Source organism: Papio anubis, chromosome 4, assembly GCF_008728515.1.
Source record: "Papio anubis isolate 15944 chromosome 4, Panubis1.0, whole genome shotgun sequence".
Lineage (NCBI taxonomy): Eukaryota > Metazoa > Chordata > Mammalia > Primates > Cercopithecidae > Papio > Papio anubis.
Window position 1 is genome coordinate 32938204 of NC_044979.1, and position 72089 is coordinate 33010292.

General features: G+C 35.5%; 1 pseudogene across 1 annotated transcript; it reads right to left on the reverse strand.

Moving 5' to 3' along the window:
- Nucleotides 1-20989: 20989 nt before the first annotated feature.
- On the reverse strand, nucleotides 20990-22514 carry LOC101007055 (annotated as a pseudogene). The gene has a single exon (XR_001901187.3). The product of XR_001901187.3 is annotated as a keratin, type I cytoskeletal 18 pseudogene (transcript).
- Between the last annotated feature and the right edge of the window lie 49575 nt (nucleotides 22515-72089).

A 72089-nucleotide genomic window follows, 5' to 3' on the forward strand; every position in this document is an offset into this window, starting at 1 on the left:
ATCGATTGACCGTATTCGCTAGAGATACTGATGATCCAGTCCTCTTTCTTCTACATGTATGTTGGTATCAGAGGGTTCTAATTTCATTTCCAAGTTTCTACTCGAGTGGAGAGAAGGAATGTATGCCTCTCCTATTCCTTTTTATTCTCTAGCTAGATTATAATCTGGATTTTTCAACAGCACTAAGTCATGCAACAAAATACTCACCCATGAAATTCAGAGGGTTTGACACATGACAGCCAGTAACCAGCTGTAACATGGATTAGCTCATTTCCAAAGACCTATTCTGGAATAATGACACTCTGTAGACACCATTCTGTGAATAACTCTTAGGAAACTACATAATGTCCTGGTCTAATCTTCTGTATATTCCGACATTAGAATACATTTTATATGTATGATAGTTATGACTGGCATTTCTTCAACTTCTTGAGGCTACTACTACTTGGTTTCCTAACATCCCCCCAGGATTATGTATATTCCAGGAGCTGGTGGTGTGTATATATTTTCCATTGGCACCTTCAGAAGCAACTTTTCTTTCAATTTAATAAAATCTATCATAGAATTTCACTCTATAGTGGCAACACTCTACGTAGATTCCGTCATAGATTCTCACTCTATAGTGCTCCATTATAAGTACTCCACTGTGGACATTACTGATCCTTATGCTGCAGTGGTCACAGTCATGGAAGTGTATGCTGTCTCCAAGTTAAATTTCAGCATCAGGGAACTTCCTCAAACTTGAGACAGTGATCAACCGAAATACAATATTCTGGTACTTACTTGCCCTAATATACCTTGATTCAAAAAATCCTTACGAATAGAAGCCCTGTATTAAAGACAGGCAGTGATTAATGAAACCAATTCCGTTGAACTGCACAGGAAAAAAATAATAACTCAATGCTTAATATTACACATATACATCTCTGTTTGACACTTGGATTTTTCTAGTTGTCTTCTCATAAACAATCATATTTTGAAGACTTACAATGAAACTCTACTTCACATTTCTATAATCATAGAAATGTAATCATAAGTTTCAAAGTTTCCTGCTGGTTCTCATCTCATTGGCCATACCTATTCCAGTAATTCTGAAAAAAATGTAATGTGTATGAGTACTAATTTGAGACAGAGAGACAGGAAAACTCTGCCACCTTTTAAAATCATGCATTTAATACTATTCATTCTTGTCAAATGTGCCCTTCCTCCCTAAACATGAGGATTAGGCACTCTGCAAGTATTTAACAGATTACCTCCCCTATGCCTTATTATATGATCTACATTGTTTCCCAATGGCCTAAATCAGCTTCACGATACTCAGGTCTTTAGACAGTTAGATCTTAAACGTAGTCTGAAGTTTCATTATTAGGGAAGAATGTGCTGAAAATTACCCAGTAGTATTCGATATCACTAGTCTCTTCCAGCCTACGTTTATGTACCTAGTCAATGTCATGAGACTTATTTACATTGCACTGGGAATGAGTTATTTTTCAGGAGGTTTGTTTGTTTCCCAAGTAAATATTAACTTCATGAGGACAACCATAAACTGACCTAAGCTTCAGCTTAAATTAGGTCTCCTACAACACACTTATTGTAAGCTGCTTTGTCTGATAATTATTTTATCATTCTCACTTGAGATTAAAAGCATTAAGGGAAACCTTCACTCTTCCCTGTATATCAAATTTAAGGCCAATTTGTTGCCTATGTAGCAACGAAGGGGAAAAATAGAAGGAGAAACGAAAGAAAATTTGAGAAGGAAGGCAGGAGAAAAAGGAAAGATGAAAAAAATAGGGCAGAAAATAAGAAAAAGTAAGGGGTAGTACAGGATATAGTGCAAATCTTTTCAACAGTTCCAAAAATTTTCATCATGAGTGTTAAGGCCTAAGAAAACAACACAACTATTAATGCTTACAACATAGCCCAGATAATAATGGAACATTTATATAAAAGTAAAACCATTTTATTTGTAAACTAAATGTCAGTGCTCGTAGAAACCAATAGAGCTTAGGAATTAGGGCAAAAGAAAAATCTTTAAAGAGAGAATCAATGAGACAAAAAAAAAAAAAAAAAATGCCATGATCTGTCAGATTCACATCATCCAGTAAGAGATAAGTGAACAAAATCCTGACTTCCAATTCCTTTATATCATCAGTCTGTTAACATTTAATAATTTAAACCAGAAAACAGAGAAACAGTGTTTTATCTCACAGTTATTAAAGGTTAAAATAAAACAGATGGGAGCATTTGTATGGACATGCTATGATTCTCACACACAATTTAAATGTTTCTTGACTTTCTATAGTATTTACAGAACTGATTTTTTTGAGCACCTGGGCGTAAAGTGAAATCAACTAGATTACATACTTCCCTTTTACCCATGTTCAGAATTTTGTTTTGCTTAGACACAGAGAAACCTTGTTGTTTTGGCAATATAAATGGTTAAGGGTCATCTTTGCAAATCAAAGTTTTTTTTCTTTTATATGGATGATGTGCTTAGCAAACATTCCTCTTAGCTCTCTAGACCACCCATTACATCTTCACTAAAATGAGTATTCTATCTCTCTCTTCCATTGAATTCATAAAAATGTTTTGAACTGAAGATACGAAATCTTTATTTGACACATTTCCAAATGATTTGAGTACAATTATCCTGGCTGTTGTCCTCAGACTGACATTTAGAATCACTCCTTAGAGTTCTGTATTTCCCATGTTAGTCACTATTCCAAAAGCTGATTTCTGGAATCCCATTTCGGGTGTGTTTAGGCATCCTTATTGTCTCCCCTACTTCCAGTTTCAAAGAGTTCACATTCTGGCAAGGCCCAACAATGCCCAAATTTAGCAATCACTGAACTCCACTTTCAACATAGTAATCAGGCGATTCTTTTGAATCATATCTGCAATATGTGAGGACTTAATTCTTCATCCCCAGTCAAGTACCCATATGTATGAAATGGCGAATCTGAAATCCGTGTTGTGAGATCTTTGTGAATTGATTTACCATGGTTTATGCTTAATAAAATGCACCTCCTCCTGTAGCAAAGCCTCGTAGATGGAGTATCGTGCTGACACTCAGCACATCCAGAGTCTGGTGCATGGGAGTGTACTAGACTTCTACATAATGAAGTCAGCCTGCTCAGGGAAGAGAAGTGATTACCCTTTCTCAACCTACTTGCAGCATAGTATGGGATACCTTTTTCCTGTATTATAAACTATTCCTGGAATATTCACATCTAACAGTCCTCATAGATAAGGTAGCATGATTAGAGAGGAAAGTAGATGTGTCTACAATGTTTTATATTTATCATGTGCAAGATAACTATTACTTACATGCAAGACAGTGAGAATTATCACAATGAATCATTATGCTAATCTTAATAACTGTGTAGAATCTTCTGGATGAAGATTTTAGAGAGCTTGGAACATTTTTAAGATGTCTGAAATTCTTAGGCATCTGTCAATAAACAAAACTCAGAGCTTACTGCCAAGTATTTTAAAGAGGAAAGATAATTCAAGTTTGTAAGAAATTTTTAGCTGAAAATCAGGACTGTTATTGTATTAAAGGGAAAATGTCCTTAACAAATTCAAAATTTTGTCAACTGGAAAGGCCAGATGGAAGACATCAAAATATATGAGATCAAATTTTTTAGATCCCACATTTAAATAAGATCATACCATGTTTGTCTTTCCATACTTGGCTGATTTCATTAACATAATGTTCATTCATGTTGTCACAAATTATAGGATTTCCTTCTTTTCATGGTTGAATAATATTTGGTTGTGTGTATATACCGTGAAAAAATACATTTTTTTAATTAGCTAAGTTTACGTATTTACCATGTATGTGTACTTCGAAACATTATGTGATTTGTGATACAAACAATTGTATATGTCAATTTAAAAATAAATAAATAAATGTTAAAAAAATACATATGAGAGCAATATAGAAAACATGTGTATTTTATTTTGGTTTTTAACTAGAAGTTTTAAGAAACTTAACGAGCTTCCACAGTGTTTTTGCAAATAGGAACAAAATGTGGGAGAGTTGCGGAATATATCGAGTATATGGTAGAGATTGCAGAATACTATGAAACAGAAGGCCGAACAGGGACACACACATCTTTTTTTCAGATAAAATCAGTAAGTGACTTAGAAGTACAATTGATTGATCAAGTAACTTTTAAAGATATTGCACTTTATGTGGTAAGAACTAGAGTTAGCATCCCATCACTTGAAGATATAGATGAAAACTTAAGAACAAGATAAACTATAATGACTGTGAACTCCTTTCTTCATTACCATTAAGCATTAAAATGTTGTTACATAACTATATGGAACAATGTTAAGAGGACTCAGTAGTGACACTTATGTTAGAAATTTATGTTATGCATAACAACAGAAAATAGAGAATAAAAAAATACATACATTTCATGCCATTAAACATAGAGTAGAATTAATTAATTGAAATGGTAGGAGTGTATTAGGCAGAGTAAGTAAATTTCTGTAACATTCGCTCCAAAATTATGTGGCTACATGTGTATTTCACACTCACCAAGAATTCAATTTATGTAATTGGCAGAAGACTTCACACTCAATGATTCAGAGACTCAAGCTCCTCCATCTTGTGGTATTAACCTCCTTTAGGTCCTTGAAGTCCATTTTGCTCAACAACGAATGGGGAAAGATAATTTTAGAGGTGATTTGTAAGGATTAATCATGGGAGACAAGTGCATCAGTTTTGTTCAATTTCCATGGAAACACAAAACTAATGGTGGCAGGCAAATATGCTCTAGTTCTGTGATCAGGAAGAAGAGGAAAACAATTAGGTATGAATGTATTCAATCTTAGCCATTGGGCGAGAGTTAAATTAAAAGTTTCTTTCTTATTAAGTGTCTTTATGACATAAATCATAAATTTTAGGAGTTAATTCAACAGATGATACATTGAAAATCACATGTATCCACGAAAAATTACCTCATATGCACACAAAATTTGTTCCACTATATAGTTTTTGCACTCTCTTTTGATGCCTAGTCCATGATTAGCAAAGAATATTTTTTCCTTGAAAAGTTCATTACTAGCAATTCTTACTCTTCATATGCATGAAAGGCTAACAAATATAATTTCAACAAGTTAATAAATATGGACCTTTAATATAAGCTTGCCAGGGCTCTGCAATGGATATTTGAGTCAAAGCAAAGGATTTGCCCTTTTTTTTTTTTTTTTTAGCTAGTATAAGTATTCATAAATATGGAAATATGCTTAAGGGATATGGTGTGACTGAAAACCACATTAAAATAAAAAAATTACTTACATTTCATAAAAAAGTTATCCTTTCAGTTATCTGCAATTGGTTAGAGTAGAAAATTTAATGTATTAATAATAGTAGCCATATTAGTTCCTTCTCACACTGCTATAAAGAAATACCTAGGCAGGGCATGGTGGCTTACACCTGTAATCCCAGCACTTTGGGAGGCCAAGGCGGGCAGACTGCCTGAGCTCAGGAGTTCGAGAGCATCCTGGCTAACATGGTGCAATCCCATCTCTACTAAAGATACACAAAAATTAGCCGGGCATGGTGGTATGCACCTGTAGTCCCAGTTACTTGGGAGGCTCAGGCAGGAGAATCACTTGAACCTGGGAGGCTGAGGTTGCAGTGAGTGGAGATCACATGACTGCACTTCAGCCTGGGCAACAGAGCGAGATTCTGTCTCAAAAAAAAGAAATACCTAAAACTTGGTAATTCATAAAGGAAAGAGATTTAATTGGCTCATGGTTTTGCAGGCTGAACAGGAAAGAAACCTCAGGAAACTTAAAATCACGGCTGAAGGTGAAGGGGAAGCAGACATGTCTTAACATAGCCACAGCCCGAGGGAGAGAGCGGGAGGTGCGACTCACTTTTAAACAACCAGATATCTTGAGAACTCACTCACTATCATGAGAACAGCAAGAGGTAAATCTGCTCCCGTGATACAATCACCTCTCACGATGCCCCTCCTCCAAAACTGAGGATTACAATTCAGCGTGAGATTTAAGTGGGGACACAAATCCAAACCACATCAGTAGCTAACAGTTGCTCACTGTGAGAGAATTGTCCTTTTGGACAATGTTTTTAAAACCCTAGCTATCAATTTTTTTTTTTCCTAATCCAAAGACATAGAAGTAGGCAAAGTACAGTGACATGTTTTACTTCCTTTACTTTAGAGATGGAGAGTTAGGTTACTATTTGTAAAAAATTTTAAAGTTTGAAAGGCAAAAACAAAAACAAACAAACAAAAATACCAGAAATTTAGAGAAAGTAGAAAATACATAATTATCTTATGCATAATACAATTCTGCTCTTAATATTCATATTTTGTAGCTTTATTCTGGTGTCAGAGTAAAAGTGTTTTTGTTACTATCAGTATTACTTTGTGTGACATTAAAGAATAATGAAAAGGGTCCAGGCTCTGAGAGAAGCAGGGCTATGTCTAAAGACTCCCTCAGGCTTATTGACTGGGAAAATGATCTTCCCTCTCTGAGTCTCGTTTTCTTCATATGTGAAGTATTGTAGGTGGCATTGCATTCACAGAGATGCTGAGTGGGTTAAGCATGAAAACATGGAAGTGGATGATCAAGTGCCTGGAATCAAGCAAGTTAAAATTATATAGGTAAAGCAAATCTAGCTTATTTAATAAGTGTGTCTCACTTTCATAGTTTTTTTCAAACAGATAAAACAAACTTTGCCCTATTTATTTTATAAGCATAAAACAAAATAATGATTATGAAATAATTTTATGGAGATAAGAATGCTAGAAAATCTAGGATGTTATCAATTGTGAAATGTCCCTGTATTTCCCCAGATGAAATCCAAGATGACCTCATATCTGGGTTCCGGCAAGATACGCTACAAAATGAGGCCTTGGCGTTCTTTATGAAATCGTCTACACCTTATTAGAATCCCTGTACAACATTGGATTCAACTTGAAATGCTTTCTAATCATTCTGGTTCAGCAGAGGGTTAATCAAATTTCAATTCCTGACTATCTCACAACATAAAGGAAGGCATTTTTTTAAGAGATCAGATGTGTTTTTGCTAGGTTAAGTACAGCAGCAAAGCAATGAGTATTGTCACCTGGGAAATAAAGAAAAATGAGAGGTAATCAATTTCTTCCAGTCTTTATTTTGTTCACCCACTTGATTTGGAGCTACATATTGCTTCTCCCAGAATTAGCAGTGAAGGCATCTTGTTGCAATTCCACAAGCATTACAATGTGCACTCCATTTTGAGTGTACTGAAAACCTCATCATAAAAGATCTTCTGAGACATCTATGTTTAAAATAACAGCATCTTGTGGTTAAGGCTGCAAATTCAAGCACATAGAAACAAAGAGGTTTCTGGTGAATTAGCTGTATGTTATAAGCTATAGTTAACTATGTGCATATTTATTCATTCATTTTACACAGCCTGCTCATTTTTTTTCAAAAGCAGACAGTCCAGTTTTGGTGTTCATTGTAAACTCAATTTGGTTTTACTTCCTTACTATACTTTCCTTGCATCTGCTTTTATGGAAATATAGCTGGTCATTAACACAACTTTGCATGCCTTAAAACTGTGTTGTTTTTCATGCAAAGTAGACATTTGTAGAATAATTACAGATGGGAAAGTATGCCCCATGGAATTTCTTCTTCATTACAAAATTACCCTATTTTGATCATTTTATATCCACTTCATTATAAAAGGAAAGCAGGGGATAATCAAATATGTTAGTTATGATAGTAATCTTCAGAGCACTTGTTCTTACAAAGTAAGAAGTGATGAATTATATATAAAAGGAATCATTATGGAAAAATTACTTAAGTAAATTCTTTCTGATCCCTGCTCCTTTTTACCACCTTCTCCAGTCTGTGAGAACAGCCTCTCTCAGCCACATATGAAGTTCCTGCTAAAGCTTACAGTCATGGTGAACCTGGCTGCTAACATTCAGAAGAGGGGGATTTGCCAGAAAATACCATCTACTCATCACTGTGTCCAGATTTCTCTTCCATCTTTTAGTAGGATAACCCTGAGCTGAATGTTCTTTGTAAGTTACTCCAAATCCACTCTCCACCCTGCTCAATGCCCCACAAAATTGACCTGTAAGGACTGTATCAACTGGAATTCCTTGCCTTCTAATTCTTTTTAGGTTTAACCAATAGGAAGAACTGACAGGAAATTTCAAACTGGGAGGAACGAGAGCTCTGTAAGGAGGTATTCCCCCAACTAGTCTTCAGTTGGCAGTATCTGCAAACTTCCACTGAAGCCCATAGCTCCTTCTGAGCAGCTGTCTCCAAAGCTCTTTCTTTGCAGGCTCTGATAACTGCTCTTTCTCTTTCTCTTAGTCTTTATCATTAGTCAAGCCTAAGTGTGATAATAGCTTCAAACTGGAGTTAGTTCTAGAATGCATCAATATTGCTTTGTTTTATTTTCTTTGCTCACATATTTGTAATAGCCCCTTGAGGCTGTCTCATTATCTTTTTTGGGAGTGTCATCTATTTCCTGAACGATGCAGGCACCTGTCAACATTTTTTTCTTATGGAAACAGAGAGAGGAGGACTGAGATATTTTGAGTTACAGAATAATAGATTTAGAACTGGAAAGAAGATGTATATACCAAACCATGATGAAATGGGATCCATAAATAAAAGGTGTTCTTCCCAAGTCAAGAGCTAATTTCTTGAGGCAATGAGGTCATAATCAGTTTTCCAACTCCTGGTCGAGTCCTTTTTTTAAAAAAAAAAAAACTTACCAACATCTGGATTTAATCATCCAGTATCCAAATAATTAGATGAGTCGAGAGGAATCTGAGTCTTGCTTCGTTTATTTACCTTTTTTAAATGTAATTGCTTTTTGAGGAAGATTAGTAACTAGAGTGGAAAAGAAGGAGATCAATGGAAATGAAACAGGATAAATGAAGAAAGACTAGCACAGATAAGGACTGCGTTGTAGGGACAGTGGTAGTTGACTTTTTAAAAAGCAGTTATTGAAAGTACTTGCTGTAGCATTCCTGGTCAATGTTTTCAGTTTATGTTGTGGATAAATAGGCCCTGTACCCAGAGTACATTTTGTGTCTAAAACAGTAAATACACAACTGCCAACCTCACGTAAAAAAGGGTCACAATTTCACAATATGGGCTCAATTGGGGCTTTGAATCTGTATTTCAGTGCTGGAAAGTACATATTTCCGTTATACGATTAACCTTCCCAGTATAGGCATAAACCACCCCAGAACTAATACTAATATAAAAATTTTACTTTTTATATGTATCTGATGTATTATTTTATGTCTTGTAGAGATCTACACATACCACAAAGACTCAGAAATAGCTTCTAAGAAGAGCCCCTTAATACCTCATTTAAGCATTTTAAATAATATAATTAAGATATATTTATTTTGTTCCTTTCTATTAGTAACATAGTATTGGAAAAACAAAAATAAAATATTTCACAAGCTGGTTAAAGAAACCTACACTTTAATTTGCAAAGATAATTGCGCATATAAAACTTGATAATTCAAAAAAATCCCCGAAAGGACAATTTATAGCACAAACACAAATCCATTCATGGAAAGCCCATATTTATGTAGTCATAGTTTACTTTTCAAAGGTTTATATTAGTGACAAAACAAAAGCAACTAATATAAAACACTGTACTATTTTCATTCAAATGGGATAATTCAATTGCTAAATGTTGGTTTTGTCTAAATCCATCATGCATCTGCCTTATATACTGATTGAGAAATCCTACATATTTGTGTATCACAGAAAATATCTTTGCCCTATGCTATAAGTCAGGGGATGATTTGAATAAAGGTGTCAGTTTATTTTATATTTGAAGAAAGTATAGTGGTAAAATAACCAATATTTATGACAGTATTGAACAATATTAGGCCATGAGCCTCATTAAAGCTTCATAGGTTTCTAACTTAGGACCTAATTTCAAACAGTTGACACTCACATATACAGCAAAAAAAAAATTAAGTGGGAAAGCTATGCAAATCACTCAATCCATTAATAATAAAACAGCTCAAAGAAAAAACACCTGAGATCTAGAGAGAAGGTAAAAATTCTAAGAATCATTAATCCAACTTGGACAACATGGCAAAATCCCGTCTCTTAAAAAAAAAAAGAAAAAAAAAAAAAAGCCGGGTATGGTGGCACGCTCCTGTAATCCCAGCTACTTGGGAGGCTGAGATGGGAGGATGGCTTGAGCGCAGGAGGTGGAGAATGCAATGAGTTGAGATCATGCCACTGCACTACAGCCTGGGCAACAGAGTGAGACACTGTAATTAAAAAAAAAAAAAAAAAAGAATCATGAGTGACCTGACAAATTTCTTCTAATAGAATGAGAACCACTATAATGGAGGCATCAGGACTGGCTGAGTGTCATGCAGCCATCACACGCCTCAGGCTGGCTCCCTGGATCCAGGATCCCCTTGATCATTACATACTGAGGTCCAGAGAAACCGCAGTGTGATAGCATCTTGTGTTTCACTCAACTGTTATTTCCCCAAATCATATTGTTTGATCATGGCTGCTCAGTCCAAGAAGAAAAACAATATATATATTTTAAAAAAATACCAACTAAGATTATATGAGACTAGAATTTCCATCTTATTTATATTTGTATTTCCAGTGCCTAGAATGGTGCTATTAAATGTTAATACATATGGCCAAGTCATAAAATATTAGATTGCAGTAAATAAATTAACTAGAGTGTCATCACTGCTATTAATCTGTTTTATGAAGTTGAACAAATTATTTCAACTTCCTGAGCTTCTGCTTCACATCTGAAAATTATTATAGTTTTTATTATAGATTATTATAGTATCACCTCTAGGTTCACCCTATTCCCTACAAAGAATGAAGTAAGATAATGCACATGAACAAGCTTTTTGATTCCAGCATACAATAACCTGAATACATCTGTTTGTGTTGCTATTTCATATTTTATGGGTTAAAAAGGAGCACCAGCTTTCTCATTGGTATTCTTCTGTTCAATGCATGATCAGATTTATCAAACAATCGTTAGTGGGCTTTCTTCTTGAGAGTTTATTAAATGTTCCAATTTCAACCAAAAAAAAAAATGGCTTCTAAACACTTATTTTAGTCCATTTGGAGTTATTACAAAAAGATGTTGCTCATTATTTTTTCAAAATAAATGAAAGGGAGCATTCCAGAGTAAGGACACAAACAATAGGGAGCTATGAACTCTGGCATTTCAGGACATGACAACGCAAGCCTTCCCCTGTGGAGGAAGGTTCTAGTCATTCGAGAACCATTGAATTTCAACAGAGAGAAAATGAAAGATCATGTTTTTTTCTTACAGCAAAATGCCAATGCCTGTAACAGCCAATCTGAAACAAGAACAAAAAGAAAGTGGTTTATATAGCATAAAGCGGTGCATTCTTAGCAACTTCAAGAGGCCTCTAAAACAGCTTAATAACAGAAATTTCTAGATGTGTAAGCAAATATATGCCTGGAACAGAAAATTCTTTTGCTTCGCCATTTAAAACAGTGTTAGTGTCTTGTGGAAAGAGATCAATGTTAGTGATCATAGGAAAAACTCAACCAATAGGCAAACAGAAAAGTAGTCAGGGATGAAAAGTAAGTTCAGTGATGATGGAAAATCAACAATTGAATGCTGTTTGTGAAAATGAAAGAAAAAGCACATTGAGGCAAGGTAGAGAAAACAGTAGGGATTACTTGAAATACATGTGAATTTTGCCACACCACCATCAGATATTAATTTTGGGGATTTGGGAATGAAAAATAAAAGAATTCCCTAAATTATAGGTTATTCATAAACTACTTCAAATATTTCTCATACTTTTTACTCAAAATATAGATCTTAACATGCCTACTAGTTTGAAAATATTGTTTAATAATATTTAAAAAAAGTTTCAGTCTATATAGCAAAGTTTCAAAAACTAGAAAAAAACAGTAAATATCATTGGCTAGTTTTCAAATATGAACAGTGAGATGTTTTAGCAAGGTTAAAATTATTTTACTCCCCAACCATCTTACTTCTTGAAACACTGTTAAAAGATTTGTATAAATTATACTACATATGTAAACTAATATCCATTTTATTGGTATACATGTTCATGACCCTGTTTTCTGCCAAGGGTGAGTCATGAACATGCACAGCACTGAAGCAGCAATAAGCAAGATTGATTGGTTAGATGTGACAGATTCTAACCTAAGTGCTTCTATGCTGTTCTCAGAAATGTCTACTTAACCTATAATTCTGGATGTCAACATTTCCTGCTCTTGCTTTCAATGTGGCATAGTGGTTTCCTTCAAATCAGTAATTTCTCTATGTTGACTGTAAAGCTTTAATTATTTCAAGATAATTGTAATGCTTTTTCTCATGTTCCCAATTTTTTGACAGAATTTTCTTAGGATTCTGGATTCAGATAAACCTAAGCTTCCTGAGAATCACTGGGAAGAAACACTTGGATGAAAACTAGGCAACACATATTTCTTGCTGCCCTGGTCTTTCTCATAGCCCCTCAGTCTAAAGTAGTTCACCATATTTTTTTTTTCTTTCTCCTGATTTCTTGATTATTCAGAGTCTTTTGTGGTACCATATGAATTTTAACCTTTTTTTTTACCAAATTTTTTTATTTCCATATGTTGCTAGGGAACAGATGATGTTGGGTTACATGAGTAAGTTCTTTAGTGGTGATTTGTGAGATTTTCATGCACCCATCACCCAAGCAGTATACATTGCACCCTATTTATAGTATTTTATCCCTCACACCCTTCCCACCCTTTCCTGCTGAGTCCCCAAAGTCCATTGTGTCATTCTTACATCTTTGCATCCTCATAGCTTAGTTCCCACTTACGAGTGCGAACATACCATGTTTGGTTTTCCATTCCTGAGCTACTTCGCTTAGCGTAATAGTTTCCAATCTCATCCAGGTCACTGTGAATGCCATTAATTCATTCCTTTTTATGGCTGAGTAGTATTCCGTTGTATATATACACCACAGTTTCTTTATACACTCGTTGATTGATGAGCATTTAGGTTGGTTCCACATTTTGCAATTGTGAATTGTACTGCTATAAACATGCATGTACAAGTATCTTTTTGTATAATGACTTATTTTCTTCTGGGTAGATACCTAATAGTGGGATTACTGGATCAAATGGTAGTTCCACTTTTAGTTCTTTAAGGAATCTCCACACTGTTTTCCATAGTGGTTTTACTAGTTTACATTCCCACTAGCAGTGTAGAAGTGCTCCCTGTTCATTGCATCCATGCCAACATTTATTTATTTTCATTTTTTTATTATGGACATTTTGCAGGAGCAAGGAGGTATTGCATTGTGGTTTTGAATTACATTTCCCTGATCATTAGTGATGTTGCATATTTTTGCATATGTTTGTTGGCCATTTGTATATCTTCTTTTGAGAACTGTCTATTCATATCTTTAGCACACTTTTTGATGGGATTGTTTTGTTCTTGCTAATTTAATTGAGTTTGTTGTAGATTCTGGATATTAGCCCTTTGTCAGATGTATATATTGTAAAGATTTTCTCCCACTCTGTGGGTTGTCTGTTTACTCTGCTGACTGCCCCTTTTACCATGCAAAAGTTCTTTCCTTTAAGTCACAGCTATTTATTTTTGTTTTTATTGCATTTGCTTTTGGGTTCTTGGTCATGAAATCTTTGCCTAAGTCAAAATCTAGAGGGATTTTTCCAATGTTATTTTCTAGGATTTTTATAGTTTCAGGTCTTAGATTTAAGTCCTTGATCCATTGAGTTGATTTTTGTATGAGGTGAGAGATGAAGATCCAGTTTCATTCTCCTGCATGTGGCTTGCCAATTATCCCAGCACCCTTTTAAATAGGGTGTCCTTTCCTCACTTTATGTTTTTGTTTGTTTTGTTGAGGATCAGTTGGCTATAAGTATTTGGGTTTATTTCTGGGTTCTCTATTCTCTTCCACTGATTTTGGGCCATATTTTTACACAAGTACCATGCTGTTTTTGTGACTATGGCCTTATAGTATAATTTGAAACCAGGTAATCCAGATTTGTCCTTTTTGCTTAGCCTTGCTTTGGCTATGTGGGTTCTTTTTTGGTCCCATATGAATTTTAGGATTGTTTTTTCTAATTCTATGAAGAATGAAGGTGATATTTTGATGGGAATTGCATTGCATTTGTAGATTGCTTTTGGCTGTATGGTCATTTTTCATAATATTGATTCTACCCATCCATGAGCATGAGATGTGTTTCCTTTTGTTTGTGTCATCTATGATTTCTTTCAGCAATGTTTTGTCATTTTACCTGTAAAGGTTTTTCACCTCCTTGGTTAGGTATATTTCTAAGTATTTTAATTTTTGCAGCTATGGTAAAGGGGTTGAGTGCTTGATTTGATTTTTAGCTTGGTCACTGTTGGTGTGTTGAAGAGCTACTGAATAGTATACATTAATTTTATATCTGGAAACTTTTTTGAATTCTTTTATCAATTCTAGGAGCTTTCTGAAGAAGTTTTTAGGGCTGCCTAAGTAAACAATTCATGTCATCAGTGAACAGAGGCAGTTTGACTTCCTCTTTCTTGATTTGGATGCCCTTTATTTCTTTCTCTTGTCTGATTGCTCAGGCTAGGACTTCCAGTATTATGTTGAAGAGGAGTGATGAGAGTGGGCATCCTTGTCTTGTTCCAGTTTTCAGAGGGAATGCTTTCAATTTTTCCCCATTCAGTATTACGTTGGCTGTGGGTTTGTCTTAGATGACTTTTACTACATTGAGGCACATCCCTTGTGTGCCAATTGTGCTGAGAGTTTTAATCATAATGGGATGCAAGATTTTGTTGAATGTATGCTTTTTCTGCAGCTATTGAGATGATCATGTGATTTATGTTTTTAATTCTGTTTGCGTGGTATATCACAATTATTGACTTGCATACGTTAAATCATCCCTGCATCCCTGGTATGAAACCCACTTGATTATGGTGAATTATCTTTTTGATATGTTGCTGGATTTGGTTAGCTAGTATTTCGTTAAGGATCTTAGCATCTGCGTTCACCAGGGATATTGGTCTGTAGGATTTTTGTTTGTTTGTTATGTCCTTTCTGGTTGTGGTATTAGGGTGATATTGGCTTCATAGAATGATTTAGGGAGGGTTCCCTCTTTCTCTATTACATGAAATAGTGTCAATAGGATTGGTACCAATTCTTCGTTAAATATCTGGTAGAATTCTTGTGTGAATCCATCTGGACCTGAACGTTTTTTGTTGGAAATTTTAAAATTACCATTTCAATCTTGCTGTTTGTTTTGGGTCTGTTCAGGTTATCTAATTCTTCCTGATTTAAGCTAGGAGGGTTGTATTTTTCCAGGAATTTATTCATCTCCTCCAGGTGTTTTAGTTTATACACTTAAAAGTGTCCACAGTAGCCTTGAATGACCTTTTGTATTTCTGTGATGTCAGTTGTAATATCTCCCATTTTGTTTCCAATTGAATTTATTTGGATTTTCTCTTTTCTTGTTTAATCTTGCTAATGGCCTATCAATTAAAAATAAATAATTTTTTCAAAGAACCAGCTTTTTGTTTCATTTATCTTTTGTATGTTTTTTGGTTTGTTTTTGTTTGTTTGTTTGTTTGTTTCAATTTCATTTAGTTCTGCTCTGATCTTGGCAATTTCCTTTCTTCTGCTGGGTTTGGGTTTTATTTGTTCTTGCTTATCTAGTTCCTTGAGGTATGACCTTAGATTGATTGTTTGTACTCTTTCAGACTTTTTGATGTAGATGTTTAGGGCTATGAACTTTCCTCTTAGCAGCACCTTTGCTGTATCCCAGAAGTTATGATAGGTATGTCACTGTTGTCATTCAGCTCAAATAATTTTTTAATTTCCATCTTAATTTCATTTTGACCCAATGATCGTTCAGGAGCAGATTATTTAATTTCCGTGCATTTGTGTGGTTTTAAAGCTTGCTTTTGGAGATGATTTCCAGATTTATTCCACTGTTGTCTGAGAGTGTGCTTGATATAATTTAAAATTTCTTGAATTTATTGAGGCTCATTTTGTAGCCTATCATATGGTCTATCCTAGAGGAAGTTCCATATGCTATTGAACAGAATGTATATTCTGCAATTGTTGGGTAGAATGTTCTGTATATACCTGTTACGTCCATTTGTTTCAGGCTACAGTTTAAATCTATTTTTTCTTTGTTGAGTTTCTGTTTTGATGACCTGTCTAGTGCTGTCAGTGGAGTATTGAATTCCCCCACTATTATTGCATTGCTATCTATCTCATTTCTTAGGTCTATTAGTAATTGCTTTATAAATTTGGGAAATCTAGTGTTAGGTGCATATATATTTAGGATTCTGCTATTTTTCGGTTAGAGAAGGCCTTTTGTCATTATATAATAACTCTCTTTGTCTTTTTTAACTGCTGTTGCTTTAGAGTTTGTTTTGTATGGTTAAGAATAGCTACTCCTGCTTGCTTTTGGTGTTCACTTGCATGGAATGTGTTTTTCCACCCCTTTATCTTAAGTTTATGTGAGTCCTTATGTGTTAAGTGAGTCTCTTGAAGGCAGCCAATAGTTATTTGGTGAATTTTTACCCATTCTGCAATTCAGTATCTTTTAAGTGAAGCATTTGGGCTATTTACATTAAAGGCTAATATTGAGATGTGAGATACCATTTTATTCATCATGCTATTTGTTGCCTGTATATCTTGGTGTTTTGTTTTTTGTTTTTTAATTGTATTTTTGTTTTATAGGTCCTCTGAGATTTGCGCTTTAAAGAGGTTCTGTTTTGATGTATTTCCAGGACTTGTTTCAAGATTTAGAAGTCCTTTTAGCAGTTCTTGTAGTGCTGGCTTGGTAGTGGTGAATTATCTCTGCATTTGTTTGTCTGACAAAGGCTGTATCATTCCCACATTTATGAACTTAGTTTTGCTGGATACAACATTCTTGGCTGATAATTATTTTGTTTGAGGAGGCTGAATATAGGGCCCCAATCCCTTCTAGTTTGTAGGGTTTCTGCTGAGAAATATGCGGTTAATCTGATAGGTTTTCCTTTATAGGTTATCTGGTGCTTTTGCCTCACAGTTCTTAAGATTCTTTCCTTTATCTTAACTTTAGATAACCTGATAAAGAAGTACCTAGTTGATGATCTCTTTGTGATGAATTTCCCAGGTGTTCTTTGTGTTTCTTGTATTTGGATGTCTAGGTCTCTAGCAAGCCCAGGGAAGTTTTCCTCAATCATTCCCCCAAATATGTTTTCCAAACTTTTAGATTTCTCTTCTTCCGCAGGAATGCCATATATTCTTAGGTTTAGTCATTTAACATGATCCCAGGCTTCTTGGCGGCTTTGTTTGTATTTTCTTTCTTTTTTTTTCTTTGTCTTTGTTAGAATGGGTTAATTCAAAGACCTGGTCTTTGAGCTCAGAAGTTCTTTATTCTGCTTGTTTGATTATATCGCTGAGACTTTCCAGAGCATTTTGCATTTCTATAAGTGCATCCATTCTTTCCTGAAGTTTTGTTTTTCATTTACACTATCTATTTCATTGAATATTTCTCCCTTCAATTCTCGTATCATTTTTTTGATTTCCTTAAATTGGGCTTCACCTTTCTATCGTGCTCCCTGACTAGCTTAATAACTAACTTTCTGAATTCTTTTTCAGGTAAATCAGGGATTTCTTTTTGGTTTGGATCCATTGCTGGTGAGATAGTGTGATTTGGGGGGATGTTAAGAACCTTGTTTTCTCACATTACCAGAGTTCATTTTCTGGTTCCTTCTCATTTGCGTAGGCTCTGTCAGAGGGAAGGTCTAGGGCCTAAGGCTATTGCTCAGACTCTTTTGTCCTATGTGGTTTTCCCTTGATGTGGTACTCACCCCCTTTTCCTGTGGATGTGGCTTCCTGAGAGCTGATCTGTACTGACTATTATCTTTCTTCTGGATCTAGCCACCCAGCAAGTCTACCAGGCTCTGGTCTGGTACTGAGAGTTTTCTAAACAGAGTCCTGTGATGTGAACCGTCTGTGGGTCTCTCAGGTGTGGATACCAGCACTTGCTCCTGTGGAGATGCCAGGGGGGTGAAATGGACCCTGTGAGTGTCCTTAGCTTTTGTTGTTTAATGCACTATGTTTGTGCTGGTCGGCCTCCTGCAGGGAGGTGGCGCTTTTTAGAGAGCATCAGCTGTGGTAGTATGGGGAGGAGCAGGCAATGAGCAGGGCCCTAGAACTCCCAAGAGTATATACCCTTTGTCTTCAGTTACCAGGGTGGGTAGGAAAGGACCATTAGGTGGGGGTAGGGCTAGGCATGTCTGAGCTGAGACTCTCATTGGGTGGGTCTTGCTGAGGCTGCTGTGGGGGATGGAGGTGAGGTTCCCAGGCCAATGGAGTTATGTTCATAGGAGGATTATGGCTGCGTCTATTGTGTCATGCAGGTTGTCTGGGCAGTAGGGGAAAGCCAGCAGCCACAGGCCTCAACCAGCTCCCACTCAACCCAAAGGGCCAGTCTCATTCCCACTCTGTCCTCCCCACCCAACAGCATCGAGGCTGTTTCTAGGCAGTGGGTGAGCAGCGCTGAGAACTTGCCCCAAGCTACCTGCCTCCCAGCTGTGAAAGCAAATAGGGCTTTCATTCATCCCCCGCCTGTGGAGTCCCCACACCAGATTCACTCCCTCCTTCAAGTTCTGGCCAGGAGACTTCTCAATGGGTTCAAATGGTTACAAAGTTCATATAGAGGTTTCCTTCTCCCTTTGGCCTTTTTCCAGTGCCTCTGGCTTGCCTCCCGAAGGACCCCTGTGAGTCAAGCAGAACTGGGTTGCTAAGGGACCCAGAAAGCCCTCAGGGCTTTTCCTATTGCTTCCTCTACCCCTGTATTTCACTTGGCTCTCTAAATTGACTCAGCTCCAGGTAAGGTCAGAATCTTCTCCCACGATCTAGATCTTCAGCTTCCCCAGTAGCCAGGGGGCGGTGCTCAGGAGCAAATGATCTCCCTTTCTTACTTTCACAGTTTGGGCACTCACATTATTTGGGGTGTCTCCCAGGTCCTGCAGGAGCAATCTGCTTCCTTCAGAGGGTCTGTGGGTTCTCCTGGCTTTCATAATGTATTCTTGAAGTCATTCTGGAGCAAAAGTTTACATGCAAGCCTCCATGCACTGCTTTGTTCATCCAAGTGGGAGCTGCAATCTAGTCCTGCCTCCTGTCCTGCATGATCTCCCAGTGGCTCTAACATTCGTTTTCTGTTCTGTAAAAATTGCCATTGAGATTTTCATAGTGATTGCATTAAACTTGTGGATCACTTTGAGTAGTATGAACATTTTAACTGTAATAGTTTTCTAATCCATGAGCACAGAATGTCTTTCCATTTATTTGTGCCTTATTTAATTTATCAATATTTTGTATTTTTCAGTAAACAAGCCTTTAACCTCCTTGTTTAAGCTTATTCCTAGATAGTTTACTTTTTTTTTAATGCTATAGGAAACAGAACTTCATTCTTAAGTTCCATTCCTATGAGATGAAAAAAAAAAAAAAAAGAACTATTTGCAAAATATAGTTTAGGGGTTAATCTTCAATATCTAAAAGAAGCCCCTACAAATCAATAGCAAAACAATACAAAAGACCCCAAGTAACTCAATTTTAAAAATGGATAAAGGATTTAGTCACATCACACACACACACAAAATATATATATATATATATATACACACACACACACACAAATTGCCAAGAGATATAAAAACATGTTCAAAAAACTACCTATTGTGTACTATGTTCACTACGTGGGTGACAGTATCCCTACTCCAAACCCCAGCATCATGTAATATACCCATGTAACAAAGTTGTACATGTACCCCCTGTATCTAAAATAAAAGTTGAAATTTTACAAAAGAAACATACTTAATGTCAGTAATCATCAAGGAAATACAAATCAAAACCACAATGAACAATCATCTCATACCTATCAGGATGGTTATTATTAAAAAAAAAAAAAAAGAAAAGTGTTGGTAAGAATGTAGAGAACTTAGAACACTTGTACATGGCTGGTGGGAATGTGAAATGGGGCTGCTATAGGAAAAACAATATACAGGTTCTTCATAAAATTAAAAATAGAACTACCATATGATTAAAAAATCTGGGTATGTCTCCAAAAGAATTGAAATCAGAATACTGAAGAGATATCCACACTCCTCTGTTTGTTCCAACACTGTTCACAAAAGCCAAGCTATTGAAACAATTTAAATGTCCATTGACATTTCTGCCTCCCTCGTTCTTCCCTCCTTTCCTCCCTCCCTTCTGTTCTCATTTTCTTCCTTGTAACTTTCTCCCTTTCTCTCTTTTGGTTCCTCCAAGAGGAATCAAATCATAGATGGCATTAAAGCAAATGTTCACTACGTTCACTGTTAAATGCTTTAAAACAGTGCCTGGCACATAATAGGTGCTCAATAAATGGCCATTAGATGAGTGAATAAGTGAATGAGTGAATACATGAAATAATAAAAAAGTACCTTGGTCATTTATTTAAACCAAGCTCATTTTTGACGTGATAATATTGCTGTTTTCCTCCCAGAGTTGTTGTAAAGGGTACATGTGATGAGTTTAAGACAATATTGGTGCAAATTTGTTTGAAAATGGAACATATTAAGATACTAAGCCTGTAGAATTTTTTTTTAAGAGAATATAGACATGGTATAGCTGTATTTAAAATGTTAGCCAAAAATATTTAAAAAGTACTCACAGGCAGATTTTTTTTTTTAATTAAAGTTCACTGTAGTTTTCTTAAGACATAAAATATTGGGAGTTGCCAAAGCTACTCACCATGATTTAGAGATCTATTTTTCAGTAAATAGAAAGGAAAAGTAGAAAATTACTTTGCATTGTTGAGTATTTAGAGCAGATCCAAGACCATATTAAGATTTTTACGTATTATATATCACTGAGGCAGTATTGTTATTTTAATTAATTAATTAATTTATTTATTATTATTTATTTATTTATTTTTTGACTCTGAAATTTTTATTGGCCTCTTGCTCTCCAAAGGGTACCCTGCTTCTGCTGGCTTAATGCCTCAGAACTTTGGTGTCGTTGGTCTCAGACACCACTTTGCCATCCACTATCCCGCGGGTGGTGGTCTTTTGGATGGTTTGCATGGAGTTGCTGCTGTCCAAGGCATCACCAAGATTGAATTCCTCACCATCTTCCAGCAGGCGGCGGTAGGTGGCGATCTCAGCTTCCAGCTTGACCTTGATGTTCAGCAGGGCCTCATACTCCTGGGCCTGTCGCTGTCCCTCTGCCCGGGTCTGTGCCAGCTCTAACTCCAGGTGCAGCAGGATCCCATTGAGCTGCTCCATCTGTAGGGCGTAGCGGGCCTCCACCTCCCTCAGGCTGTTCTCCAAGCTGGCCTTCAGATTTCTGATGGAGTCCAGGTCGATCTCCAAGGACTGGACTGTACGTCTCAGCTCTGTAAGGGTCATCTCAGCAGCTCCAACCTCGACAGACTGTGTGGTGACCACTGTGGTGCTCTCCTCAATCTGCTGAGACCAGTACTTGTCTAGCTCCTCTCGGTTCTTCCGAGCCAGCTCGTCATATTGGGCCCGGATGTCTGCCATGATCTTGGCCAGGTCCTGAGATTTGGGGGCATCTACCTCCACGGTCAACCCAGAGCTGGCAATCTGGGCTTGTAGGCCTTTTACTTCCTCTTTGTGGTTCTTCTTCATGAAGAGCAGCTCCTCCTTGAGAGCCTCGATCTCTGTCTCCAGCTGCAGTTGAGTGACATTGGTGTCATCAATGACCTTGCGGAGCCCATGGATGTCGTTCTCCACAGACTGGCGCATGGCCAGCTCTGTCTCATACTTGACTCTAAAGTCATCAGCAGCAAGACGGGCACTGTCAATCTGCGGAACGATGCGGGCATTGTCCACAGTATTTGCGAAGATCTGAGCCCTCTGATCCTCGATGATCTTGAAGTAATGGCTCCAGTCTCCGACCTGGGGTCCTTTCTTCTCCAAGTGCTCCCGGATTTTGCTCTCCAGCCTCCGGTTCTCGGTCTCCAGGCTCCTCACTCTGTCCAGGTAAGAGGCCAGGCGGTCGTTCAGGCTTTGCATGGTCTCCTTCTCATTCTGGATGCCTCCCATTCCTGCCAGACCCCCGGCCATCCCTGAGGCCAGGCCCCCGGACCCCATGCTGCCCCGGAAGCTGGTGGAGCGGGACACGGAGATCCGGGAACCAGAACCCCCGGCGCCTGCATAGACACTGGCCGCGCTGCTGACGGGCTGGGCACCGTAGGTGGGCGCCTGAACAGAGCCCAGGGACCGGTAGTTGGTAGAGAAGGTGGAGCGAGTGGTGAAGCTCATGCTGTATGGGAGGAAGGCGAGACGACAGGACTCAGGCTTTGCCGACCTGTTATTTTAATTTATAAATAAATAATTCAGTCCCAGATACATGAGATCTGCATGTCTTTAAATTTAGTGCTTTACCTACTACATCTTCTTTCTCTCAACAATGACTAGGAAAATGGTGTAACAGATAAACCTGTAATAATTTTTTATCCTATGTAAACCAAGAAAAGTACCAGACAGGTCTCAATCAATTAAAAATTTTATTTCGCCTAGGTTAAGGATGCACATGCGGGAAACAGGTCCATGCTTTCCAGTGATGATTTTGAGAGCTTCAATATTTAAAGGGGAAAGGGTGAATACAGGGGACGAAGCAAGACATATTTAAAAGGTATAGGTAGATGAGGCAAACGGTTGCATTCTTTTGAGCCTCTGATCAGCCATTCACGTGTGAGGAAAAGATAGAGAAATAGTCACTTATGCATTCATCTGGCTCAGTGAATCTGCATTTTTACATATGATAAAATAAATGTAGGGCAGAGGAAGTAATCAGATAGGCATTTGTTTCAGGCGATTAGAGGGATGACTATGAGTTCTTTGTTCCACACCTGTGAAGATGAGCCATCAATTTACATTGCCAGGGTGAAATTCAACAGAACTGTTTTAGGGTAAAGATCCTGAGCCTCACATGGAATTTCCTAATGGGCAAATTGTGAGGGAAATATGTAGTGTTTTGTTGTTGTTGTTGTTGTTGTTAGTTTTTAAGTGCGGCTGTCTTATTTGGGAATGAAATGGGAGACAGGTTTACCTCAGTTTATTTTCCTTTCATACCTATGTTTTATTATTGGGTGCCAGTTCTGTCCACTCCCTTTTCAGAGAAATTCCACCTCCTGTCCTGGCTGAGGTGTTGTCAGGTCACAGAACCCAATGTCACCTTAACTCACCTCAAGTGATTGGGCCAGGAGAAATCTACGCTACAGCTTTAAAAAAATGATAAATCGCCTAGATTGCTTTATGGGGAACTTGAATGGAGAAACCAGAGGTAAATGACAGTTATCTTGGGGTTTTGACACAGTTAATTTATGAGGTCACACCTGAGAGAAAAAAATAGAAAGTGTATGAAGCAGTCAGGGGTGAGGCTGGTATGCTAGCAAGTCAAAGCCACCTGCAAGCAGAAGTTATTAAAGACGAGGAAAGTAAAGTAAGTCAGCAGTAAGGAAAGGCAAGAGTAAGAATCACACATGCTGAGATCAGGGAGATCATGCAGCCCCTAAGAGATGACAAGAGAACCCTCGTTTTTCTACTTCTTAGTTTCAGTCCCTATAAGATTATGTTTCTTATTATTTGGTAACTGTACAATTGCCTGTTATATCTTTATTTTAAAAGATAAATCTTCCCTTTTCTTTTGCCAGAACTAGTTGGAGAGGTCTCTCTTGAAATTTAAATGATTGTAACTAGAACAGATTATACGGCTCCAAAAAACCCATTATTTTGTGAGGGGTGTGTGTGTGTGTGTGTGTGTGTGTGTATTTAGAGAAAGAGTCTGTTTTCTCCTCAAGCTATGAGTTTCAGTTTTATTTTAAGGCACACTCTTATCTGTTACCTCAGTGGGAGAAGAGATAATTTTTTGTGTGTGTGATTTCTTGCTTTCAGGAAAGAAAGCGTTTCGAAAATTGAATAAGAAATAATAGATAGGAATCATCTTTGTTACAGCCTCCCAATCTTATTCACATAGTCTGAAAATTCAGCTTTATGTAATAAGAACTACATCCATCTCATAGTTACAATAATTACTGAAGAAGTTTAATTTTGCAGGAAATGTAACTAAGAATAATAACAAATGAAGATTTCTTAAGCTTACATAATATTACATTTAACACTATATCAATTAATGAAAGTTTTATTTCAATAATTAATGTTTGATTGAGTTAAGCTAGCATTTTTATTCAAAATAAAAGCTTCGCCAATGTGCATTTATAACTTATAGTCCTGACAGTTAAACTGAAGTTTGGGTTGAAAATATCTTTGTGCAATAGAAATGCACATTTAAGACTAACATAAACTATGGTTGACATTAAACAGAAGGGTATTACAAGTATCAGACCTAACTCAAAAAATGTCTGCTAATTGCATGCAAATACTCTAAAGGAATAAGATAAATGTCTTTTTGTGACTTAATAAGCCCAATTTCATTATTATATACTTAAACCACTATAACTTCAGTACAAAGTGTAAATTGCTGTCTTTCTAGTTAATAAAAAGTAAAGACAGGTTTTTTAGGGGTATTAATGTTTTTAGACATAAATGTAGAGGTGATAGTTGTTTTCCTGGTATAAACAGAGCAGATAAAATATGCAAAACAGGTTTAAATCATTAAGCAAGAGAAGCAAAAATTATGAAACATTAGCTCAGCCATCATTCAGGATTAAGGTCACTTCAATAGGTTATTCTTAGAGACACTTAAAGTCATCCATTGGCCAAGCCTAGAAATTCATTTCTCTTGTTAGGATTTTCTGTAAATATAGAAAGTTGGCTGTGTTTCCACAGACCCTTTATTCCAGCACTTCTCCTGTGGTTCTTCTCTGTTATCTACTACTGCTCCATTAATTTCTCCATGAACATTGGGATGATTTCCTACAGGCAGTTACCCAAAAGCCATTGCCAAGACTGATGTTAATTCTTCCTACAGTTCACATAGTTTGGCTGGTAAAGCCTATGCAGAACGTGTAGCTCTGTTCTCTCTGCCATCACGATCTCTTCTCCATTTGCCCCCGATCTCCTGTGTTGGCGTCTATCTCTAGCCCATCAGAAGCATTTTCACATTCCTGTCAAAGTGAGGAATGAGGGAACTGGGCCAGCATTATTAGTCACAACTTCACTCAGTACAAAGAGGCATCATTCACTCTGCCCCTGGAACCTTCTTCAGAGAACTATCATTTTTCTTTATCACTATGGCAATATTCTTTCAGAAGTTTCATGGACTCTTCTTTGACTTTTTCCATAAAATCTTGAATCAAATCTGTCTCCATGCAATGATTCTCCCCAGCATGAGTAAGTTTAGGTCCTTTCCCTTGGGGCTGCCAGACTCCATACAAATAATGGGCCTTATGATGATTAAGGAATTCTTCCAAGTGACAGTTAAAGAGGCTGCCTGCCTAGAGCAGATGAAAGGCATGAGGAATGGAGATGGGTGTTATAAAGAGAATGAGTTTGGATGTGCAAATTTCACACAATACCTTCTCCGAAGATCAAATTCTGATGCAGATAAGAGACTGGAATTAGGTAGAAATTCTAGTTACAAAATCCATGAATAATTTTATATTTCTGAATACAATATTGCCAGTTATTTTATTATAGAGTTGATGAAATGTGAATTTAAATACTCGACGCTTAAAAATCAAGAGAAAAGTATTAGAGGTGACTTTATCATTGCAAATTAAACATAAAAGCTAGATTTCTTCTTAAGTTTTTCATTTTTGTTTTTCTTCACCTGTAGTCTTCTCAAAACCTATATTTATGCTGACAAGACTATTTTGGTTCTAGTAGTAGATTCAGGTTTGCAACAGGGAATAATTGTAATTAGCAATTTATGCAAAATAATTATTCTTTTTTTATGACTTGGATGTTGACCTTAGTATGTGTCTGTGTGTATGCACGTGCATATGCATATATGTATGTAAGTGTATATATTATTAGAAATTGTTAGAAATGTTTTAAGGAGTACTATTAAAGTTTATAAGTGAAATAGTCTTCATGATATAAAAAACATAAATAGACATAAATGAATAAAATATTTCACAATGTATTTTTGAGTCAGTAATTTCAGGTGTCCTTTTAGTATTTTCCTACAATTCTGTCTTTCCCAAAATATAAAAATGTGTTTTATTATCTTCTCTCCAAAAATCCTTCCCTCTCCTGAGCTCCTTTTCATCCTTATTGCCACCATCATTTCACCAATCACAGTTTCATACATCCTTGTCATCTTTCATTGCTCTTCCATCTTATTCAATCAAGGTATCATACAATCTTTAGAATTCACTTCAAAACATGCCTTACATTTATCTCTTTCTTTTCGTTACCTCTGTCTCCATTTTAATTGTGGAACTTATTATTTCAAATTTAGAGTGTCTCTACAGGTATCTCTACAGTTACACTGATACTCTACAGATATGCTGATATCTCCACAGGTATACTGTGGGGGCACCTCCTGCTATGTATAGTACAATGTTTTACATTCATCACATATGTAACAAAATTTTTGTTTAACTGTTTTTTTCTTCACTTCCATTTTCTTCCTCTCTTTATTCTCCCCTACAAATTTAGATCTGTATGTTATTGTCAGGCTTTCTTTATTGTTTTCATATTATTCCTTTCTTAAACAATTTTCAATAGCTTTCTACTGGCTATGGAAGTAAATCTAGATTTATCTGCTCTTATTTCATATCTGACAAATTCCGACTCTGCCATGCCAATCAAAACTTGTATTTCATAGCTTCACAGTGTGGACTGTGCTTTAGACAAGCCAACTCGAACACAATCCTTTCATAATGACATGCTTATGCTGACTTCATTCTTCTCTTTTGCCTAAGGAGTATTTAACGCTTCAAGTTTATCATTCAAGATAAGGTTAAGTTTAGTTTTCCAAATATCTGCTATAACATCTAATTCAAATTTTGCTCATGTAGGTGTTACACTTCATCATGTGCTACTTTATGAGAGTTTCTGGCATTTGCTTTCCCAGCAGGAAGGAAAAATGCCTTGATGGCAAGGATTAGGCTGCGTACTCTAAGTATTACAAAGTCTCCCGGCAGTAAACTGCCCTAGAGACCAACTAGATCAGCCCCTTCATTTTAAAGCTGATAAAACTGAGGCTTAAGTGATCAACTGGCTTCAAAAAGCCATAGAACCCCTTAGCAACAGCATTAGGAATCACACTCCATTTTCGCCTCAGTGCATAGCGTAGCATATACATAGGAAAGCACGTATTAATTCCACTTAATTCTGGATTTGCATGTAACTAATTCTCTGTAGACAGGAAAAGATGTTTATTTTCACAATGTTATAGCTTTCAAAGCTGGCTGATTTCAAAGTATCCTGTTGTGACAAGAAATGAACAAAATATTTACTAAGGGAGAATATATGTCTTATTTTTAAATAACTTCTATTTTTTTCTTTTTCTTTTCTTTCTTTCTTTCTTTTTTTTTTTTTTTTTTTTTTTTGAGACAGAGTCTTGCTCTGTCGCCCAGGCTGGAGTGCAGTGGCATGATCACGGCTCACTGCAAGCTCGGCCTCCCAGTTTCACGCCATTCTCCTACCTCAGCCTCTAGAGTAGCTGGGACTACAGGCGCCTGCCACCATGCCCTGCTAATTTTTTGTATTTTTACTAGAGATAGGTTTTCACGGTGTTAGCCAGGTTGATCTTGACCTCCTGACCTCGTATCTGCCCGCCTCGGCCTCCCAAAGTGCTGGGATAACAGGGGTGAGCCACCGCGCCCGACCATAGCTTCTATTTTCTAAACAGAATGGGAACCCAGTTATCTTTTATTTACTTAGTAGGGTAATGTACCTAAAGAATCCAATGTGAAAATTGAAGAGAAAACTATAGAGGAAAAGAGTTAGAAGGAAAGAAGAGATGGCTGGAAGCATGGAGGGAAAACAACATGAGAATTTTTTGTAGTGAATTGCTAAATGCTTTGCGTTGTAATGTCATTTCTTCCCTAATCACTCCAAAAAATCTTTAATAAATTAATCTTACAACTCATTATTTCAAAACGCAACCCAAAGTACTTCTGCACTGGTTGAATGTGGTTAAAAAAAGAAAAGAGATTCAGCATAAACTTTCAGATACATCTGTATTACTTTGAGTCATCAGCAATAGTTTAAATTTTTTAATTATTTGTCTTCTTTTTTAATACTGACAAAATCCTACTTCAATTAAAATAATGTAATTTACAAAAATTAAATATTGTAGGTATTTCATGGAATGTCTTAAGTATATAGGAAAGATGTATTTCAATGATTAAAGAAAATTTTTCATTAAACTACAAAATTGGAAATAAAAGTGACATTTTCTGAATAAAGCTGAACAGGGAAATTTTTTTTTTTTTCTGAAACGGAGTCTCGCTCTGTCACCCAGGCTGGAGTGCAGTGGCGCGATCTCAGTTCACTGCAAGCTCCGCCTCCTGGGTTCAAGCCATTCTCCTGCCTCAGCCTCCCGAGCAGCTGGGACTACAGGCGTTTGCCACCGCGCCCGGCTAATTTTTTGTATTTTTAGTAGAGACGGGGTTTTACCCTGTTAGCCGTGATGGTCTCTATCTCTTGACCTCGTGATTCACCCGCCTGGGCCTCCCAAAGTGCTGGGATTACAGGCGTGAGCCACCTCGCCCGGCGAACAGGGGATATTTTTAAAATAAAAGCTTTGATTTTCACACAGTGTTTTACATAGTTTTGACAAGTCATCAGATGGTCCATTAGTTGATGAGTACAATTTATATGTAGAAGAAATATTTGAAAATATTAGTTTTAGATGGATGTTTTTAGCTTAGTTGTAATATATTATACCTGCTAGGTACAAAATATAAAAGTATCCATTGATTTTACATTTGTGCTTGATTAGTGATTAATATAGTTTTGTGTAGTTTATGTAAAGCTGTAACTAAATGCAAAATTTTTTGCATGATTCATATTATTTTCAACATAACAGAAATGTTTACAGTGATGTTTTCTATCTTAAAAATGTGTCATACATGTTCACCATTTAAATTTTTATTAAGCTTGTAATCCCAGATAAAACAACACCATCATGTTCTATTCTGTGAAATAGTCTTACTTTAACTCACTTGTTTATTTGGAAAATAAGCTCCTAAAAGTTTGAACTTTTTTAAAAGTTGGGGTTATTTTAGTCAACATGCAGACTCAGTATGTTAGTTCCATATTGTTGCTTTAACCGATTATCACAAATTTAATGGCTTAAAACCACTAAAATTTGTTATCTTACAGTTCTAGAGGTCAGAAATCCAAAATGGGTCTTGGCAGGCTAAAACCGAGTGTCAGAAGAGCTGAATTCCCTTGCAGGTTCTAGGGGAGAATTGTTTCCTTGTCATTTCCAGCTTCTAAAGGCTGTTTGCATTCCTTGATTTGTGGCCCCTTCTTCTGTTTGCAATGCCAGCAGCATAGTGTCTTTAGATCTTTCTCTGACCCTTCTGCCTCCCTCTTCCACTTGTAAGAACACTTGTATTTACATTGGGCCCACTAAAATAATCCAGGATGAGATAAGTTGATTAGTAGCCTAACTCCACTAAAATCTTCATTTCCGTTTGTCATGTAGCCTAACGTATTCTCAGATTCCAGTGAATAAGATGTGAACATCTTTGGAGGAGTACCCCCAGCCATTAAAATAAAAGTTGCTTCATTTTATTATAATCTCCATATCTCTGATTTTTAAGCATTCATAGTTCATGTTTAGATTCATATCTCACAATGAACTTCTATACTTAGAGGACTACAAGATAAATATTATGTTTAAATAGAATTAAATTATTTTGTTGTTAAACATTATCCAGTTAGCTTTCAAAATTTAGGTCGAGAGTACGTGAAATTCAAAACCTTGGATTTTCATGCATTGCTCATTTTGTGAAGAAGACTGGCCAGAAACTTACTATAAAATTCCCCAGGAAGTGAATGCTCAGCAGGAAGAACCTTTTTCCTACTTCCCCCACTACACGTTTGTCTACACAAATCATGCGTAAATGTCAGAATTTAGTTCTACAATTCATTTTTAAAAGTTTCCCTTCCATAGTGCTGAAATTTAACAACCAGTGAGCCAAACAATAAACTTAAATCTTACAGCCAAAAGTGGCTTTCAGAATAATGAAATTTTAGGATTGACTTAATAAAACACCACTATATTGTAGAAAGTTTTATGATATTTTTTGTAATGTTGTATTTTATATTTGGCATTTACAACTTATAGCTAGAAGGACAAATTTATCTTAAGTTTCAGTCCTCATTGAATTTATATAGTTCAATTATGCCTCAAATCAGATATTAGTCTCTAAGCACAACTGACAAAATAATTTTGATAATCATTTATAAAATCTAGAGGGAATAAACATATTTTATTTCAATATTTTGTGTGACTTTAGTTTGTATAATTTCTATATGGCCTTTTCTATTGTGTCTCTTCTGTCAAGCTCACCAACTGAACTATTTTTATTTCAAGTATTGTGTTTTTCATTTCTGTTTGTGTTTCATTATTTTAGAGGTTCTATAGCTTTTCTAAAATATTCCATATACTTTATTATATACTTCTTTAACTGTAGAAACATAAACATATTTAAATAGTTAATATAGCCTCTTTCTGATAGTTCTAACATCTGTGTCATTTGCTTTTCTTTTATTCTTAATCCTCTTGTTTATGTGTTTATTTTCTGCTTAGAGTATTTTTTATTATATACTGGACATTGCAAAGTTACATTTTAAGTATTCTGATTTTTAAAATATTTCCAAGGAAAATTATTGTTTTTCTAGCAGACAGTTAAATTACTGGTGTTTTGCTGTCTTCACATGAAGACTTTGTTTTACACTTTGCTTGGGTCTGTTTATTTTGGCTTTGCATTTAGTTCTAGGGCAAATTCCTTCATCTTGGGGCATGGTCTTTATTCCTAAAATGGAATCTAAGGTTTTGATGGAAATCTGAAGTGTTGTAATATCTCCTCTAGTATGACAATACTTCAACTTGAACATCTGTATTCTCAATATCTAGAAGATTCTGAACAATCTACTCAGCTTCTTAGACTTCTTTCTTTTTCTCTTTTCTGTGTTCCTTACAGCTTTACCCTTTTGCTTCACCTTTATTCAAATTTTGTATTCAAATTTTGTATCATCTCCAAACTATGAGCAAATGTTTATAGTAATTTTATTTATAATCACCAAAAAAGGGAAGGAACTAAGATGATCTTCAATAGGTAAATAAACACATTTAGTAAATCCACACAAGTGAATATTATTCAGTGGAAAAAAAAAAGAAATGAAATGTCATGCTATGAAAATACATGGATGAATCTTAAGTGAAGATTGCTAGTGAAAGAAGAGAGTTGGTAAAGACTGAAAATAGTATGATTCTAATATACAGCATTCTCAAAAAGCAAAATTGAGGTGATAGTAAAAACATCAGTGGCTTTCAGGAGCTTGTCATGGGAAGAGGGTTTAATAGGTGAAACACGAGGGATACTGTGGGTTGTGAAACTATTCTATATGAGACTGCAATGATGAAATCAAGACACAATGGAAGTGTCAAAATTCATGGAGCTTTATTCCACAAACTGTTAACCTTAACGTATGTAAATTTAAAAACATATAGGAGGTCAGAAGATCTCAGGACAGAAAGCAGAGTTTAACAAAATTATCTAACTTTATTAGGAAAATATGAAAAGCGTTCACTAAAGAGGGTGAGAAAGACATGGTGACCCGAAAATCTTGGAAATGAAGTATATAAGACAAAGGACAAAAAAAGAAGTGTATATAAGCATTGCCCTTTAGTTGATAAAGTTGATTCCCATTGGAATATGTATGAGCAATTCTTACACTGCTATATGTTTATACTGGAGTTGAACAGTTAGGTAAATGTTTGGTAAACCCCAGGAGCCAGGTTTCCCACTGCTGGGGATGGGGTTATAGATAAGTAGGGGAAGGAGTTTAAAATGATCCATGTGATAATGGTTCAGAATTGGAGATATCAGTATGAACTACACGTTTGGCCTAATACAGATAAAGATGGTTACATATAGAAATATCTGTAGATACATGTCTATAAGTGAGTTCATATATACATGTATATATTGCAGCCCCATGACAATGAGGACACCTAGCATCCAATTCTGGGTCTCTTTTTTCCTTCAGTTCTTGGTTTCTAATACTATTCTCAAATTTTAAAAACTAGGGTTCTTTGGAAAAGTCCATTATGTACAACGGTTCGAGCATTTTTTAAGGCCTCTGGTACATTGAAAATGCTATTATTATGTTTTCTCTCTTTAAAGAATCTAACTCAGCTACTCAACACCATCAGTACATTTCTATTGTCCTCCTGTATTAAAAATATCTGTTTTATTTTTGAAATGTGCATCATAGCATATGTTCATTTCTTTATCTTCTTTAACTCAGAGCAACTGATTTCTTCATATAAATTACTAACTAAATATATGATTATATTTATGCACAAAATTCCAGTTTCATTGTGATGCCATAAAACTGCCTTGCACGTATGAAGATAGCTACTCACCTGCTTGGCCACTGTGGATCCCCACTTTTGTGCTGATGAGTTTGTAGCTTTTCACCTCCAGGTCTCACGTTTGCTTTTCTCATAGCCTCATAACAGACATTACATCACTATGTCCATCCAGTACTGAAAGTTTGTTCAGTATACATTTAAAAAGTTAAATATTATTTTAGGTTAACTGTATGTTCAAAGCAGCTGAACTAATTGGCTAGATCTGGGATGAAACAAAACATGTACCTCAAATTTCTCAACAAAGCCAGTATTACTATACTGATAAGCATTTTTTAAATTATTTTGGCTTTTTTTTCTGTGTATTTTTTATAGTCAGTTGTAGGTCATTATTAGTAAAGATTTGACTATAGAGATTTTATCAGATAGAGATGATTATAGCTTTGACTCTAACTGCTGGTAGAAGCACTTCATGGGATGATAATCATCCTCAGCATTGATGTAAATCAAAATCCAAAGGAAAATTGGACAATTGTATATGATATTTCATTAGGACACCTTGCCATGCTGTGAAGGAATTAGGTCAAGCAAGAACTGGCTCTACCTAAAATTTTACACAGGTTTCATATCAACTCTTTCCAGTAATATTTGTTATCTTCTTCCGAGAAGATATACTCTTTTTCTCTCGCTTCTTCTTCCTCCTAGTAAGGTCTATTCTTGAGTCCTTTACTCATTCTAGGGCAAGGATGGCTAATAAAACAAAAATGGAGCACTCATCTTCTTAATATGGACAAATGACATACACTCTACTGGATGAATTTTAGATCTTATCTTATATGTTGAATCAGAATTTTCCACGTTTTGTGTGTGTGAGAGAGGTGCAATCAGTTTTTCTCATAGTACTTAAAATTATATATTACCCTGCGTCATGTGTTAGCAACATATTTTGCAAGGAATTAAGACCACTTTTAAAACAATGTCTTGTTTTTACAGCTTTAAGGCATGTCGTAGAGGGCTCAAGCTGTCCAAGTTTGTTTGAGTGTGTCTGAAAAGTGAGAGAGGATATCTAAGCAAAGGAAGGACAGGTAGGTGACGTGGCAAGGACAGAAATTCCCTGTCGGCTCTGCCCTCTCATAACATACCACTTGCTCCCTCTCTGGCACACTCTAGATCCAGACGATGATTCTTTTAGACTCTTAAGCATTGGAAATCCTTTCTTGCCTCAGGGTTTTCATAGGTACTTCTCTGTTTTTGCTCCAGGTAAAGGGATGTACACATTGTGTTTCCACAAAATTTTGTATTTTCTCTTATGATACATGGTTTATTCTAGATGATGAGAAACTATTTAATTAATACGATTTTGATCTCATTTATTTATTTATTCTAAATTAAGCCATGCTACAAGAGCTTGCCAAGCGTAAGAATTTGTAAGAAGATTGATTTGGGCATTTTAGGGCCACTTTTCTTTGCTAGTTCTTCATCACGGCAAACAATGCCAAAAATATAGACAATGTCAAAGAGCCATAGTAGTGCAAGAGAATGTCTCTCCCCGTGTGAATCCTTTGGTCCTCAAAGAGGTGCCCAGGTTTCAGTATCTATGGAATAAAGGGTCTGCCAATTTCAGGAGCCCACCATCATGGAGCTGCTATCCTTTTTTCACTTATTGGGCTGAGGAGGAGAAGAAATAAGTTGTCAAATACCTACTTTTTTATTACCACCACTAAATGAATTTCTAGGCAGGAGCTTGACTCAAATCCAATTTTCACCATTAATGATGAAGAGTTTCATGAAATATAGACAGCCCAGTTTCTGCTCCCCCAGAGGATAAAATCTAGTTGGGACTAACATCAAATAATGAAGATCTATTCCTGCCATTTGTTATTTTAGTTATAAAAGTAAAAAGCCAACCTCAGCTGTTTGGAAATACCCAAGTGCAGAAGGGAATTGTTGGAGGGATGGGAGGCAGCTGAGTTGGGCTTACTCTGGGAAGGCTCTGCATTGCTAATTCCCTGAGGAGTTTATCCTCTCCTTGACGACCTTGAGTTTTTTTCCAACTGTTTGACGTTAACCCTTAGTATTTTTATTCCCTTAGATCTAACACACACAAACACACACACACACACAAACACACCCCACATAAAATGCTTGGGGGAAAACAATTGGTCTTAAGTTGTTAGATAACGACTTTAGAACAACTTCTAAACAATGTTCAGGGGAAAAAGACAATTTATCTAAAGTTTTTAGAGATTTCAATTATTTCTTCTTGGTTTTCTGATTCACAGGGGTTAATCTAATTTATTGATTACCTTTTTTTACAGTTTACAGATTACCATTTTTTCTGTTTCTTTTTGAAGTTGGACCTATTTGAATGTCAGTGATCTAGGGCAGAGAAAAAGCATTTTCTGAAGAGGAAAATAAAAGTAGAAAAGATTGAGCATCAAATCTAGAGTTTAGTTGTTGCCACAGTAACACCAATGGCTTGTTCTGGATGTGCCTGTGAAAGGAACCCTGAAGGCATCAGAAAGAGTGGAGAATAAAAACTGCACTGGAGAAAAAAGAAGAAGGGAAAACACAGTGTCAGAGTTTGCATGTGGCGTGGTAAGAAGCTGTCTCACAGTTTTTGCCAGGCCTGACTCTAAAAGGACTAAATTATACCATCCCTTGGTATATTGATTCAATATTGATTCAAAAAAATATTAACTCACTTTTATGTGTTAGACACAACACTAAATTTCAGAATACAAAAATACTTTTAAAGTACATTTTCTTTCAAAGCAGTAATAACTTAGCCAAAAAATGTGACATTTATGTAACTCATATCAAGTTACCCATTTGCTACCAACTGCTACTCTTGACTTAAAAGCATCTTTTCCTTAAGTTGCTTACTGTGTATTTCTCATTAATTGTTTTCCCTACTGGCAATAATTTACCCAAACAGATCTGTTGCCATATCCATTCATTTATTAACAAATGTATTTAATTTCTATTCATGTATTTATTGATGTCACCTACATACCAGCCAGTGGAGATTTAGCAGTTAATAAAATAGGAATAGTGTCTACATTTTACATCATCCATATGTAATCCCATCATAAGTTTACAATTAAGTAGATAAAACAGACATTTTTGAAAGGGTCACACAAGTAATATAATCACCACTTAATGATCAAAGCTACTGTAAATGTCTTCTTTCTGTTTTTTAGGTGACTATCCCTCTCTACCCTCTGAGAAGGTTGTAGCAGTAGTATGTGTGTATGTATGTGTGCCTGTGTGTTCTGTATTTGTGTGTGTGTGACAGGTGGGTAGGGAGTCTGGTCTATCAGGCTTGAGGAGATTAGTGTCTATGAGAGAGACAGCCTTCTCAAGAACCATTAGTGGAAAATTAGTTGGTGTTCAGTGCCATCCCAGTATTTTCTAAGTGTCTTGCAATCTGTCTTAGACATTTTCTTCTTACTATCCCCAAATAATATCATTCAGACATAACTTCATGCAGATATCTTTATCTGCAAGTCAAATTTACTTTAGGCCATTCACTTCTGTATTTATTCTTTCATTCAGTCAATATGCATTGAGTGCCTGCCCTACATAATTATATCACTTATGCTAGGTGTTTGGAAAGAGGGCAATAATCGATATAGACTAAGCTCTTATACTCTAGAACTTGTATTCTTGTTGCAGAAGGAGGGGATGAGAAAGACATTAAATTATGAATAACTATTGATTATTTAAATAAAATTGTGATAAATGACACAAAGTAGAAATACAGAAGGCCAGTAAATATTATAATTGAGGGAACTGACTCAGTCTGGAAAGGAGGGTAACAGAAACTTCCCTTGAGAAAATGGCTTTTAAGTGAAGAGACCGTAAAGTAGTTAAGAGGTAAGAACCAGAGAGATAATGATTCATTCAAGCTTTGAGGTAGAAAGGAGCAAGTGATGTGCATAAAACCTTATGCTGTAAATTCAGATGAGGAAGAAATACTGCTTTCTATTTTCCCTTGAAGCAAATTAAAAATGATTTCAATACTCCAATTCTGCAAGACAATGGGAAATCCATCTCTGTTATTATCCTGGCTTCCCATGACATTTCTTTCAGCCACATGACAGCAGTGATCTTAACCTGAACAGACTAACTGGGAAAGCCTTTCCAGTTCCGTTCATTATAGTCACAAAAAAGATGTGTGTAGTCCAGCCTTTGTCATACCTTGAAGTCCAGCTGCTCTGCTGATTCTGTACATTTTTAAGCATAGAGAACATTTCATGGAAAAGAATCCTGGCTCACAAATTACAACATTCTTACATTTTGTATACATCCTCTGTGGGGCCTTATGAGGAAGCCAGCCATGGGCCCCTTCCATTGGCAGAGCTCACTAACAGCCATCAAATCCTCCCCCTTACAGACGCTTCCCCTCCCTACTCACCTTGCACAAAATCTTTAAATAACTCAAGCTATGGGAAGAAAGCAAGTGGCTTGCAAATTTTGTTTTTGGTACTCCCAACTCCCAAAGCAAGAGAACAGAAAATCTTGACAACTTGGTGAATTTAAAAATAATCAAGAAAAGCTAATCAAAATTTAATGTATCAAGAACTTTTGATGAAGCATATAACATTTTTAAAAATTTAAAATGTTTAACAGTGGCCAGAGAGCAAGGAATTGAGAGACTTTCATTAGTTAGAGAGGAATAAAATTCTGCCAGATCTTGAGTACCACCTAAAATTCATATCTATTAACATTCTAAAGTAAAATTATATCACTCCATTCTATGTACAGTGTAAAAATATTTCTGCTGTTTTTGTCTCTACTTGCCAGCATTAGTTACAAGATGACAAAGCCAGTTTATCTTTTTTCAGAGTTCCTCTTTTTAACCGTTATGCATCCATGGGTCTCTCAGTCCTGTATATGCATGCATTGAGGAGAGAATCCAGATCTGAAAAGTTGTATTTTGTGAACTGACTGGGTGAGAATTTTCAGAAATCCAGTTGAAACTAGGACATGGAAAGCTAGAGCCAGAATTCTGGAGCTGAATGAAGTCAGAAACTCCCAATAATCCTAGCCCCACTGCCGTGGCTGAATTTTAGGGATTGAGCTGCATATGCTTTTATGTTTTCCGATGAACAGGCTTCTAGTCAGCCTGTTCTGGGCAATCTGGACACTCCTCATTAAAGACGTTCTTCTCATTGACACTTTGCAGATATGAGACAGGGGAAGTCTTTTCATGGGGCAAGTATTTCTTGGATTGAGACACATCTCATCATCCATGGAAGAACTGGGCTGTGAGGTAGTGAAGCACTGCTCATGTCAATGAGGCTGTGGCAGAGGAGGAGGAGTCCAAACCAGTTGCATAGGTGAACTCTTCTTTCTCAGTTGCTACAGGAAGTGCTAACATGGAGCCCTTTATCGTAGCTATTTGGGGAAAGGTGATTCTCAGTGTCAAATTCAGAAATAGGACTCTCTTCCCTGGCAACTTGAGCCCAAAATATTGTACTTTATTAGAGAGTTTGGCTCTTTCAGTTTCCATATACACCACCACCCTAATATATTCCAACCTCTACTTAGGTTAGCACTAGCTCAGAGTTTGCCTGTCTTTCTGCCAGAGCCACTTTTTTTTTTTTTTTTAATTTTCCTAACTTCTATTTTAAGTTCAGGGGTATATGTGCAGGTTTGTTACAGAGGTGAACTTGTGTCATGGAGGGTTGTTGCACACATTATTTCATCACCCAAGTATTAAGCTAAGTATCCATTAGTTATTCTTCCTGATCCTCCCCTTCCTCTCACCCTCTGCCCTCCAATAGGCTCCACTGTGTGCTGTTCTCTCCTATGTGTCCACGTGTTCTCATCATTCATCTCCCACTTATAAGTGAGAATATGTGGTATTTGGTTTTCTGTTCCTGTGTTAGTTTCCTAAGGATAATGACCTCCAGCTCCATTTTTGTCTCTGCAAAGACATGATCTCATTCTTCTTTATGGCTGCGTACTATTCCATGGTGTATATGTGCAACATTTTCCATATGCAGTCTGTCATTGATGGGCATTTAGGTTGATTCCATATTCTTCACTATTTTCAACAGTACTGCAATAAACATGCATGTGCATGGGTCTTTACAATATAATTATTTATATACCTTTGGGTATATAACCAGTAATAGGATTGCTGGGGCAAATGGTAATTCTGTCTTTAGGTCTTTGAGGAATTGCCACACTGTCTTCCACAATGGTTGAGCTAATTTACACTCCCACCAACAGTCTGTAAGCATTCCTTTTTCTTTACCACCTTGACAGCATCTGTTATTTTTGACTTTTTTATAATAGCCATTCTGAATTGTATGAGATTTTATCTCATTGTTGTTTTGATTTTCATTTCTCTAATGATCAGTGATGTTGACCTTTTTTTCATACGCTTGCTGGCTACATGTACGTCTTCTTTTGAGAAGTGTCTTTTCATGTCCTTTGCCCACTTTTTAATGTTTTTGTTTGTTTTTGTAAATTTAAGTCCCTTATAGATGCTGGATATTAAACCTTTGCTAGATAGTTTGCAAAAATTTTCTCCCATTCTGTAGGTTGTTTGTTTTCTCTGTTGATAGTTTCTTTTTGCCATGCAGAAGCTCTTCAGCTTAATTAGATCTCATTTGTCAACTTTTGCTTTTGTTGCAATTGCTTTCGGCATCTTCATCATGAAATCTTTGCCCGTGCCTATGTCCTGAATAGTGTTACCTAGGTTGTCTCCCAGGGTTTTCATAGTTTTTGATTCTACATTTAAGCCTTTAATCCATCTTGAGTTAATTTTTGTATAAGGTATAAGGAAGGGGTCCAGTTTTAATCACCTGCATGTGGCTACCCAGTTATCCCATCACCATTTATTTAATAGGGAATCCTTTCCCCATTGCTTGTTTTTGTCAGTTTTGTCAATGATCAGATGGTTGTAGGTTTACGATCTTATTTCTGGGTTCTCAATTTTGTTTTATTGGTCTACATTTCTGGTTTTGTCACAGTACCATGCTGTTTTGGTTACTGTAGTGCTGTAATGGAGTTTGAAGTCAGGTAGTGGGACGCTTCCAACTTTGTTCTTCTTGCAGAGGATTGCCTTGGCTATTCAGGATATTTTTTGGTTTCATATGAATTTCAAAATAGTTTTTTTTCTATTGCTGTGAAGAATGTCAATGGTAGTTTAATAGCCATAGCATTTAATCTATATGTTACTTTGGGCAGTATGGCCATTTTAACAATATTGATTCTTCCTATCTATGAACGTGGAATGTTTTTTCACTTGTTTATGTCATCTCTGATTTCTTTGAGCAGTGGTATGTAGCTATCTTTGAAGAGATCTTTTACCTCCCTAGTTAGCTTATTCCCAGGTATTTTATTCTTTTTATGGCAATTGTGAATTGTTCTTGATTTGGCTCTTGGCTTTACTTTTTCTGTGTGTGTATAAGAATGCTAGTTATTTTTGCACATTTATTTTGTATCCTGAGACTTTGCTGAAGTTATGCATCGGCCTAAGAAGTTTTGCACTGAGACTATCAATTTTCCTAGATGTAGCATCATGTTGTCTGCAAATAGAGATAGTTTGACATCCTCCCTTCATTTCTTTCTCTTGCCTGATTTCCCTGAACAGAACTCTAATACTATGTTGAATAGAAATGTTTGAGAGAGGGCATCCCTCTCTTCTGCCAGTTTTCAACGGGAATGCTTCCAGCTTTTGCTCATTCAGTATGATGTTGGCTGTGAGTTTTTCATATATGGCCCTTATTATTTTGAGATATGTTCCTTCAACACCTAGATTGTTGAGAGTTTTTAACATGAATTGATATTGAATTTCATTGAAAGGCTTTTATACATGTATTGGGATAATCATATGGTTTTTCTCTTTAGTTCTGCTTTATGTGAAAAATCACATTATTGATTTACATATATTGAACCAAACTTTCATGCCAGGAATTAATCCCACTTGATTGTGATCTGCCAAGCATTGGTATCAGGTTGATGTTGCACTCATAGAATGAGTTAGGAAGGGGTCCCTCCTCCTCACATTTTTGTAATAATTTCAGTAGGAATGATACCAGCTCTTCTTTATTCAGTAATCTCTAAAAATCAGATACCCATGTCAAAGATTAAGGGAAATAATAAATTTGAAACATTTAACATGGTACCTGTTACATGAAAATAATTGTTTTTGTCATACAAAATATGAAGGCATACCTGTCATATGAAACATCGCATTTGTAACATAAAATATTCTGTTAACAATATTAACATCTATTAACATGTTGATATAAATATTAATAATATAAATACCAAATTTAAAAAATATATGTATTTTGTGTGTGTATAAACACACATACACAAATATATGTGTTTAATTCTTGATTTTCTAAAGAGAATTGGTGTGTAAATTATTACACTAATTAAAATAGAAGTCTATGTTAAAATGAAATTTAAGTATAAATCGGAAAAATATATTTATATTATTATCTAATTATCTAAAAACTAATTATTAGAAGGGTATTGCCATAGACTAAATGTTTATGCCCTAAACTCCAGTTTGATAGTATTTGGAGGTGAGACTTTTTGGGGGTGGAATTGGTTTCCTTATAAAAGAGGCCCCAGAGAGCTCCCTCATCTTTTCTTCTAGGTGAGGTTACAGGGAAAAGACAGCTGTCTGTGAAAAAAAAATAGGTGGATTCTTACCAGACACCACATATGCTGACACCTTAATCTTAGACTTTTCCAGCCTTCAAAACTCTGAGAAATAATTTTTTTATTGTTCATAAGCCATCCATCAGTTTATAGTATTTTGTTACAACAGTTCAAATGGATAAGACAGCCATCTACCATTTAGAACTACATATAGTAACTAAAAGAAAATATACAATGTTAAATCTCTTGTTTTGTGAGATTCCCTACCCTCTTTGCTTTTCGGAGTGAATTTTGTCTCTTGTTAGCTACCTATCAGGGAGTAAAAGAAGTGGGCAAAATTTAATGTCACATATATTTGGGAGTAATATTGTAGTTCAAAATTCTGATTATATTCTATGCAGTTGAGAAAATAAAGGTTTTTTTCCTATTTTTTCTCTTCTTGTCTCTAAGAAACTTTATATATATATGTGAATATATATATGTGTGTGTGTGTATATAGGTGTGTGTATATATACCCACACATATATACATTATATACATATATATGTATATACATATATAAATTTTTTTTTGTCATGACTAAGGGGTGGGGAAGAAAGTGTCACAGTACAAGGTATATCAATCCCAGGACTTGTCTAAAAGGACCAGTGAAACTGAAAATGGTAGGTCTTGCTCTGAAATATTTTAATTTCACACAGATATACACCAGGACTTATCTGATGAAGAAACAAGTACATACTCTGAAAAAAGAGAGAAAGACATTTGAGGAGGCTAACAATAGAGAAGTAGATAAGTTAAACTGATACTATGTGGCTTGGCTGTGATAGATGTGAATCAGACATTGAGTCATTGGGCATAAGGGCATTCGGGTTGCTTGGAGAAGAGAATAATGCTAATTAGTGAGAAGGAGAGCCAGCCAGGGAAACAGAACCATAAAGCTCACGAGGTTTAGTCACTTAGGCAGTATCTGCTCAGCTACTTACAAAGATCGGCATAATGACAAATCATTCACTATTTATACAACAGATGTTTATTTAGTTCCTACCATAAACCAGAATAAGCAATGAGGTTCGGACAGTGGGCAAAGAACAGATTAACAGATAGTAGCATTTAACTATTCTCAGTCAAGCAACTAATGTTGTTGTTCATAATAAACTGAATTTGAACTGTTGTTCATAATGAACTGAATTTCCACTGGAATTGTTATACTTTTAGATGTTATCTTTATGATGATAATTTTGTCTCTAAATTATATTTATTGTTATAATTAAAAACATTATACATTTCCAACCATGTTTTAATTAATATTTTAGTAAATATTATTCAGTGTTAGTGAGCTCGATCACAGTTCTACTCTCCAGTATTTTCTTTAAGAAAAAATTGAATGTGTATTTATAATGATAGCTAAGCCCAAAAAGAATGACAATTTGTTCACAAAATAATCACAGGATATATAAATTTTGAAAGTAGCAATGATAAAGCCCTGCTAACATGATGCATATCCTTATTTTATATGAAATTGGATTCCATTGTTTCCAATAAAAATCAGTGCTTCCTTTGAAACAGTTTCTTTGCATGAGACTGAACAAGGGGCTTGAAAGAAGGATTGAGGCATAAATTCGTATGGATAGAGGGGCTAAAGAAACATTCTTTTTGAGAGCACTGCTACTGAAGTCATCCACTAATGTGGTACAAAAGAATGAGCTGGAAAAGATACGACATATAAATTCAATCCACAATTATTCTCAACTCATAGCGCTTCCTTAAGATCTATTTGTCACTATAACAAACACTCTCATGCATCTACAATCTATTCTGGCACATGCTTTTGACCAGCAAGGAAGAAGCATTCTGGAAAGTTATTGTTGCCTTCCTACATTATCTTACAGAGGCTCATAATAAGCCAGAGCTGGAGAAGAATCTGACCGCTCCAACTACTCTGCAGGATCAAGTCTAGGTATCTGCAATGCTAGAAAGATTCATGAGCCAGCAGCAGCTGCAGCAGCCACAACAGCCCAGAAAATACCCTCACAAATCCTCATTGCCCGAGCTGTTAAGACTTCACTTTCCTGGTTAGACAGCACAGAAAATAAGAACAGAAATAAGCAACAATTGCCAACTAATACCGTTTTCTAAAAGCACCATATCACATTAAATGATTCACTTCAATGTTTTCTGCCATAACTTGTTTACTTAAGGCAGAAAAATTAAAATCGTTGTATATCTCCAGGTGAATGTTTAGGTGAAAAGCCAATCTCAACATTTAAAATTATTAAAAGATGATTGAACAAAGAAGTACCATTTTACAAACTATGCATATATCTTAATTACCCAAATATGATTGAGGACCTGATGCTGAGTGTTTGCTGGTATTAGGGAACATTATTTAAGCCAAACATCATATAATGCAAGTTTTTTTTGTTTAGTAAAGAAGTTTTGATTTGGCCTGTGATTAAATGGGCCCTAATAACAAGTCAAAGAATTCTACAACTGACATTTTCTTTTATTTAACATTTATTTTAAGTTGAGGGGTGTATGTGCAGGTTTGTTACACAGGCAAACTTTTGTCATGGGCGTTTGTTGTACAGATCATTTCGTCATCCGGGTATTAAGCTTAGTACCCATTAGTTGTTTTTCCTGATTCACTCTCTCTCCTCCTACTCTCCACCCACTGATAGGCCCCACTGTGTGTTCCACTCCATGTGTCCATGTGTTGTCATCGTTTATCTTGTACCTGTAAGTGAGAACATGCAGTATTTGGTTTTCTGTTCCTGCATTAGTTTGCTAAAGATAATGACCTCCAGCTCCATCCATGTACCTACAAAGGACATGATTTCTTTCTTTTTTATCACTGCATAGTATTCCATGGTGTATATGTACCACATTTCATCAATGGTTTGGCATTCACAAGATATTTTCTTTTAAAAAATACTGCATGAAATGGTTGCCTTCCTAAGTGACATCATAAATTTAACTCAGCTCAAAATACAACTGACCAGGTGAAATACTAATTCAGCCTTTGTTAGGCTCCATGTAATACACTTCAATACTACATTGATGTATTCCTTTTGTTACTATTATTATACTTATAGTTATAATAAAAATCAGCTCTAACAAAATAATTGATATCCAAAAGTCATATAAGATGTGTAGTTGTATCCTATGAGATTAATAAAATGAAGACAGCAGGTTATCCATGTAGCTAGTTATTAGTTCTAGAAGTGCAGCTTTGTGATACACGGCTGTGGTTTAAATATTAAAGAGGATGACTCCATGTCTTGTGACCGATCAGGACTTCTAAGACAGTGGCATTGATTTCAGCATTCCTCTGGTTAATTAGCACCCCTTTTATTGGCCAACTATGGTGTAAAACTTGGGCTGGGAAATACTGAGAGATTCAGACACCAACCTTAAGTGTCTTTCCTCCTTTTCAAGTTGGCGTTGCATTATTTCCCTATATCACCTTACCCTCCCACAAAATCCTCTATTTTATCTCTGAAAAGCTGATGAGTATTAACATTTTTTTGTGAATGCATGGACTGACCCTTTTTAAGATTCCTATTTCTCATTTGTATTAAGAGTCTTACATGTAAATATGCTTAAGGGATTATGGTATGCTATGTGCTTCATTTACTTTGTTGACAAAAGCTATAATTCACTACTGTTCTATGATATGTCATGTTGGTGAGAATTCAAAGCCAAAAGCAAAAGTGGTAACATATCAAGGAAGAACTAACATGACGTTCCCAGGATTCAGTTTAGGAATAGGAAGTAACCGGAGAATTGTCTTTCAGTAAAATATTAATAATACATAAATAAATTACCCTAGGAAATTGTAGAAAAAGTAAGCAAACTCATGATTCCCCACTTCCCTGAAGTTCCATTGCTGCCCATTAGGTCCCTGCTCTTCTGTTCTCCTTATTTTAGGCCTCTGTGCCACTCGCTACACATGGCTTAGGGCTAATGATGATTTCCCCCTATGATTGAGGCAGATGCAAGGAGAAGGGAGAGAGAGGTATTCCCTCTTTAGCGAGTGGTGGGTGTGGTATCAATATGTATGCAAGTAGATAGATGTGGAAAAGTGGGGAGTGGGAGGTGGGAAAACTCTGACTGAAAAAGAAGTGGTTATTTTATAAAATGTTCCTTCAGTCATGAAAAAATGCTTGGATAACTATTATTTACTAGGCCCTCAGCTAGTTTCAAATGACTCATTAGGAAATAAAATATGGATTCAGGTCTCACAGAGCTTATGTTTGAATCTCAAATTGGATATTAAACAAATATAGAGACAATCTGCAATAAAGAACTCTACAATAAAGCAATAAATTAATTCTGATGGAAGGCGAAAGATGGCTAGCTTCTGCTCAAATCCCATTCACATGCCCTTCACACAGATACTAAGACCTTATTCCTCCCTACATATGAGATTTAGATAAAACATACCAATACATCAAAGAAATGTCTAGATTCAGACTTCTCCTGATTGTGAAACTTTCATGTCAGAAACTAGAGCCACAGGGGAGATTTGGGATAAGAAACATGATCACTAGGTAGTATAAAAAATAGAATCAGACCACAGACATCTGAAAAAAAATGACCAGACATGAGAGCCCTCCTGAGGGAGGTAAAGTGAGCAAAGTCATGTGTATTTACTTTTATATCCACTTCCCAACCTGCCCTTTTTCCTCCCTCCATCTTTCACCTCTTTCTCTGAGGACACCAGAGTCTCCCTCCTTTATTCAGACTAGATCTTGGGCAACAAGACCAAAGGACTGAATAGACAGCCCTGGTAGCAACAAGCCAAAGAAACAGCAGAGAAGATTCGAGAGTATTTCCAAGTTCGACGCAGTACTGGTGGGAAGCCTGAGATATTCTGGGTAAGCACTGGTTTTAAAAAATCACTCCATATAAGAGCCTACCCACACAGCAACAACAACATTCTACAACAGCTCAGTCCACCAGTATGTGAGGAATTTTAGGGACTATACATTATAAATTAACACTCTGTCAAAATGAAAAGTAATGGTATCAAATATTAGAAAACTCTCACATGTATACTATCAACTTTTTTTTTCTTCAAATCGAAGCTGTCTTGCAGTAATTAAAACTAAGCTATGGAAAGTACTCTCCCCCAAAAAAGTAATGTTACTATTTTTTTATTATCTGCCCCTTTCTTGAGTAGGGAAATTGTTTCTGAGAATGTGTGACGCAGTTTGAGACTAAGTTTAAAATATTAATAATACCTTTGAGGAGTTCAAAAAAACTCAGCAAATGTTAACTCATTAATTCTAAATGCCCATTAGTGATGGTAGGAAAGAAGTGTCCTCAGCTTTAATTTACAGAGGCAGAAACTAAAGCACATCTTGAGTAATCAGCTTTTCTAATGTCAATAATCACAGATGACTTTATATTCATGGAGATTCAGAGAATAGGTGATCCCTTCAATGTGACTTCAATCTCAAGCCATTCATCCAATCCATTGTGCTTGAAAAAAATATATACTTGATTTTATGTACTAGAAATAAACTGTGTATATAGATGTATGTATAACCGCTTATTAATTCTGTTCCTGAACCAATTTTTGTGAAATATCCAGTTAATTATCAGATTTGTCACCCATCGAACATTAGCATGAATATCGTCATTGAATTGAAGTAGAAATAATCTGGAGTACTACATATAAAGTTAATAAAGTTACAAAAGTGATATGTATGTGTGTGAGACATACAACTGAAGCCTATTAAAGATAAATTATACACAAACACACAGAAGTACTGTACATGTTAGCCTAGCTGCAGTTGGCTGTCCTACAAAGAGACTTTCAGTTTAATAAGGTCAATAAGTTTTCAACTCTTTATTCATTTCTTCACTAGACAAATTATATATCACCATTAGAACATGATAGCTCCCTGAAGAAAAAAATGAAAGAACAATAAAATAAGCAAATTTGTTTAAAAAATACATTAACACAGTCTAATGAGTTTGTTGACTTTAGCTATTAAGGCATATATAAAGTCAAAAAAGGTATTATCAATATATAATTTTTTCTATGACTCTGCAAACTGGTCTTGACAGAGGAACTAATGGAATAACTATATCACAGCCCATTAACACAGAAGTTTTAGGGGAAATAATAATCATGTATTTGAGGCCATTAAAGAAAATAAATAATAACCATAAGTAATGGGAAATATAATTGTATTCCACAGAAAATGCCTCAAAAGGGTTTTAGGTTCTAGTAATTGCAGGAAGGTCGTATAATGGATGCTCCTCCTGTATGAACTCCAGCCTAATGTTATATATGTGTGTGTGTGTGTGTGTGTGTGTGTATCGTGTGTGTGTGTGTATATATATATATATCACAGATATATTACATATTTTATTTATAAAACACATATACTCCCCCTCCCCGCGGGGACTCCTTGAAAGAATACTGCATGATGTGTGTATATATCTCTCACTCTGGGGGTCTGTCCTAAGATGACTCCTGATGATTCATGTCATTGTATAATCCTCTCTCCTTCAATATGGGCTAGACCCAGTGACTCTCTTATAACAAATAAAATACAACAAAAGTAGCAAGATGTTGATTCTGAGATGAGATTACAGAAAGACTGGATTCCATCCGGCTCACTCTCCCCTGGAGTCTTCACTCTGGAGGAAGATAGATGCCTTGTTTTGAGTACACTTACTTAGTGACCATGTGCCAAGGCACTGGTATCTCCAACCAAATACACTGAGAACTTCAGATTGTCAACAACCCTGTGAGTGAGCACAGAAGTAGCTCTTGTAAGACCATCCAACGTCCACATGAGTGAACTCGGAGTGATTTCCCCCAGTCAAGCCTTGAGATGACTGCACCTGGTCTACACCTTGATTGCAGTTTTGTGGGAGATCCTGAGGCAGAGGACACAAATAAGGTGCTCCTGAGTTCTAACCCTCAGAAACTGTGAGATAATAAATCCTCGTTCTTTTAAGCAACTACATTGGGGAGGAATTTATTATGCATAACAAATACACATTTGTAATGAGAAATATAATATAATGTTATTCAACAGAGATTCCTCAAAGGTTTCAGATTCTGGAAATTTCAGGAATCTGTACTGACTTACCATCCTACAGATATTAATGTTAAATGCTGTTCAAAATACATGTTAAAAAAACTATTAAATTTTTGAAAGAATGATCAAAGTAGGCAGAAAGTGGCACGTTTTGATTCTTGAAAGAAAGGAACCCTTGAAGATATGTTTATGTGTCTCCTTCTCTGAGGGCCCTCTATAGGTCATATGGAAGAATACCCTTAGAACTCAGTTAGAATTGAAGATCCAGGCTGTCACAATAACTGTAAAGCAGGGGAAGAAAATGCAGATGGAAGGAAGCCACAGAGAAGTAAGGTTGTGTATATGTATACACACAAATACACAATATGTATATATCTTCTGAAATTCGTGCCTGATTCATGATTTTTACATTTATGGGACAGACAGAGAAATTCAGTTGAAAACAACAGAAGACTAAAACCTGAGCATAGATTTTAGTTGTTGTTCACAACATAGAACATGGAGTTTAGTGTTTGAATTCTACTACTTAGAGGGTATTGGTAAACAATCTGAGCTTCACATTGAACCCCCAGCTGGGTAATGGTCTCTGAATAAATACCATATGCCAGGAATAAGAATTATCCCTACGATTGGAAACTATGAGACATATCTACAGTAACCGAATTTTAAACCAAAGTTCTACTAGTTTCAGCAGTGTTTTTAAGATGACCAACTTCAAAATAGCAAAATGTCAAAAGTGTTTGGAGAAGAGAATAGATGCCAGATTCTGTGCATGGCATCACTGAAAATTCTTAGTATGCAATCAAACATAGGGGATTATTGCTAAGGTTGTAAGTTAGTAATTACTAAAAATATGAAGGCACAAAAAAATGTGACCTAAATAAAAACCAAAATCAATCATGAAAACTGGACCTCAAGATGATTCAGCACTTGGAATTAGCGGGGAGGGGGTGGGAAGCAAACTTTTTAAAAGGGCAATTTGAAATACATGCAGTGACATAAAATTAAAGATGGTTGCAATGAGTGAACAGTTGAAGAAACTCAGAATCTTTTTTAAAATTGGAATTTCTGACTGCAGTAGTAAATACATGAAATTATAAATAAACTGGAATTATATTAACATAGCAGTAGATTAGATATGGAAAAAGAAAGGATCAGAGAAATTGAAGAGAGATAAACAGAAATTACTCATTCTAAGATACAAAAAAAAAAAAAAAAAAAAGACTAAAGATTGAAAAAAAAGACTGAAAAAAATTAAAAAATGCATCAGGAACTTTGGGACAAACATTAAGCAGTTTAACATACATAACACTGGAATAACAAAAGAAGAGGAGATCTAGAAGAAGTAGAATAATTATTTAAAGCAGCAATGATCGGTTCCAAGATGGCCAAATAGGAACATCTCCAGTCTGCAGCTCCCAGCGTGAGTGACACAGAAGACGGGTGATTTCTGCATTTCCAACTGAGGTACCAGGTTCATCTCACTGGGGCTTGTCAGACAGTGGGTGCAGCCCATGGAGCAGTGTGGGGCATTGCCTCACCCTGGAAGCACAAGGGTTTGGGGAATACCCTTTCCTAGCAAAGAGAAGCCTTGACAGATGGTACCTGGAAAATCAGAACATTCCCACACTAATACTGTGCTTTTCCAACAGCCTTAGCAAATGGCACACCAGGAGATTATATCCTGTGCCTGGTTCGGAGGGTGCCATGCCCACGGAGCCTCACTTACTGCTAGCACAGCAGTCTGAGATCAAACTGCAAGGCAGCAGTGAGGCTGGGGAAGGGGTGTCCACCATTGCTGAGGCTTGAGTAGGTAAGTAAACAAAGCAACCAGGAAGCTCGAACTGGGTGGAGCCCACAGCAGCTCAAGGAGGCCTGCCTGTGTCTGTAGACTCCACCTCTGGAGGCAGGGCATAGCTGAACAAAAGGCAGCAGAAACTCCTGCAGACTTAAACATTCCTGTCTGACAGCTTTGAAGAGAGCAGTAGTTCTCCCAGCACAGAGTTTGAGATCTGAGAACAGACAGACTGCTTCAAGTGGGTCCCTGACCCCTGAGTAGCCTAACTGGGAGACACCTCCCTGTAGGAGCCAACTGACACCTCATACAGCTGGGTGCCCCACTGAGATGAAGCTTCCAGAGGAATGATTGGGCAGTAACATCTGCCATTCTGTAATATTTGCTGTTCCACAGCCTCCGTTGATGATACCCAAGGAAACAGAGGCTGGAGTGGACCTCCAACAAACTCCAACAGACCTGGAGCTGAGGTTCCTGACTGTTAGAAGGAAAAGTAACAAAGAGAAAGGACATCCACACCAAAACCCCACCTGTACGTCACCATCATCAAAGACCAAAGGTAGATAAAACCACAAAGATGGGGAGAAACCAGAGCAGAAAAGCTGAAAATTCTATCAGAGAGCCTCTTCTCCTCCAAAGGAGCGCAGCTTCTCACCAGCAATGGAACAAAGCTGGACAGAGAATGACTTTGATGAGTTGAGAGAAGAAGGCTTCAGACTATCGGTAACAACAAATTTCTCCAAGCTAAAGGAGGATGTTCTAACCCATCACAAAGAAGCTAAAAACCTTGAAAAAAGATTAGACGAATGGCTAACTAGAATAAACAATGTAGAGAAGTCCTTAAATGACCTGATGGAGCTGAAAACCATGGCACAAGAACCACGTGACGCCTGCACAAGCTTCAGTAGCCAATTTGATCAAGTGGAAGAAACGGTATCTGTGATTGAAGAGCAAATCAATGAAATGAAGTGAGAAGAGAAGTCTAGAGAAAAAAGAGTAACAAGAAACGAACAAAGCCTCCAAGAAATATGGGACTATATGAAAAAACCAAATCTACATCTGATTGCTGTACCTGAAAGTGACAGGGAGAATGGAACCAAGTTGGAAAACACTCTTCAGGATATTATCCAGGAGAACTTCCCCAACCTAGTAAGGCAGGCCAACATTCAAATTCAGGAAATACAGAAAATGCCACAAAGATGCTCCTTGAGAAGAGCAACTCCAAGACACACAATTGTCAGATTTACCAAAGTTGAAATGAAGGAAAAAAAATGTTAAGGGCGGCCAGAGAGAAAGGTCAGGTTACCCACAAAGAGAAGCCCATCAGACTAACAGCAGATCTCTCGGCAGAAATTCTATAGGCTAGAAGAGTAGGGCCCAATATTCAAAATTCTTAAAGAAAAGAATTTTCAACCCAAAATTTCATATCTAGCCAAACTAAGCTTCATAAGTGAAGGAGACATAAAATCCTTTACAGACAAGCAAATGCTGAGAGATTTTGTCACCACCAGGCCTGCCTTACCAGAGTTCCTGAAGGAAGCACTCAACATGGAAAGGAACAACTGGTACCAGCCACTGCAAAAACATGCCAAATTGTAAAGATCATCAATACTAGGAAGAAACTGCATCAATTAACGGGCAACATAACCAGCTAACATCATAATGACAGGATCAAATTCACACATAACAATATTAACCTTAAATGTAAGTGGGCTAAATGCTCCAATTAAAAGACACAGACTGGCAAATTGGATAAAGAGTCAAGACCCATCACTGTGCTGTATTCAGGAGACCCATCTCACGTGCAGAGACACACAGGCTCAAAATAAAGGGATGGAGGAAGATCTATCAAGCAAATGGAAAACAAAAAAAAGCAGGGGTTGCAATCCTAGTCTCTGATAAAACAGACTTTAAACCAATAAAGATCAAAAGAGACAAAGAAGGCCATTACATAATGGTGAAGGGATCAATTCAACAACAAGAGTTAACTATCCTAAATATATGCACCCAATACAGGAGCAGCCAGATTCATAAACCAAGTCCTTAGACACCTTCAAAGAGACTTAGACTCCCACACAATAATAATGGGAGACTTTAACACCCCACTGTCAACATTAAACAGATCAACGAGACAGAAAGTTAACAAGGATATCCAGGAATTGAACTCAGCTCTGCATCAAGCAGACCTAATAGACATCTACATAACTCTCCACCCAAAGTCAACAGAATATGCATTCTCCTCAGCACCACATCACACTTATTACAAAATTGACCACACCACACAGTTGGAAGTAAAGGACTCCTCAGCAAATGTAAAAGAATAGAAATTATAACAAACTGTCTCACAGACCACAGTGCAATCAAACTGGAACTCAGGACTAAGAAACTCAATCAAAACTGTACAACTATATGGAACCTGAACAACCTGCTCCTGAATGACTACTGGGTACATAACGAAATGAAGGCAGAAATAAAGATGTTCTTTGAAACCAATGAGAACAAAGACACAACGTACCATAATCTCTGGGACACATTTAAAGCAGTGTGTAGAGGGAAATTTAAGGCACTTAATGCCCACAAGAGAAAGCAGGAAAGATCTAAAATTGACAGTTAATATCGCAATTAAAAGAACTAGAGATGCAAGAGCAAACAAATTCAAAAGCTAGCAGAAGGCAAGAAATAACTAACATCAGAGCAGAACTGAAAGAGATAGACACATAAAAAACCCTTCAAAAAATCAATGAATCCAGGAGTTGGGTTTTTGAAAAGATCAATAAAATTTATAGACTGCTAGCAAGACTAATAAAGAAGAAAAGAAAGAAGAATCAAATAGACACCATAAAAAATGATAAAGGGAATATCACCACCGACCCCACAGAAATACAAACTACCATCAGAGAATACTATAAACACCTCTATGCAAATAAACTAGAAAATCTAGAAGAAACTGATAAATTCCAAGACACATAAACGCTCCTAAAACTAAACCAGGAAGAAGTTGAATCCCTGAATAGACCAATAACAGGTTCTGAAGTTGAGTCAATATCTAATAGCCTACCAACCAAAAAAAGTCCAGGATCAGATGGATTCACAGATGAATTCTACCGGAGGTAAAAAGAGGAGCTGCCTTTGAATATAGTTTCCTTCTGAAACTATTCCAATCAATAGACAAAGAGGGAATTTTCCCTAATTCATTTTATGAGGCCAACATCGTCTTGATACCAAAGCCTGGCAGAGACACAACAAAAAAAGAGAATTTTATACCCATATCCCTGATGAACATTGATGTAAGAATTCTCAATAAAATACTGGAAACCAAATCCAGCAGCACATCAAAAAGCTTATCCACCTCGATCAAGTTGGATTCATCCCTGGGATGCAAAGTTGGTTCAGCATAGGAAAATCAATAAGCATAATCCATCATACAAACAGAACCAAAGACAAAAACCACATGATTATCTGAACAGATGCAGAAAAGGCCTTTGACAAAATCCAACTGCCTTTCATGTTAAAAACTCTCAATAAATTAGGTATTGATGGGATGTATCTCAAAATAATAAGAGCTATTTATGACAAACCCACAGCCAATATCATACTGAATAGGCAAAAACTAGAAGCATTCCCTTTGAAAACAGGCACAAGAAAAGAATGCCCTCTCTCACTGCTCCTATTCAACATAGTGTTGGAAGTTCTGGCCAGGGCAATCAGGCAGGAGGAAGAAATAAAAGGTATTCAATTGGGGAAAGAGGCAGTCAAATTGTCTCTGTTTGCAGATGACATGATTTTGTATCTAGAAAACCCCATCATCTCAGCCCAAAATCTTAAGCTGATAAGCAACTTCAGCAAAGTCTCAGGATGCAAAATCAATGTGCAAAAATCACAAGCATTCCTATACACCAGTAACAGACAAACAGAGAGCCAAATCATGAGCTAACTCCCATTCACAATTGCTTCAAAGAGAATAAAATACATAGGAATCTAACTTACAAAGGATGTGAAGGACCTGTGCAAGGAGAACTACAAATCACTGCTCAGTGAATACTGCCCAAGGTAAGTTATAGATTCAATGCCATCCCTATCAAGCTGCTAATGACTTTCTTCACAGAATTGGAAAAAACTTCTTTCAAGTTCATATGCAACCAAAAGAGAGCCTGCATTGCCAAGACAATCCTAAGCCAGAAGAACAAAGCTGGAGGCACTGTGCTACCTGACTTCAAACTATACTACAAGGTTACAGTAACCAAAACAGCATGGTACTGGTACGAAAACAGACATATAGACCAGTGGAACAGAATAGAGCCCCCAGAAATAATACCACACATCTACAATTACAATCATCTGATCTTGACAAACCTGACAAAAACACGAAATGGGGAAAGGATTCCCTATTTAATAAATGGTGCTGAGAAAACTGGCTAGCCATATGTAGAAAGCTGAAACTGAGTCCCTTCTTTACACCTTATACAAAAATTCATTCAAGATGGATTAAAGATTTAAATATTAGACCTAAAACCATAAAAACCCTAGAAGAAAACCTAGGCGATACCATTCAGGCTATGGGCATGGGCAAAGCCTTCATGACTAATACACCAAAAACAATGGCAACAAAAGCCAAAATTGACAAATGGTATCTAATTAAACTAAAGTGCTTCTGCACAGTAAAAGAAACTACCATCAGAGTGAACAGGCAACCTACAGAATGGGAGAAAATGTTTATAATCTACCTGTCTGACAAAGGGCTAACATCCAGAATCTACAAAGAACTTAAACAAATTTACAAGAAAAAATCAAATAACCCCATCAAAAAGTGGGCAAAGGATATGAACAGACACTTCTCAAAAGAAGACATTTATGCAGCCAACAGACAGATGAAAAAATGCTCATCATCACTGATCATCAGAGAAATGCAAATCAAAACCACAATGAGATACCATCTCACACCAGTTAGAATGGCAATCATTAAAAAGTCAGGAAACAACAGGTGCTGGAGAGGATGTGGAGAAATAGGTATGCTTTTACACAGTTGGTGGGACTGTAAACTAGTTCAGCCATTGTGGAAGACAGTGAGGTGATTCCTCAGGGATCTAGAACTAGAAATACCATTTGATCCAACCATCCCATTACTGGGCATATACCTAAAGGATTATAAATCATGCTGCTGTAAAGACACAAGCACACATATGTTTACTGTGCCACTATTCACAATAGCAAAGACTTGGAACCAACCCAAATGTCCATCAATGATAGACTGGATTAAGAAAATGTGGCACATGTACACCATGCAATACTATGCAACCATAAAAAAGGATGAGTTCATGTCTTTTGTAGGGACATGAATAAAGCTAGAAACCATCATCCTGAGCAAACTATCGCAAGGACAGAAAACCAAACACCGCATGTTCTCACTCATAGGTGGGAACTGAACAATGAGAACACTTGGACACAGGGTAGGGAACATCACACACTGGGGCCTGTTGTGGGGTGGGGGGAGCGGGGAGGGATAGTGTTACGAGATATACCTAATGTAAATGACGAGTTAACGGGTGCAGCACACCAACATGGCACATGTATACATATGTAACAAACCTGCATGTTGTGCACATGTACCCTAGAACTTAAAGTATAATAATAAAAAAAAAAACAGAAAAAGAGGGTATCAAAAAAAATGATCCCCAAAAATACCAAGTAGTGTAAAAATTAACCTACTGAATGAAGAATTTCAAAATTTTCAAGAAGGTAAATACAAGGAAAACTATACGTAGGAAAATCATTAAAAAATTAATGACGAATAACTTGGTTGAGGGCAGTGACTCAAGCCTGTAATCCCAGCACTTTGGGAGGCCAAGGTGGGTGAATCGCTTGAGCCCAGGAATATGAGACCAGCCTGGGGAACATGGAAAATCCCCCAATCTACAAAGAAGGCAAAAATTAGCTGAGTGTGATAGCACGTGCCTGTAGTCCCAGCTACTCAGGAGGTTGCTGTAGGAAGATCACTAGAGGCCGGGAGGCAGAGGCTGCAGTAAGCCAAGACAGCACCACTGCACTTCTGCCTGGGCAACAGGGCCAGACACTGTATCCAAAACATAAAAAAGGAAAACTTTAAAATATCCAGAGAAGGGGACAAAGACACATACTGTCAATCCATAATTCCATATCCCGAAACACATTCTGAAAAAAAGACAAAATACATTTTTAAATAAATTGTTCAAGATGTATAACGCTGCAGTAATTAAGGCATGCTAGTGTAAGTAGAGGACAGACAGACAGATAGAGCGAAATATAATAATGAGCCCAAAATTGCATCACCACTTGGAAAGAGTTAGTGAGTTTTGTGTGAAATTAAACCTCCATTTACCATAAGATATAGCAATCAATTATTTTTCTGGGTATTTAGCCAATGGAAATCAAAATATATGTTCAAATGAAGATCTGTATGTGGATTTTTATAGCAACTTTATAGCCCAGAGCAAGAAACAGTCCACATGTTCAAAACATGCATCGGTTACACATAAAATGATTAAAAAAATAAAATGAAAGACACTGCTAGCTACTGGCTGTAGGTGGGTGGATGAGTTTTACTGCAAAGCAGCAAGAGAAACATTTTGTGTTGATGAAATGCTCCTTGTCTTGATTGGTGTGGCGGTTGTATGACTGAAATCATTTGTTAAAATCCATTGAATTGTATGTTGTGAGTGAGTGAATTTTTACTGTATGTAAATTATACCACAATTAAACCTGATTTAGAAAATAGGAGTCTTTTAATTAATCAAATGAGCATTCGATTGAAGTAATTTAAGATTATGTAAAATAATTTCAGATTATAAGTTAGTTTAGAAAAGAGATTTGAGGATTTACTTGCCTTAAAATAATTGGATGACAACTTAGGGAAATTGAGCACCCACTAGTTAGCTCCAAATTAATAAACTAAAACCAGTAAGTAGCAATCGCAAAAAGAGAGATTTTATTTCTATATAAGGAAAATGTCCCAACAATAACAGAATAGCTTATTCTATGAGTTAGTGAGTGCCTTATTAGTCAGCTAAGGAGAAGCTGGAGGCCCACCTATTTGAGATGAAGTAGATGGGTTTATTACATTGCTTGGAGAGGTTTTCTTAAGGATTCTTTGTAATTATAAGGGTCTCTGGTTTTATGCTGTAAGTCCATATGACTGGAATAGAAAACATGAGACAGTATTTCAATTTTTGTGAAATCAGAGTTTTATCTCCATCTTGAATTGTGCAGGTTCTGTCGGTTTTGACACAATATAAAATTATGTTCTTTATAATTTACACAAAATGAATAAATAGATCAATAAATTATTAAGTGCCACTTTGGTACTACAACAAATTTAGAATTTATAATATTTTCATAAAACCTGTTAATATTCTACTTTCTTTCTTCTCTAATACCATAAGTATCACCCCCAGGCAAATGTGTATATTTTCAAGCATAAATTTAATTCTTTGCATCTGTTTTAAAGATTGTTGGTTCTACCATGTAAAAGTTTTGTTTATAGGAAATATCATCATTGTAGTTTTAAATTGATTAATGTATTTATGTACTATATTATGTATTAAACATAGTTGTCTAAATCTTTTGTCACATTCCAGACACTGCATTTTCCTTAAAGTTAGAATGAAAAATACACCATCATTATTATGAGATTTTACTCTTCAAGTTTAAGAGACAAACAATATTTGCTTAGAAAATAAGAGACGTTTACTTGTGAACAGCTGCTGCATCACACTATTTAGAATAGAATTACAAAATTGATTGGAAAATCTGTCTTATAAAAACTTTTCTATCAAAATACACAATGCCTAAAATAAAACAAAGATATGAAAAATAAACTACGCAGAAATGGAGGGGTTTTTTAACCAAAAATGCATGAAAATATAAATATTCAGATGTTAAATGGGAAAAAATATGCTGTTTATTTTCATTTCTAGCAACTTTTTAAAGTTTTGAATCAGTATGCTAGTTTTAAAAATTATTAAAATACATATCATTTAGTTATGAAAAAGTTTGTGTTTGGATACCTCAAACAACATGGGATTTTAGAAACAGTGATCAAGAAGCTACAGTTGATAGCAAGGAATGAAATGATATATTTAAGCTATCAAAAGAAGGGGCAGGAAAACAGAGTTCATAACACAGGAAGTCAAAATACAGCAGTCTTTGAAGACTTAGAAAGTTAAAGTGGCAATTGGTCATGTCTGAAAAAGAAATGAACTAATGAAGACCAATGGGTTCAAGGTGCAGAAAGGGCTGCATGTTCTGAAGATAAATAGGCATGGAAGTGAGGCGAGAGGAGACAAGGTAAAGTGCACTGAATGAATGATAATGCCTGAATAGGTAGCATGTTGATTACTGAAGTAGTTCACAGCACTATAGATGAAACCAAAAGGGTATTAAATCATTTAATGGCTTTCTATGAATTATAGAGAAGGCCCATTACTGTGGTATGTTGTTACATAAAACTACATGTTCCAGAAAAGATATCCACAGCCTTCTGCAGCCTTCCTCAGGGATTTCTTTATTCATTTAGAATTCTCTCATGTGAACCAGACCAAATATTAAGTGTCTCTCGGAGGAGTGACAAATCTTGTATTCTTCAGAATGGTGCAATAAAATTTAGCCACATACAGATGTATTGATTAATCACTGGATCTGTTAAATGTAAAAATCAAACTTAGAAGATGCAAATTTAGATGACCTAGACCTTTTTTGCAAAATAAAAAAAGAAGAGCATTGAAGAATTAAACGTAACTGCTGAATCAGAGGAAAGAAAGTTTTCAGAACTAATCTTTAATATTTTTAATATCTAAAATAAAGCACATATAACAGGAATTATACCTTCACATTTTTGAAATAAGCATTCATATGTGAGTATATTGAATAGTACTAAATAGCAACTAAATTTATGCAAAGGAAATAGAAACTAGCTACATATTGATTATGCATTAATGTCATTAGAAATGGTAATTCAGCTGAAATAACACCATATCACAGATTTAAGATTTTGAATTTAAATTTAGGGCTCACAAAGAAAATAATATAAAGTCATATATTTTACTTACTTGAAACCAAGAAGACAAAATTAAATTTTGATAAACATAATTATTGTTATCTACATACTAGAAACTAATTAGTATGACTGGTTTTAAAATAGAAAATAATTTTGTGCTGATAAACATTGAGGATTAATTACTGAGATCAAACAACATAGATACTGGAACACTTGTCATTTTATTTTTGTAAATTAATCAGCAAACCAAAAAATGTTAATTGAGCAATAATGAGTTTTCTGGGAGCATACTAAATAATGAAGGAGATACAAAAGAAGAAAAATTTGCAATTCATATAATCAAAACCTCAATTTCTGGGTGACCACCATGACTTATGATTCCTAAATCTTATCACACAGGTAAGAATACAAGCTCTATTACAATTTAATTTTGTGAGTTTTTCTTCTTGAAAAAAGCAAAATAGCTAGTATGCTTTTGTATGAGCTTAATTTTTGAAATAATCAGAATATAAATTTAAATCATATTAATTTTGCTAATTTTGGTGAACTGGGATTTTCATTGAATTTGGTTAACTTTTGCAGAAAATCATTCCTATTTATGGAACCAGAAGGAGATGCCCAAGTGAAAATCTCTAGCCATTAATTTATTATACTTCAAAATATGTTAAACAAAGCTATGAAGCATAGGACAAGAAATAGGAAGCTGATAATTGTATATCTGAGAGAATTTTTAAATGCCTACATAGACTATTATGAAATATATTTTTGATTATTTTTCTTTTCCATTACTTTTCTTGTATATTTAATGCATACATACACTCATATATACATACATTATTTAATAAAACATTTCAAGGGTTTCAAAGAAACCTATAAATGGAATGTTTTTGGCATTCTAGCTAAACTATTTTTAAGTAATTGAACCACATTTTAAAAAATGTTCTAGAGTAATGTATATACTTATAGTTAACTCTTTACCCAAATGTGATGCCAATATCAAAAACCAGATATGATAAGAGAGATATGATTTCTTGGAAATCTTAATTTTTGTCACATAGGACTTCAGATTTGTTTTAAATAAGATACCACTGATCTACCTAAGTCCCTTGATAAACTCTTCTCAATATTTATCTCTCCCATCAGAGTAAGCCAGCATATGGTTTTAGATGTATCATTCAACAATGTTCTTCTTTAAATATTCACAGTCTATAAACAATTTTAAATTTCTGTAACAATATATATTTGTAAATCTAGAAATAATTTTGGTCATAACTTTATTTGAAATTAAACCAAAAATTGTCAAAAAATATTTTTCTTCAAAAGCGTTTTATAATTGAGAATAATTTCTTCAGATATAATTTCAAAGAAATTTAATTTTATGATTTTCAGGCCTCAGAACTTAATTCCTAAATATATTTTGGAAGTAAAGATGAATGAGTTTTTGAAACATGCAAAAACACCACTTATTTTAATGTTGATATCCTGTTATAACAGTAGAAAGCAGAATTTTGTTCTTGCCATAATTTTAAACACTTAACTTGAAAATGCATAAGCCCTCTTCAAGGAGAACCACAACCACTGCTCAGTGAAATAAAAGAGGACACAAACAAATGGAAGAACCTACCATGCTCATGGATAGGAAGAATCAATATCGTGAAAATGCCATACTGCCCAAGGTAATTTATAGATTCAATGCCATCCCCATCAAGCTACCAATGAGTTTCTTCACAGAACTGGAAAAAACTACTTTAAAGTTCATATGGAACCAAAAAAGAGCCCGTATTGCCAAGACAATCTTAAGTCAAAAGAACAAAGCTGGAGGCATCACGCTACCTGACTTCAAACTATATTACAAGGCTACAGTAACCCAAACAGCATAGTACTGGTACCAAAACAGAGATATGGACCAATGGAACAGAACAGAGCCCTCAGAAATAATACCACACATCTATGGCCATCTGATCTTTGACAAACCTGAGAAAAACACGAAATGGGGAAAGGATTCCCTATTTAATAAATGGTGCTGGGAAAATTGGCTAGCCATAAGTAGAAAGCTGAAACTGGATCCTTTCCTTACTCCTTATACGAAAATTAATTCAAGATGGATTAGAGACTTAAATGTTAGACCTAAAACCATAAAAACCCTAGAAGAAAACCTAGGCAATACCATTCAGGCCATGGGCATGGGCAAGGACTTCATGTCTAAAACACCAAAAGCAATGGCAACAAAAGCCAAAATTGACAAATGGGATCTAATTAAACTAAAGAGCTTCTGCACAGCAAAAGAAACTACCATCAGAGTGAACAGGCAACCTACAGAATGGGAGAAAATTTTTGCAATCTACTCATCTGAGAAAGGGCTAATATCCAGAACCTACAAAAAACTCAAACAAATTTACTGGAAAAAAACAAACAACCCCATCAAAAAGTGGGCAAAGGATATGAACAGACATTTCTCAAAAGAAGACGTTCATAAAGCCAACAGATACATGAGAAAATGCTCATCAACACTGGCCATCAAAGAAATGCAAATCAAAACCACAATAAGATACCATCTCACACCAGTTAGAATGGCAATCATTAAAAAGTAGGAAACAACAGGTGCTGGAGAGGATGTGGAGAAATAGGAACACTTTTACACTGTTGGTGGGATTGTAAACTAGTTTAACCATTGTGGAAAACAGTATGGTGATTCCTCAAGGATCTAGAACTAGAAATACCATATGACCCAGCCATCCCATTACTGGGTATATACCCAAAGGATTATAAATCATGCTGCTATAAAGATACATACACACATATGTTTATTGTGGCACTATTCACAATAGCAAAGACTTGGAATCAACCCAAATGTCCATCAGTGACAGACTGGATTAAGAAAATGTGGCACATATACACCATGGAATACTATGCAGCTATAAAAACGGATGAGTTCATGTCCTTTGTAGGGACATGGATGCAGCTGGAAACCATTATTCTCAGCAAACTATCACAAGAACAGAAAACCAGACACCGCATGTTCTCACTCATAGGTAGGAATTGAACAATGAGATCACTTGGACACGGGAAGGGGAACATCACACACTGCGGCCTATTGTGGAGAGCAGGTGCGGGGGGGAGGAATGGCATTGGGAGCTATACCTGATGTAAATGACGAGTTGATGGGTGCTGACGAGTTGATGGGTGCAGCACACTAACATGACACATGTATACATATGTAACAAACCTGCACATTGTGTACATATACCCTATAACTTAAAGTATAATAAAAATTAAAATAAAATGCATAAGCCATTATTTCAATCTAATCTTTTTTTTGTTTTGTTTTGTTTTTTTCTCTGAGAAAAGTTTTTTTCTGTACTTTCTTATGCATGGTTTACTCTGCACAGGCTAGGTGTACCCTTTAACAATACCCAGTAGACCTATTAATTAGAAAGAAAAGAAGACATTTCTACCCCTCAGGGTGAAATAATAGTAATGAAGCAACAGTGACCTTTATTCTCTGAAACAACAACAAAAGTTCACTCAAAACAAAATAGCATCAACTGTATATCTGTTAAAGAAACTGCATTTATTGTTAAAAAAAATTGTTCTATAAAGAAATTCCAGACTCACATAATTTTAATACTAAATTCTACACAAACTTAAAGAAAAATACTAAACATGCACAAATTTCTCCAGATAATTAAAAAGAGGAGATTTCCTAATGTGTTTCAAAATACTAGAATTATTCAGGACATTATAAGAAAATGAAACTACAAATCCATTTTCCTCATGAATATAGGTGCAAAAATTCTAAATAAATTATTAACAAATCATACCCAAAATTATATATAAAAATTTATCATTACCTATAGGGTTGATCCCAGGAGTGCAAGTTTGGTTTAATATTTGAAAGTTATTCAATCTAATTTACTATATAACAAATAAAAAGAAAAACCATATGATACTCTCAATAGACACAGAAAATTGTCTATTTCTCATTATAAGACAAAACAAAGAGAGCCAATAGAAACAACAATACATCTTTCAGCAAACAAAAAATGCAAGGGTACTTCCTGAACCTGATAAAGGACATTTAAGAAAACCCTACAGCTAATCTCAAACTTAATTGTAAAACTTAAACGCTCTTCTACTAAGATCAGGAATAAAATAAGGTAGTCCATCGTCATCATTGGGCTGGAGTTCCAGCCATTTAAAAAAACAAGAAAAAGAAAGAAAAGACAGAAACTGAAAAGGAAAAAAGCAAAATCATCTTTATTCACAGAAAACATGATTGCCTATGTAGAAAATGTCATGGAACCTATAAAAATGCTATTAGAGTTCACGTGAGTTTAGGTTGAAGAAGACAAGATTCATACAAAAAAACTATTTATAGTCTTTATACTTGCAACAATCAGAAACAGAAATTAAGGAAGCAATATCATTATCAATAGAAACAAAATATTTTAAAAATATAAAAGTAGAGAAAAAGTGGCGCAGGAACTGTACACTGAAAATTGCGGTAACTGTGCTTACAGAAAGACCTCAATTAAAAGACAGATGTATTGTGTCATGAGTCCAAAGATTCATCGTTTTTAAGACATAAATTATCCCAAATTAACCTATAGATTCAACATAAAACCCATAAAACTTCCAGCAGGATCTTTGTTTTAGAAATTGACATTGGTATTCTAAAATTAGAAATGGAAAGGATTTATTATAGCCAGAGCAACTTTGAAAAAGAAAACAAAGTTCAAAAACTAACATTACCTGATTTTAATAATATTTTAAAGGTACAGTAATTAGCACACAGTAGTACTGGTATAAAGGTAGACAAACCCATTAATGACACAGGGGGTCCTGAAACAGATTTATACACATACAGGTAACCAATTTTTAACACAGATTCAAAGGCAATTCAGAGAAGAAAGGATAACCTTTCAAATAAATGATGCTGAAACAATACAGAATTCATAGGCTGAAAAAAAGTAAAAGCAAGGAAGAAAGGAAAAAGGAAGGAAGGAAAAAGAATGAACTTTCATCCCAAATTAATTCATATCAATTGATCCTGGGAGGCGGAGGTTGCAGTGAGCAGAGATCACGCCACTGCACTCCAGCCTGAGTGACAAGGGTGAGACTCCATCTCAAAACAACAACAACAACAAAAACAACAACAACACTACCCAAATCTAAAAATTAAATGACTAAATAAAGAAACAACAAGCAAAAGCTTTGAACAGACATTTTACCATAGGAACACACTGATGGCAAATAAGCTTGTGAAAAAATGTTCAATTTCATTTATCCTTAGAGAAATGCAGACTAATCTCTAGCATCAGAAAGCAGATCAGTCTTTGCCTGATTACAGGTAAGTGGGGTGGGGATGGCTAAACTGGGGGGATTATGAAGGGGCGTGAGGAATTTATTGGGTTGAACTATATGTCCCTTGTGCTTACTGTGAGAATAGAATAGATTCATGAGTATACATATATGCCAAGACTTATCAAATTTAAATTTCCAAATATGCAGTTTATATAACTTGTACTCCAATAAAACCAATAAAAAATGTATACCGTCATCAATTTCCATTTGTCTGAACCTGTTGATCCTTTATTCTCCCATTTATAATATATTTTTAAGCTTCATTTTATGTGGTCTTCATATTTTTCTTCACAGTACATAAAATGGATATTACTTTGAAGAGAAATATTGACTACATAAACTATTTTGTGCTACATTATTGTTGAAGGGCATTGCTATCTTGTTCGGTTTTAACACTTTATTTTCTAGTCTTAACCAAAATATGAATGTGGAGTTGAAGCTCATTTTGAAAATGTTTAGCACTTCATATTTTATTCACTCCCTTCAGTTGCATGCTAGTATTTCTGCCAAACAAAAATAAAAGTAAAGAATTTTAAGCACATAGAATTTTTTTTAGATTACAGTGAAATTATGTCTTCTATGCTAAGGTTAATGGTAATTAGCCTTTTAACTTTTTTCTATTTAGATATTATTGTTTTGCACAGTAAACTCGCAACTTCCTTTTCCCTGTTATTAACATTGAAAAGATAAAGGGACTTTATTGTTGACTGAGAAATATCAAAAATGTACTGTTTTTTTATGAGCCATTGTTTATGTGCCAGGCCCATGTTGACATCAAAACACTCCTGTGATGGATAAAACTGCTCAAACATTACGTTTGATTTCTCAGTTTAGTCGTGCTTGATCCCTCAATCTTTTGCTAGTTTAATCATTCCTTCGTATTTATCCCTAGCTAATTAGGTAACTGCTCATCTTCTTTCCGAAAGTTTCTCTGGAATATTCCTATACATTATTCTTTCAAACTGTAAAACAAAGCTTAAAGTTTTATTTTCCCATGAACTCTTGGAATTCCTAAATTATCAAACTACTTGTTCATGTCTAACAATAATGTTATAAATCTCTTTTAGTATGAGGCATGTTGAAATATCTTGGCTTTGAAAGATACTTTAATGTATAAAATGGTAACATAGATATTTAAAGTTTCTGAGAAGCAAGGCACAATTAAATTGAATTGAATACTAGAAATGAAATTATAAACCTCAGTATTTTTGTCATGACCTGAGGTTTTACCATACTCATCTTGATCTATGAGACACACTGTGAGTGACAGGATAAAAATCCCTTTTAGTGGACGTAACTACTCTAGAAAGAGTATTCCTCCACTCAACAATCTTCCTTGTATAACTTTCATGGCAAAGGCTATTGTGAAAATAAAGACAAATAAGTCACAGACAAAGGCAATTATAAAACACAATCTTTATAAAGGAATTCCTCATTATCCAGGAATAAATTCTATAGGAAACCAAGGAGTAGCCTCGTTTCTCCCTAGTCCTCTCCCTTAAAACTGAAAAATTCACTGGACTAAACAAACGAAGGTCCTGAAAGTCAGAGGAAGGAAGATCTGACTAGGGGCCTCAATACCTGAGACATGCCAAAGAAAAATTGCGTGGGACTGCAGCTAGCTCTTCAATATGTTGATTTATTTTCACTGGGCTATATACTCAGCAGTGGGATTGCTAAAGAATATGGTAGTTCTGTTTTTAGGTTTTGAGGAACCTCTCTACTGTTTTTTTGTAGTGGTTGTACTGATTTACATACCCATCAATAGGATATGAGGGTTTCCCTTTCTCCACATTCTTGCCAACATTTATTATTTTTTGTCTTTTTCATAATAGCCATCTTAACTTGTGTGAGATAATATCTCATTGTGGTTTTGATTTGCATTTCCCTGATGATTAGTGAAGCTGAGCATTTTTTCATATGCCTATGGGCTATTCGTATGTCTTCTTTTGAGAAATGTCTATCTAGATCTTTTTCCCAGTTTTAAATCAGGTTATTTGTTGTTTTGCTATTGAATTGTTTGAGTCCTTTGTATATTCTAGTTATTAATCTATGAATTAAAAATGTGCTACACACACAATGGAATGTTATTTAGTCATAAAAAAGAATAGAATCTTGTTATTTTCAGCAACATGGATGGAACTGATTAAGTGAAATAAGCCAGGTTTGCTAGCAAGAACCAAACTATAGGAGAATTGTGCTTTTGTTGCCTTATGACAAATTTCATTAGTATGCTAAGAATTATTCTGTCAACTGTTGTTGGTAGACATTTAATTAGATTTGTTTTAAAAAATCTTAAGTGACAGGAAGACAGCTGCATATCTACCTTGAAAATGACATTCTACGTTTCCCTGTAAGCTAAACTACTGCAGTTGTCTGATAATTTTTACTCTTTTAAGGAAATCATTTGTAAGAACTAGACAAGTGATCAGCTTTGAGCCTATACTGACTTTAACAGGATTTTGGAAAGGCTGGGCAAGAGAACAAAGGGAAATTTATATCAGTGCTGAAAACTGGTCACGTGCTTATGATTTCTGCTGGTCTGTTGGACTTCTTTGTTATAACATTTATCTATCTTTTTCAAGAAAAAAGAAGTTTAGAAATACAAATACTACAGAGAAAGAAATAGCTGTGGTCCTGCCCATGTAGTTATTTAAAATTGGCACACTATATTTGTGTATATTTTTTTCTGATTCAAGTCAATGAGTTACTGTGGATACACTGGAATATTCACTTATTTATATTGGGTTACATTTGTACAGTCTGTTATTTTAAAGGAAATGCACTGATGCTCTGGGAAATATATTGCTAGAGAGATAGATAGTAACAGAAAAATGAAGAAATATTTCAAAAAATTCCAGTGGTAAATGAAAACTTTATTATTTGCTAAGATGCCTTGGTGCCAAATATTCCAATGTTAAGACTGCAAATTTTATTCAAAATATTTAAATAATATGTATGATAAGTGTAATAAATCATGAACTCTAGTAGACTCAAAGAAAAGGATATAAGACACTGGTAGTATTGGTACCTTAGAAGTGTGATATGTGTGGGGACTATGACTTAGAAGACACCTATGGTAGGTTGAAATAGACAAAGCTTTGATTTGCTGAGACCACATTGCAGAGGTGAAGGTCAAAGTTAACCAGTTTGCTAGACTAAACATAGGAGGACAAAAATTCATGTTCATGTAAAGACTTACAAAAAAAAAAAAAAAAAAAACCCAAAACCCCAAAAACTGTATCTAAGCTTTTCAGAGCCAAGAGACAGGTCTATGGCCCTAAACAGCCTATCAAACAGTATACTGAACGGGAGCTTACTTGTGACCACTGTTTCCTGCCCCTTATATTGGTCCCAAGCCAGAAAGATTCTTTTGTTGCTGAATTGCTTGGTTTAATTCAGCGTATTTTGAGGGTGAGCAACAAAACATCCCTGGGGATGTCTTAAAACTTTACGTTTTAAACACGTCCTTATTTGCAGTCAATTGTACTTCTTATAACCTCCTCTTTGAATTCAAAGCAGTTTCAACAGCTGTTTAAACAGCAGAGGAAATGAAGCTGCCTCAGTGATCTTACTACATGGATGAGAAGAGAACTGGGCAATTTCAGAACAGCAGCATCAGGAAATAAAGCCAGAGCTGAGCTGGATGTTCTTGCTCAGTTCCCTGTTGTACTCTTTCCAGTTAAGTCAACGGCTCCTTCTTTAGGAATTATTCCTCTTTGGGTAAGAGTCAGGCCTAGAGGTTTGCATACAGGGAGCACAGACAAATATGTTCCTCTCATGTTTTTTGTTTTGTTTTGTTTTTTTCCTCCCTGGAGATGCGTTTAGGGATTCATTCTCCCAACTTTATCTTCTTGCTGTCTTAACCCATTGGGCTTAACAATTGATCCTATAGTCAACCAGAGGTGAGGTTGTTTAGCAATATATAATAAAAGTAAGATTTTCACCTTCATGAAGTGGTTCTCCTCATCTCTAGTCATAGGGTTTTATCGTGAATGTTCTCAGTACCACTGATGGGAAGCTCAGCTTTTATCCCAAAGCCTCAATGCATTAGAGACAAAAGTAATCACACCCTAATCTAAATCTTACAGCAAATATATCCAGCCATGTGTTCTGAGCTGGCTCTGGGTGTTATGTGATGAATCCAAATGCCTACAAAAATTACTCCAAATGGTAAAATGTCAGCATTATTAAAAGATGCTAAATTTAAATACTGTTTACTTCCTCACATTATCACATTTCAGTTAAATTTAAAGTCCATAAATGAGATCATTGTTCCTTTAAATATAATTGTAAAAATAACAACTAAAAGTGAGTCTGAAGACATTAAAATCCAAAAAAAATCGTATTGTTAACTTTTTGTTATGCAAGTCTTGGCTAGATAAATCTCTTTCTGATGCCTGGATAATATTGGAATTCCTTCAGCAACTGCAACCTACGCTGTGATACAGTGAAATTGGTATAGCCAACTCTAGAAATTGAACTATTTCAGTGAAAATCTTCTTAAACTAAAGGTATCACTTCAACAAAAACCCCAAGTTTTCCATCTACTATTTCAGTGCTCAAACTGATATTTGTACTTATTTCTTGGAGTTTCTAAATAACAAAATAATATTGAGATTTTAAGGGTTCATTCAAAATTTAGAAATGAGACCTAGGCATCAGATAAATAGAGATCAAAGATGAGTATTATTATCGATAAAAGTTGGATATAAGAATACAACTTAATTTGAAGCTTAACAGGTTTCTATTATCTTCATCCTATATCGAAATTTAAAAGCCTTAAACTGCTGATTCCAGTAAGCTTGCCACAAGCAAAATAGAGAAAGCCTTGGCACCTTCCACAGAAGGCAATAAGTGAATCCTATCTTGTAGGATTCTTTTTCTTTTTCTTTTTCTTTTTTCATTCTTTTTCTTTTCTGGTAAGTGAAGTTGAACATTCTTTTCCTCTATGGACACTTGAAGGTAGAAATAGCATTTCCCAATTTCAATGGCTATATGAGAGAAATTCTAACTAAAAAAAAAAGAGGGGTTTATGATATTAATACTGGACATGATTTAAAGGCTTACCTTTTAAGTGTATTATTAAAAATGAACATATAACTGCCGTGATAGACATATATATAGTTTTTCTTCATTGCGTCTTTTTCCTTGTGAGGGAAGTAGAATTTTTCTCTTCTGTCTCAGCAGAGCCTAACACCAGCTGCCAACCTGACATAAGATCAGGCAAGAACCCAGGTCTAATCTCATCACCTTGAACACCAAGAACAGCTCAACAATAGGCTGGAAAATTAAATAAGGACAATCAGAATCCTCCCTGCAGTTTTTCTCCTTGAATTATTTGGAAATACACACTGTTTCCCGTAAAAAATACCTAGTAAGATGTCCCACAGTGTTTAAACTAATAGTGCATTCACTGCATGGAGACAACTTGTTCCAGAACTAACGTGATAGGATTTACTTAATGGCACATTTAATTACCTAATGGAGCTATTCCTAAAATCTTGTATAATAACAATTCTGAGCTGATGCAACATTTATCCTAGCAGAATATTTAGTGAAAGTTAGCCAAGAAACACATTAAAAGACGTTTGTCACAGCCAATCTGAAAAACACACAAACTGCTGAAATTTTGATAAACTGATACAATGGGAAAGTATATGTTTGAAACAGGACAACTTTTAAGTCATACTGTTAAGTAGAAAAAATAGATACAAAACTATGCACACAGTATTACTAATTTTGTGTATATTTAAGTAATATATATAACTTTATGAGTAAATACATATAAATTCTAGAATAACAAATATGACTTTTAATAACAGTTACATTATGGCAGAAATAGTACAAATTTAGAAAAGAGAAGATTTTGCTAATAATTTATAACTTTTCTTACTTTGGAATTTTTATATTATGTGCATTTATTATTTTTAATATAGCTATTACCTTTTGGTGGAATAATGGCCAGTTTTATTCTTTTTTATAATTCTAACTTGAAATTACTAATAAATATTTTTAAATTATTTATGGTACTGAAGGAGCACAGAGCTATGTGTGATAATATATATATCTAATCTCCACAGTAAGATTGTAGCTTCTTGAAGACAGAGACCATGATTTCTTTTTCTTTTCTCCCTGATAGTAGCATGTAAGTTCTACCTAAGTTGATTTGATATAGAATTCAGCATATGGTTTCATGAGATACGTTAACTGACAAATTCTTCTCTCTTAGAAAAGCTGATAGCCTTATGTGAAAACATAAGATTGTTCCATAAAATTATCCCAAAATTTATAAAATTAAAAATGAAATAATCATTTTATCTATTGTATGGTTAACTTCACTCAGAAAAATGAAAGAAAAGCAACAGGAATTATGTGATTTTTGTAAAATGTCAAAGACTTTTCTTTTTATGATCGTTTTCTGGTGAATGAATTTCTTAGGCTTTTGGAAAAATTGTAGGGTTCATCCAACCTGAACATTCAGTACATTTTCAATTTTTTTAAAGTACTTGTATACTGCTTAAGTAGTTTGTGTAGTCACGTAGAAATATGGGGCACATAACTTCAATGGCAAATCCCAAATTCCATTATATTGCTACATCTGTAGTTAATGAATAATGTAAACGAAAAATTCAGAGTTTTCTATATAGCATATACATTTTTATCTCTACTCTTTTATTTATGAATATTTACACCAGCTTGCGATTTTGTATCACTGCAAGTAAAAATGAAAGGTAATTGTAACATGGTTATAAAATATACCACAGTAACATTTAGATGATCGTCCACTTTTACAAGTACAAATAATGTTCTTTATTTCCCCAAAGCTTTTTGTTAAAAGTTCAGTTTTTCTATGAGACTTATAATTGATCTCTAATTTAATAACAATATTGGCTCAATGGTTTGTTTGTACTATGTACTCCTAAGCATAAAAATATATCAAATGAATACTTATCCAACAAATATGACTTGAAATACTTCAAATCAAGTTGTTCATACTAGTGCATTTAGGAATATGAATATCGAAAAACTACAGGATTTAGAACTCTTCCAAAAACAATGTCTAGTGTATCTCTCCATGCCTTGACGAGAACTATGTCACCTCAATGGTGACTCTTATGTACCATAAACATTATTACCTTTGGACTCATCTCCTAATGACATAGAGAAAAAACTATTCTACAAAAGCAAAATATATTTTTGTATTCTTTACATTAGTCCCTATTTATTTGAGCTGTCTAATGGATTCCATTGTCCTGAAATGCATCAACATACCACAATAATGCAAGGAAACTTGCAAAATAAGCAATTAATACTTCAGTGCATTCAAAGGTCACTTTTCTTTAATTTAAAAAAATATAATGTCTTAAGAAGAATACTTTTAAGACAACTTTGTAACACTAGTGTAACTAGATGATGTTCAGGGATATAAAATTGAGCCATATTTTTTCCAGGAATATATTCAGGTAAACATCCCTGAAATTTCAGGAAACGCTACTAATTTTTATAGAACCTTTGAAAACAAGGCAAATGTCAGAGCTATGGAGCACCAAATTGTTTGGACGAATAATCAAATGGGTTTTCCTTGTCTCTTGATTAATAGCAACGAAGGCTACAATTTGTTCCTAATTATAAAAACCAGATGCTGATGATCTCTGAATAATTGTAAG